Below are 72,089 nucleotides of genomic sequence, written 5' to 3'. Positions count from 1 at the left end.
TCTGTTTTCAAGTTCCCCACAGAAGTCACTGAGTAACATGAGACACCTGACATCCTATTATCGTAAATTGAACTCGGTGATATGCAGTTTTGCCCAGAGGTTGACTAATTTGAGCACAGTAAAAGAAACTTAGGACAGGTTGGGGGCATAGCTCAGTTGGTAAAGTGCCTCCTGCCCAAGCTTAGGGATCTAAGCCAGCTATGGCTGTACTTATATTCTCTTGGGAGGCAGAAACAGGCAGTTGCTGGGGGCTCCCTGGCCAACCAGGTAGCAAAAACGGTGAGTTACAGACCTAGTGGGAGACCCTGTCTCAAAAAAGCAAGATATTTGGTGTCCCAAGGAATGAAGCCCAAGACTGACATCTGATAACTGCATGAATGTCTGTACTTGTACCCATGCATACTCAAATGCATGCATTAATTGAAACATGATTAAATAAAGTAGTCTAGGCTTACTGGTGAACCTTGAGAGCTCAGCTCTATTGAGTATATATTTTGATCCATGCTATTTTTAACTATAGTGGGCTTGTTAGAACTTTTAACCTCTTATTAAAAGACAAAATGAATCTGTACGGTGGCCTTGGAGTTTGTATGGAGTATTTTTATTCTATGGCTAATAGATACATAGGAAGCTAATTTTCAGGTATAGCAATATTCCCTACCCTTTCTATGACTTTCGACCCAGCGAGTGTATAGGCTTACCTGTAGGAATGGTGCCTGAAGGGGGAGCAGGGGAGTTCTGGGACTGTGATGAGCTCTCTAGCTCTTGCAGTACCAGTTGCGTAGTGAGAATAACTTGCTTTCGGGGTAACCGCCAGCTTCCTGGCGCAATCGCCTTGGTGCGAATTCAAGTCTGACCTGGAATGATTTAGGCTCCTGGAATTCTGTTGCTTTGCATTCTGTTAACATTCCCTAACTCGGACCCAGCAAAATTAGTACAAAGATGAATCCCCAAGAAGACCGGGTCCCTCCTGGAGCTGGTCTCTAGACTAGGTAATGATGGTGAAGCAGTCTCTCCCCCCAGTAACCTTAAGGGGACGAAGCTACTTTTATACAAATATGAGTGATTTGCCCACAATTGCACATCTCCTTTTGGATGCTGTGATTGAAGCTCTTGTGTTCCTTTGTCTCTGAATCGTAGGATCTCCTTACCACCCTACAAAGTAGGTACAGAGTCTGTCCTATGCCCCCAACCTCTGTAGGACTCCTATCTCTTAATTCTCCACTGAACTCATCAGACACTCTTCCCTCTAGCAGGAGATGCCCAGGCCATGTATCTCCATACCCTCCACCTGTGTTCCCACCTGTGTTCCCACCTGTGTTCCCACCTGTGTTCACACCTGTGTTCACACCTGTGTTCCCACCTGTGTTCCCACCTGTGTTCCACCTGTGTTCACACCTGTGTTCCCACCTGTGTTCCCACATGTGTTCACACCTGTGTTCCCACCTGTGTTCCCACCTGTGTTCACACCTGTGTTCACACCTGTGGTCCTTTCTACTCCTACCATGGAACATTCTCTTGATGATACTCAGGGTCACACAGCACAGACTTAAACAAAACCTCACATCTGCCCAGGTTTTATCACCCATTAGTCAGAACTGCAGGAAACTGCCAAGGTTTAATTACTTTTGACAATCCCAGAGTTCAACCTCTTAATAAGACAAAGGGAAGAGGAGAATTGTTTCATCGTAGTGCTCTCCAGAAGCCCCATGAGAGCTGATGTCCACCCATCAAATGGTTTACATTTTCTGGAGACCCTAGTCTCAAGGTCACTGAGATGCTCAAAGTCACACTTTCTCCTGTTTTCGAGGGCCTTCAGGGGGGCAAAGGCCATGAGGGTCTATGTGTTCTGATATGATTTGCAGCCAGATGTCCCAAGGTGACAGTAAAGATATCATATGGCCAGTAAAACTCAGGCATTGATAAAACTTGACTGGTGAGGCCAGTCACAGGGGACACTGGCTGCTCACTACTAGGAGGACACACAGCCAAGAGGGAGCAGAGGAAGGGCCTAACACGAGGCTGTCTTCCTTTTGAGCCATGAAAGCTCTGCTTCTCCTAATTCACAGGTTAAAGTCCAGAACTCCAGCTTGGCTGTGCTTGGAGATGGGCCCTCTAAGGAAGAAGTTAAGGTTAAATGTGTCCCTGTCCAACTGGACAGTGTCGGTGCATGAGGTACACCAGGTCTCCTGCTTCTCCTCAGGTCTCAGTCTCCTCCAAGCAAAGGGCAAGATGGGAGAAGAACCTTCATCACACAAACTAAACCAGAGATCTTGGTCCTGGACTTTTCAGTCTTCCAGAGTACAAGGAAAGGAGCTTCTCTAGTTTAATTACCCAGCCTGTGGCATTTTGTTATAGCAGCTCAAGTAGATGGATACAGCCTATCTTAACTCTAGTCATTCCTTCTCCTCCATCAGAGCAGGCATAGGAAGACATGGGGGCAATTTCTGCTGTCTCCACTGTGTCATGCCTAACCATAGCCTGACACCTTTGGTCCCAGGTAGGATGTTAGCCAGTGAGACACCAGCTTGCCTGCCTGGAAGTTAGAGGTGGCTACCTGTTTACACAGACAACAAAAAAAGACACGCCCAAAGAGGACCCTACAAGTGATCAGGACTCAGCCTGGTCCTGATGCAGGTGTCTTCTCAGACCACGGCTATTATCCCTGTTGCTAGGCAATATACCCCTCGGGCAGTGGTTCTGTGTGTTCTCTGGGATAAGAGGAGCATACACATAGAGCGCATGTGTGTGCCATGGGGATCGTTTGTATATTTTAACTTCTCCCAGGTAAAGATAAGTCTCCAGAGTCCATGGCATATGGTTCTGGGGAGAAGGAAGTGAGGAAGTTGGGGGATTGATGAGGTTGCAGAACTGTTGATAATGAGAATCCCCACCAGCTATGCTCTGTTTCTCCATTGTAACTGCTACTAAAAGGCACAAGAACTGTCCTCAGTCCATTTAACTGGACCAGGGCACCCCAGGTGTCTGGGAATCCTATTTCCTGTGATTGTAGAAGCATAGAGCACTGCAGGATAAGCCCATCATTTTCAAGTCCTGGGTTGAAAAAGTCCACAAATGAAGAAGGACCAGAAGGAGGTGGGCACTGGTACCACTGAGTGGCTACAGGAGGCTGGGGTTCCTCTCTGTGGACGCAGATGGTTGGAAAGAGATAGCTGCAGGATGCCTACATCAGGCATGGGTGCTGGAGGCACAGTCCTGGACTGATGGCTGCAATGGTTCTGGTTATAAACTAGGCCCTCTGAAAGGGACAACTAGAGAGGCTCCTCTCTTGGCATGTCACACAATTTATCTCCTCTTGAACATGCCTTCAAAGTCAAGCGCCTCCATAGGCATAAGTATGGACACAGCCATAACCATAGCCATAACCATAGCCATAGCTATAGCCATAGCCATAGCCATAACCATAGCCATAGCCATAGCCATAGCCATAGACATAGACATAGACATAGCCATAACCATAGCCATCATCATAGCCACTGACATAGCTATAACCATAGACATAGTCACAGACATAGCCATAGCCATGACCATAGACATAGACACAGACACAACCATAGCCATAGGCATAGCCACAATCATAGCCATAGCCACAGGTATAACAATAACCATAACTATAGGCATAGCCATAGCAGTGGACATAACCATAACCATAGCCATAGCCACAGGCTTAACCATAGCCATAGGAATTCAGTCATAGCCCCAACTCTAGCCATAGACATAGATATAACCATAGCCATAGCCACAGCCACAGCCACAGGGATAGCCATAGGCAGTGTCATAGCCATGGCCATGGGTTTGGTTCATGTGCCTTCTCAGTTGATGGCAGGTGTGGGGGAGATGGGCAGTCTGGGCCTGCAGGAGAAGAAACAGGGCAGAGCAGGCAGATCTCAGGATGCATCAGGCAGCAGTAGTATAGTTAATGGTTTTGTTTTGTAGCAGAGCCTCTGAGATACCTGTGAGATACCTTGGATACTGACAACAACAACAGCAGCAACAACAAGTGTGACACATCCACTGAATCTGGGCCCTGTGCATGTGGTCTGTCTGATTTGAACCCCAGAACCAAGCTGTGAGGTCATCATGGTAAGAAAAACACAAAACAAAACAACAAAATCACCACCAACAACAACCACACAAAAAAAGACAAACAAACTTTTCCAACAAGCATCTTGAGCCACAGAGCAGACAGCCCCACATCCCCAAACGTCAGACGGGGCCCAGCATATTCTCTCTGCTCCAAGTCCAATCCCCTGGGAGCTGAGGGCAGCTGAAGGCCATCTGTGGGGGAGCAAGCAACGGGGCTTGCTATGGCAGAAGACTTAGAAGAATAAGGAGCAAGAGAGATGTGCAGAAGGATGCTCAAAGCAGTGCGGAGAAGGAGACTCAAGGATATAGCACAAACGAAGGAAGCAAAAGGCCTTGCTTTCTGAGGGCCAAGGCACAAACGCTGCAGCTCCATGGCTGCCATCTAGAAGTGAAGGCAGGGTGGCTTGTCGTGCATACATTGTACTCGGTCTTTGGGGCTGGGCTGCAGGCTGATCCCTGACACTAATGCCCCCTTCTGGTCATCTTCCCAAAGCCTAGGACAGAATCCTGTGTGCAGAGATCTGCGAGGCCGGATTTAGAGGCAGAGTCTCACCTCAGGCCTGGTTCTGCCAACACAAATACTCTTAGCCTCTCTTCTCCCTCGGCCCCCAAATAAATTATGAATTATTTTCCAAAGATAAGATACACCCTCGTACCGTTTGCTCCCCCCCCTTTTTTATTAACCCTGAATAATGTTCTCCGTGTCATCTGTATATTTATGATAGCTCAAAGACATGGGTGTGTGGATCTAATTAAAAATGTGAAAGGGTTTAGCAGTCTGAGGCTTCCTTGTAACTCTCCGGTTGCCAAATCTTGGCAGCCGTGTTGAAACGGGGCCAACTGTTTAGTCTTCTGCTGAGCCGCTGCCAAAGCAGCACTGCATTGTGGGGCGAATGCCTGGAGGTGCTGCATGGACAGGCTCTTGCACAGGGTGAGGCACTGGGCAGGACCTGGACTCCCAACCCCAAGAAAGCCAAGCACAAGGGAGCTGCTGGGCCCTGTCTTCTGTCTGGACAGCCCACTTCTTCCCAAAATGTAGGTAGGATCAACAAAGCCAGTACAGTGGGACGGTAGAGCTTCCGCACTAGGTGTGATATTTATCCCCAGCATCAGTACAAACCAGGCGTCTTGGGAGAATCTGCCCTGGACTGGATTCAAGGACCTGAGCGAGCAAACATTTCCTGCACCTGTTTGCACAGCCAGCCCCCCGCAAGACCTGGCCATGTCCTGGATTCTCACTCTGATCCCATTGACCACACAGGTCATTTGGTGGCTCTTAGAGATGGGCAGGCTCAACCATAAAAGGAGAAAGTGCATTTTGCTGAGCTCAGACTGGACTAGAATTGTTTACGGTGTAAGACAGGACTCTTCGCTTCAACGTTGTTTGCTGCAAGGGCGTTAGGCTCTGTGAAAAGTGTGCCTTGGTGGTTTTCAGTCAGGAAGAAAAGGGGAGAAAATTCACAGCTCAGCATTCTCCTCCACTATAGGGGGGGGTCAAGATCAGTGAAACCAAACACATCAAAAAAATTCGGGTGGCTTTTTACTTCCTCAAAGTGAGCATGGGCTATAAACAAAGAAGAAGAAAGTGTTGGGCATACCTATATGGAAGGATGTTATTCTGGAGACTGAAAATTTAGGTCTACAAATACAACCTAAGATAGTTGGGGGAGGGAGGGTGTATTCTTGGATCCTGGGGTGTGTTTATTTGGGGAGAAGAAAATGAAGTCAGAAGAGAAATAGGGAAAGGAGGATCTATCACTGGGGTAAGAAGCAGGATTACACCGGAAGCCCAGCATGGACCGTCACCAGTGCAGGGTGCTGTGGTAGAGAAAGCGTTGCTTCTGAAGCCATTGCTTCCTGCATTGAAACCAGTCTCTGGCCTTAGGCTTAGGTCAGTGACTCGTAGGTCCTGGCCTCCATGGTCTCATCATAAAAATGGAGAAAGCGTGCCATCACTCGTGCCTGTAGCTGGAAATCCTGTGTATGTTTGTGAAATGACTCTGACCCATGGGTCCCTGACAGGTATCTTACAAACTGAAAGCCTCATCCCCGTGGGACCCGGACCTCTCCCCAGGTAGAACTTCCTCCCAGCAGACTGCCTTCTGAACACAAATATATTCAGACTCCTCGGGATGGGAACTAATCACTTCGGAAGTCAGAGCCTCTGCTCATTCTTGACATCAGAGGAGCTGGGAGAAAAATGAGGCCCTGGGGAAAAGCAGAGACTTTTTTCTTTCTCCCCTAATGGCACACTTATCCATACAAAAAGTTCAAAACGGCGTGCCAAATTATCCTTAAGAAATCATGATGTAGGTGGCCAAAGTTTTTAAGGAACAATAAACCACACAAAGTCCATAATTCCCAGAACATGGGTCCTGGGACCTTACAGGCTGGTATTTTTTCGTAAGAATGTTCTACATAGGCTTAGCACGCATGCCTCTACTGTCGGCCAGATAATGAAGAATTAGCTATTTCTTAAAACCCCTTTCCAAGAGAATGTACACAATCCTGTTCCTCACGTGTGGGCAGGTGATTGTCTAAACCTCGGAGGGAAGAAGCCCGAGGTAAACACCTAATTAATTAAAGCAAAGCACCCTTCCCACTCAGACCCTGAAATGCCCTGCAGTAGGAAGACACAGCGCTCACACACAATCTCACACTCGGACTGGAAAAACCCCTTCCAGGGGACCCATCCTGCCAGCCCTTGAATTGGTCCATTAACATCTGCGAACCTTCACACCATCACCCCTCCTTGGCTGTCTTGTGACCACAACCCCTTGACTCTTCCAAGCAACATTTGCTCCAACTTAATATTCTGGTGCTTTGGGGGAACAACATTTAAAAATAAACCAACTTGGCACACTGTCAAACTCTTGTCTACATTCTTTCATGACAGCCACCCTAAGTGAGATTTTTTTAAAGCCAAAAGGAGTTGGGGGTGGGGAAGAGAGGGAGACTTCTACCCCGACCCTGTTTAGAGTCATAGTTCTACACAACATCAGACGGCACGGTATTGACCCACTTCTGTCCCACCTGAGTCCTGACACGATTACATCTTGGCTAAGCGCTGCCCTAAGTCACAGCCCTGTTTTTCCCCTCCTTTGCCGTTTATTTTTTTTTCTTTTTTCTTTTTTTTTTTTTTCGGAGCTGGGGACCGAACCCAGGGCCTTGTGCTTCCTAGGCAAGCACTCTACCACTGAGCTAAATCCCCAACCCCCCCTGTTTATTTTTTTAAATTTAATTATTGATACTTGTATCTGTGTATGTAATGTATTATGCACAAAACCAGCCCATACCTCTCTCACTGATCCCCACTCCTTCAGACCCCTTCTTCCTCCCGCCAACTCCTACCTACCTCCCTGTCTTATTTTATGCAGGTACTGTAGCCATAGCTGCTGTGTATTCCTGGATACATTAGCCCTGTCATTTGCAGAAGACAGAATGTCACATCATCGCATCCTTCTCCTCTCCTGGCTTTTATGATCCTTTCTTCCTCTTTTCCATAATGTTCCCTGTACCTTGGAGGATGTGAAACAGATGTCTTATTTAGGGCTGAGACAGGGACGCATGACCATTCTTTGTCATTTGACCAGTTGTGGGCCTCTCTGTTGACCATTACCTACTGCAGAAACATCGAAGCCTCTCTTGCCAAGACGGATAGCCACACCGTGTCTTTGCCACTTGAATCTGCCACTGTTTGTTTCCTCCTTAAAACCTGGTCGCCTGGTTTGGGTGACAGAGCCCCTTAAATACCAGGATAGATCTTGGTCTACAGCTGACCACTAGGTAAGAGGACCTGGTCAGGAAGGGGCATGGAGGCAGGTGCTAAAGTGTAGCTTCTGGCCCTCAGCAGAAACACAACACGACAAATCCTGTCAGCTCCCTTGCTACTAACAACTGCTCTCTCCTTGGGCTGTTGCTAAGAGACCAGCCTGTTGTTTACAAGATCCTCGGTGGCGTCGACTTCCATAATTTATAATTTATTATCTTAGTGTCAAAACTTGTGTTGGTTTTTATTTTATTTCACCATAGATCCAATAATTGTTAGATACAGCAAAGGTCACACGTCTGCCAGCGGAGTGGCTGCTGCTCCAACAGCGTGCTCGCCACCTCTGTGCTTAGGTGCCGTGGTGAAAACGCTATTATAAACTGAAGATGAATATCATTTTTTGTCCATTAACTTCACGCATTATACGACGGCTCAGGTCAATGGATTCCCTCAAGACTCGCTCACTATTGCAAACATGTCTCTGTCCAACCCAGAAGGAAATGAATTGAAATGACTTCAATTATCACAAGAAAGGACTGGGGTTCTCTTTGCTGTACACTTCAACACCTAATCGGTCAACCCGCCGATCGTCTCTCCGCAAAGTTCAGGGCCACAGACATTTAACTGCTACGAGAAACAACTGCCTGGACACTGAAGAGCTCTGTGGGCAAACAAACCACTCTGTGAGGATTCTCGCCACTGGAGCCGTTCGGTGCCTACAGCAAGGAGAAGAGGACAGGAGAGGTCGTTTATGTAACACAGCTTAGCTTCGGTGCGTGTGTCTGCACGTGGGAGAAGAGATTGGAAGGGAGTTGTGATCATTGTTTACTTGTGTTATGCAGAGCATGATGCTAAGTGCTCAAGATGGAGGAGAAGTGAGGCAGGAAAAGCTCCTGACAAACCCAGGAGGGAGATACTCCATTAGCATCACGGTACAGGCAACCCAATCAGGGCTTTGTGAACTGAAGTATGGTCTCTAAGGGTACAAGCCTGGGAAGTAGCAAGGGTGAGACTCAGGCTGGGTAAACCTCAAATCCCCTATTCTCACACACATTGTTTGAAAAATAAAGTAACCATCCTGGGCTTTTGCAGTTTACTTCTGCTTAAAGACAGCCCCATACGTTTGAGGAAGCCGGGAAATTAGCATTAGTCCCAAATCGTATAGGCGCAGTATATTTCTCTACAAAGTCCTTAGAATGTCTCAGAAACCACACAGCATGACAAACTTCTAGGAAGGGCTTTTCATTTTCCTTGTCAGAGGACCTGGCAAATTCTAATGACATTTTACTGGGAATTAGACTTGTTATTTCCCAGAAAATCAGGATGTCAGTAATCCACCCAGGCATTTCTCACTCCTCACTCCATTCCCACTGGCTCCGAGGCAGGAGTCATGGCCAGGACAGAATATCATACTGGGATCTCCCAGAATCCCTCAGTGTGGATCATAATCTTCCTCAGTATGACTGTGATGGAAAGAGATGGGTAACCAGGCCAGAAACCATGGGCCATCAAATAAGCACTCAAGACTTCCCAGTGGCTAACCATTTATCAGGCTGACCATTCACTTGTCTTGCTGGCATAGTCTTGCCTACATGCAGTGCAGAAGCGGTCTGGGCCCACGAGGACAACCTGAGCAGCAGGGAAAGAGAGGGTTCTCCTTTGCAAAATGTCTGAGATCACTCCTCTGAGAACGGAGTTTCATGAGGGTTTGAGCGGGGTGCCAATCGATCTTAGTGTCACAGTATGTGTAGGCACATACTCCAGGATGAAGGTTCAGAAACCTGAGGTACGATTTCGTGTCTATGACTCAGTAGCCCTGGCACAGACGAAGGCCAGAGAAACTCTAAGATTCCTGGTTTCTACATTTGCAAACATGGGCTCAAACAAGTTTACCTCTGCCTGGGAAGTACTGCCTTCCATTCAGAAGCTGTTGCATAGCAGTTTCCCCCATGACTAAAACCTCCTGTCTTGAGGGAAATACCTCAAGACACAGGATGTAAAGGGAAAGTGAAGCAATGGGGTATTTTAGGTCAGGGTGCTTGTAGGTAAAACAACAGGGTGTGCACTGGCTTGGCTTGTGTGGAGCTGGAGTTATCAAAGAGAAAGGAGCCTCCCAGGAGGAAATGCCTCCATGAGATCCATAAGGCATTTTCTCATTTGGTGATCAAGGGGGAGTTGTGGGTGGTGCTATCCTTGGGCTAGTGGCCCCAGGTTCTATAAGAAAGCAAGCTGAGCAAGATAGGGGAAACAAGCCAGTAAGCAGCATCCCTCTACAGCCTCTACATCAGCTCCTGTCTCCAGGTTCCTGCCCTGTATGAGTTCCAGTCCTGACTTCCTTTGGTGATGAACAGCAATGTGGAAGTGTAAGCTGAATAAACCCTTTCCTCCCCAACTTGCTTCTTGGTCATGATGCTTGTTCAGGAATACAAATCTTGACTAAGACAGATAAGAGATAAAATATGCCATACCATAGTAGAGCTCATTAGGATTGGGAGTAAACAATTCAAAACAGCTTCAGGAAGTTCCCGGAACTGAGCAGGTTCACTAGTCTCTTCCACCACCAAGAGAATATACGCAAGGAGAACTGGTCAGAGACTCTCAAACAAGCTAAGCTGATTAGAGGAGAGTCACCCCCAAGCCACCTGGAGGACATAGAGAACATCATAACTCTTTAGAAGTAACAAAACCCAGCCAAACTGCCTCGACAAGGCTCAGATCAGTTAGGGTACAGAGGGGGAGGCTTAATACAGATGTTCCATAGCGGCTTTTCCGCAATTTCCCAACAGCCCTCTCAGTGATGGGGCACCCACATCTGAAAGGATCTCAGGTTTCTGTGCCTATAAATCTGGGCCCTGAAACCATGTTAGAATTGTTTTGCTTGCCCTGGGTTCCACTCTTTCGATGTCTGTCCTCTCCCATGTGCTCTTACCCTTGAATAGGAGTCATGTTTAACTCCTATTCAACCTTAAGATGTCTGAACAAGGTATATTTTCCTAGAATATCCTTTTTATCTGCTATCAAATTCCCAAAGTTATAAAATAATATAAAATAAATGGAAATATGGGGGCTGGGGAGATGGCTCAGCGGTTAAAAGCACTGGTTGTTCTTCCAGAGGTCCTGAGTTCCTTTTTTTTTTTCAGAGCTGGGGACCGAACCCAGGGCCTTGTGCTTGCTAGGCAAGAGCTCTACCACTGAGCTAAATCCCCAACCCCGAGGTCCTGAGTTCCAATCCCAGCAACCACATGGTGACTCACAACCATCTGTAATAAGATCTGATGCCCTCTTCTGGTGTGTCTGAAGACCGAATATTCATACACGCAAATATGCACAAATAAATACATTTTATAAAAAGAGCTTTAAAGTAGAAATATGGACCTTCTTGAACAAAATTTCAATGGCATCCCCTGTGTTTCAGACAATATTTGCTTCAGAAAATGACGTCACAGTTTTATAGCACCATAAAATGTTAAAATAATCTATTTACTTTATTTTGCATGTGTGTATTCATGTATGTACACACAGCCTGAACAACCTGCAGGGTCTATCCTGTTCCTCCACCAGTTTCTAAGGATAAAACTCAAGTCACCATGTTTGGCAGCAAGTGTCTTTACCTGCTAGTCCGTCTCCACAATTCCAGGGACAGTTTTCTCCATTGTAACTGATTGTTTTTGTTTCTTGTCCTTGGTTAGTCTTAAGTTCACAGCTGCAGTCATGTGCCACATTCTCTTCCAGTCTCAAGCCGGTCTTGTGAAGAGATGCTCTATGTCCTGTGAAGGGTCTAAGCCATTCAAGGACCCCACTTCTCTGTCCCCAAAAATCTGCTTAGAGAATGTGTGATGGATATACGTGAGCAGAGGCTTTTCCTGATCCGCGTATACCATGAACACCAGGGGAGTAGAATCCAGCAGTTCTTCTAAGACCTTGCCCGCACTTGGCTACTCTCCTCCCAAAGCATTTTTGACAGTTTCTAAGACCAGACATTGAATCGTCTCTCAAATCTGAGTTCTTCTGATGACAATAATTTCCTTGTTAAAAAACTAAAGTTTTCCTGCCAGGCAAACTGCACGTTCACACTGTGTGTTCATTCTGATTATTTTTCTTTTGCATTTTCTAGACTCTTGCACCAGAGAGAGCAAAGCCCGTAGCAGTTTCATCGTCTCCGCCCTTCATTATCTCTCTGGTCCCCTTCTGCTGTCACTTGGAGCAAATGCATATCTGTCCATGAAAGACAACTCTGCTCCCTTCTAATCTTGTTAGGACCCTTGGCTAAGTGCCTCCCAGTCTGGGTACATCCCTCTCGCACTACACAGCCAAGTCCCCAAGACTCTGCCCCGGTACAGACCCCAATTACACAGCCAATCAAGTTCACCTTCCACTCAGGTATTCAGGGTCCTTAGGTCTCCCCAGGAAGGTATGGGGACATACATGCTGCCACCATCCCCACTCACGCACAATTGCTCTACCAGGCTGGGAAAGGACACAGAAAATCAAGTGCCAAACATCAGCTGCCTTTTTCTCAAGTTTTCTTTCCAAGCTTCCACCTGAAGGCACTGTATTCTTGGCAGATACTGTGGCACCCATGAGGGGAACTCTTCTAAGTAAGACCTTTCGATTAAAAACACGGTAGGACACATTCGAGTCTTTGCTTCCTGATTGGCTCTTATGAAGCAGCCTGGATTGGGACTCGAGAGAAATCCGGACCTGTGAGCATGATTGGACTTTTTGGTGTGTGTGTGTGTGTGTGTGTGTGTGTGTGTGTGTGTGTGTGTGTGTGTCTGTGTGTCTGTGTGTGTCTGTGTGTGTGTGTCTGTGTGTCTGTGTGTGATTGTTATTATGTATAGGGACACATGCCTGAGTGTGATGTGTGCTCAGTATGTGTGTGTGTGCTTGTGTGTGTCTGCGTGTGTCTCTGTGTGTCTGTGTGTATGTCTGTCTCTGGGTGTGTCTGTGTGTATATATGTGTCTGGGTGTGTTTCTGTGTGTCTGTGTGTGTGATCGTTACTATGTATGGGGACACATGCCTGAGTGTGATGTGTGCTCAGTATGTGTGTGTGTGCTTGTGTGTGTCTCCGTGTGTCTCTGTGTGTCTGTGTGTATGTCTGTGTGTCTCTGGGTGTGTCTGTGTGTATATGTGTGTCTGTGTGTGTTTCTGTGTGTCTGTGTGTGTGATCGTTACTATGTATGGGGATACATGCCTGAGTGTGATGTGTGCTCATATGTAGAGGTCAGTGGTCAGTCTCCAATAGCATCCTTCTGTTTCTGAGACTAGACCCGAACTTGCCAATTACATTCAGATGGCTGCCCAACAAGCCTCCTGGCTCCATCTCCCTAGCCCTGGGACCGTAACCATGTACCTCCGTGTCTGGCTTCATTACATGTATTCTAGAGACTCAAACCCCAGTCCTCATACCTACAAGCCAAACACAACAGACGGAGCCATCTCCCCAACCTACACCTTCACTTATTAGTGAAAAGAATGGACAAGGGCTGCTGGGACTTGAATCACTAAGACAACACCCTTCGTTCACTTTGCAGTCAGGCCCAAGGGAGTTGTCCTCACTCAGGCCCAGGTCTCTTTTCTTCTGGGTGGCAGTAGGAGGTCAAGCATCCTGATTGCAGCTGATCTGTGCAGTAGTGTCGACTTTTTAAACAAGATCATACTAAAATAAACATGGTCCCACATACTGAAGTACACATGAGATTGACAGTTTGGGGCCCAACACCTCTTTTGTGGCCTCCTGAGCTCAGCCCAGCACCTCCCACCTTGGCTTCTTAATCTCTTTATGTATGCTGTGGAGCAGAAACTGGTCAGAACTCCAGAGCTTTCGGTAAACCCTAAAAGTAGGTCAGATTCACCTTGGTCAATTCAACTCAACCATTGATATTCTCACTCGCTCGCTCTCTCTCTCTCTCTCTCTCTCTCTCTCTCTCTCTCTCACACACACACACACACACACATGCATATATGCACACACAAAACAAATTCTGTGAATGTCTAACCTATGTTAGTAAACTGAAGATAATGAAGTCGTGTTAAGAGAAAGTCAGATTTTAAATGCCCCGTGGCTTTAATTTTGTCGTTCTTGTTTGTTTTTCTCAGAGCAGGATATCTAGTCATTGTACAGTCAGGCAACAGCAATGGTGGCCAAACTGTAGGTAGCCCATGCTATGAGTGTGGCTGTGGAATTCAAGATTTGCTGAGGACTTGGGACTCATCCCCAGGAGGAGCTTTGACCCCAGCTTTCTAGCTAACCCTGGGTTGTCACACACACACCCATACACATGCACACACACACACACACACACACACACACACACCCCACAGCAGCACCTGACAAAGTGTCCTGGGAGCCTCACAAAACCTTCTGGAAAGGAGTGACTCCCACCTGGTAACTGAGGCCGTAGCAGATTGAGAGGAGCAGAGGGCTTTCTTGTGGGAGACCTCTGGTCAGATTTTACAAGATGAGGAAAGAGTATATATGGATTAATGAACAGGTTAGCAACTTAGTTAAATTTCAGTTTACAATCTCACAAGGCTGAGGCTCAAGGCCCTTTTCTTGACACTCTCTCTGATATTGCTATTCTGCTCAGTCCTTGGCAACTTCGGACCCCACCCATTCCACGCATGCAGGAGTGGTCAGAGCTTGCTCCTTTGTCTACCTTTGCACACCAAGAGTTGATTATTTCTGCTACCTCATGACTCTACTCGTTCCTTCTCTAAATGTATCATGACTGTTGTCATTGAACGTTTGATAAATTGTGACTTGCTTGGTGTACTTGTTCTGTGCCCCTGTGAGCACTGAATCTTTTATGGAATCTCGAGGAGCCCCAACAGGTCCCACAAATGGACATGCTTGTTCATGCTACAGTTCTTTCTCCTGGGGATGCTGGGGAAGCCAGGGCAAGCTGGGCTAGGAATTCCCTTGGTTTTAGCACAAAATGTGGTCAGTATATGTGGTCTAATTGTCCAGGCTAAGTGGCTGTCTCTTGGGATGACCAAACATGCTCTTTTAGCCCAGCTAACCGTGCCAAGGCCCCAGGCCCCCAAGGTTCCTGTGGACGGATGGTAAGATTCCATTAGCAGAGTCACCTTCTGCCCTTTCTTCTCACTTGGGCCCATGTCACCTGTGTGTGTGTGTCACTCTTTGTTCCCAGAGGCCCTTGCCTGTCTCCAGCAGCACCAGCAAATGACCTGCATGGTCAGACAGCTGCCTTCTTTCTGTAGCAAATCTTCAAGGTAAGTAGATACCTCAAAGGGAATTTTTAAATACACAGAAAGACAAGGTAATGTCATACAGTTTACGAGGGAAAAAACGCTTACATACAAGACATTTCTGGCTCAGGTTCTTGACTCAGAAGGCTTTAACACATGACATGACCATCAGAACCTGTCCTCTTGTGTACAGAATGGAGATGATCAGCCACAGCCTTGCCACAGAGAGGCATGTTGACCACCTACCACTAGGCCTCGCCCAGAGACTGGCATATAGAGCAAAGTTTTTGTTACTATACCAAGTGCTACACCTGACTCAAGAAACTGACACCCCAAGTCTGACAGAGGCCTGTCACCCATCCACAGTGGGTGTGATCTTATCTGCCCTTGCTGTGAGAAGTGGTGTCCCTGGCTCTTTTTCTGCTTTCAGCAGTCTTACACAAGGGACAGCCCAGGGAAAGGGTGGCCATCTTGAAAAACCAGATTTTCATGTTAAATCACTGTTGTGTGTAAAAGAGGAAATGCACCATGCTAAATGAAGAGCCAGGTGTGTGTGTGTGGCTGCTAACAGTGGTAACTCTGAGAGGGTGAAGCCATTTCCCCAAGCAGGAAACAACAGAGAAAAAATGAAAATAAACCCATTTGTGGTGAATTCTGATGTTAAAAGACTACAGTAACCTCTGCCCCCAGCATCATTGCCTCTTCTAGAAGGACCTGGTTGCAGGCCCTAAGGACTGTGCTTATCTGTGAATACACACACACACACACACACACACACACACACACACACACACACACTGCCCTCTGTGGCCTCTGCCTCCTTCCTCAGAACCACAAATTTCCCACAAACTGTGTGCAGCCCACTTTGAAATTATTAGTCCGAAGTCATCACTGCAATTTGAAATTACATAAATAAAAAGGATCGTTGTTATCAAGTCATTAAAAGCCCTACAAATAAAAAGTAGAAAGGCACACTCCTCAACCTCCATATTATCTTCCTCAGAGCCTCTTTCTCTCTTTCTTCCTGCAATTCAGGGATGTTATCCCCAAGGAGCAGCTATTCCTTACCCCATGAGTGGCAGAGCAGGTGTGTGTGTGGCGCTGGAGCTGGGATGTCCACTTGGGAGAGGGCACTGGTCCCTGAAGCAGAAGTTGTGGCTCTGTCACCTGTAATCCCCCCACAAAAGAGCCTGAAAGGCCACTGCCAAGACACTGTTTACTGAGAAGGATGGAGAAGGGCAGAGTGTGAATGACTACAAAAGATCAACACAGGAACACGGTCTTCCCGATTACAGTTGGACTTTTGGTGTCTGACAAAGCCACAGAAAAAGGGTGGCCCCGTGACAGCCAATTCTTCAGATAGGTCAATGGGTAGTTGTCTCCATGCAGGGGCAGAGAGTTGGAGGCAGGAGTTGACTGTAAGAAAAAAAAAACAGGGCAGGGACTAGAGATTTCACTCAATACCAGTTTCAAAACACAGGCCACAGGGGCTCTTGGCAGACCAGCTGATTCCCCCTGGTGAGTCTCTAGAGGAAAGGGATTTAGAAATGAGATCTCATTACTCAGTTTGCTAAAAACCCACCTGTGAGCACAAAAAGCAATCAGCCCTGGGATGTGGGGGTGGGGTGGCTGTGTGCTCAGGTGGAGGTGGCTTAGCCTAATCAGCCACTTGACTTCTGGAAAAAAATCAGTGTTCTCCTTACACAGCGACTGGGCATACAGAGGAGCCTCAACCTCAGGCTGACTGATGGTCCAGCCCAGGTCACTTTGCAATACCTGCATGGGTGCCGAGTGTGAGTCCTGAATGGGTGGAGCTCAGAGGCAGGTCACCCTGGATCTATAGGGAGGCCGTGTCTGTTAGGACTTCGTGTCAGAGGAGCAATGAGCTCTTGTCATGTGCATGTCCTGGCTTCCAATGGTGCTGGTGAAGAGGCTCACTCATGTCAGCTTGGCCTGGTTCCCACAAACTACCTCTTGCCATACATGCCACTGTTACCCAATGCTCACGTTCTCAGAAGCCACGTCCAGACAGCTCATCTCTCCTCTCATTGTCCATATTCCCATCCTCGCTTCTTGCCCTTCCTGTCTCTATGGACAAGTGAGAGTCTGGTTCAATGTCGCTGTCTTTTACTAAACCTTCACTGTGGTCCCCACCAGTTCCTCACTCTGGGCAATACACCTACCACTGTGATTTCTTCCTCTGAATGTATTATCTTACTGATGGGGATATTCTATGCAAAGGTGACCATGGCTGGGAACTTGACTTGGCTTCGCTGGCTTGACAAGGCGAAGCAGGCTTCCACATCAGGAGGCTCCCCGTGGAAAACACACTGCGTCTTATCAACGGGAAGGATAGGCAAGCCACCCCTAAGACAGAACTTGTCTTGTGTGGCCACCGTTCTGCTTCTTGGTTCTGGGAAGTGCTGATGGGCAGTCCTGTGTGTCAGCTGCGCTATCTTCAGAAGCCCCTAGGGATAAGGAAAGCACACGTCATCTCTAACTGCGTCTGTGGTGGGATTCCAGACAGGAGTGACTAGGGGAGGCAATCTCTGGGTACGGCAGGGCCAAGGATGGTAAGTAGACAAGATGGCTTAGACGACGCAGGAGATGGGGTAGACTTCATGGAGATGTTATACTAGTTTGTGGAAGGGGCTAAACTATGCGGCTCGGGATACCTCAGTCCTCTACTACTGTTTCTTATAGGGGTGAGCATAATTGCCTGTTTCTATGAGCCTCATTTCTGCCCCTGTCTAATTAAATAGCAGCAACAAGTAAGGCGAATCCTGTCAGCCCAAGACAAAGAGTGGATGAAGTCCTAGTGACATAGACCCCATAGTTCTGTGGAATTATCACATGATCTCTATGACAGTCTGATTTCAGAAAGTTCCTAAGATCACCCATTTCTGACACTTAGCTTCCTCATCAGAAATACCTTTGCCAATAATACATGGCATGCCTTCTCTAACATGCGATTCACAAACCCTTCTTTAACCATGAAGGAGGCTTTGGACATTTTTTCCTAATCACCACCCTAGAGAACACCAGTTGCACAGATGTGCAGTGCCCTGCATATGCTCCATCTGTATACATGCGCTGTAAGCCTCACAAAGGAAAGCCCAACCCCACAAGAAAGCATTGGAGCTCCTTTGGGGTATTGTCACTCCCCCTTGAAAACACATGCTCACTTAGCCACAGATATGTCAGGACTTCATGAGCATTTAAGAATATTTAGAAAGGTTAAAAGTTTGTGTTGAAATATCCACGTGGTTTAGTTCATCGTAGATTAATAAGAACCAGAGTCCAGAGAGCTGAAGCAAGCTAATAGCACAGGGACAGATGTGTCCTGACATATCAGGATTCCCGATTTCCCCTCTGGCTATTTCTAGGCAGTCAATGTGGGACCACATTTCAGAGTTCTTCAGATCTGTCCCGTGTTGAGTCCCTCTGTAGTCAATAGCGCTTGGGGGTTACCCAGTTTGCCCACTAACAAGCACATAGCAAGCAGAGAACCTAAGCCCCTCCCTTACAGAAATGGAATGAATTTGGGTCCCATTGATACTGTCAAAGTGACTATGGAATTTTGGGGGGAATGTAAATCAATGTACAGATACTCTCTGTTCTGGTTAGTCTTTGTCTCCATGATTTCTGTTTCTCTTCCTGCTAGGATTCTCGCCCTGACTTCCCTCATGATGGTCTATAGCATGAAAGTCTTAGCCAAAGAAACACTTTCCTCCTCAAGTCGCTTTTGGTTAGAGTTTCACTGTAGTGGCAGGAAAGCCCACTGGCATATATTCCTAAGAGTCTGGAGTCCTAGGTGGGCCTTAAAGAGCAAAATATTCCTGAAAGAGGGTCTAGAAGAGAACCTGCTCACTGCTTCTTGCAGTTCTAGAATTTCTGGTTTGTCCGGCTCATGGTCCCTTCCATCAGGAGCATCATCAGTCTGAGCTTGACTTCTGAATTCATTGTCACCTGTGTCTTTGAATTTGACCTCCTCTCTCATCCCACCCCCCAAAGACCTCCTTTATGATGACATTGGTGCTGTCTGGGTGACCCAGGATTATCTCCCATCTCTGAATCCCTGATTTCCATCTGCAAACTCCTTTTCCTTTGTGAATTCATATATTCATTAGGTCCACAGATTAGAACTTGCATGTCTTTGGGTCTATCACATGAATCCATGCTCATACGTTTGTGGTAGTGATCTTTCGATTTTGTTTCAGAGTAGTCTGTGTTGATTTTAAGGTGAAAGTCTCAACTGCCACTAGTTCATGCATTAAGGGGGAAGCTGGCCACATTAGTTGCATGCCAGAACCAATCATCTCTTTCTCCCTCTTTCTCTCCCTCTCCCCCTCCCTCCCTTTCTCTCCCCTTCTCTCTCCCCCTGCTCCCCCCCCCGTGTGTGTGTGTGTGTGTGTGTGTGTGTGTGTGTGTGTGTCTCCCCCTCCCCCTTCTCCTCCTCCATTCCTCTTCCTCTTTGTGTTCTTTCTGGGTCATCTAAATAGACAGCAATTAGTATCATCTTTCCTAACTTGGGCCTTTATCGCTCCACTTATGTCACAGGACTTTGTCTGCCTCCCATGCTGCTCTAGAGCTGCCTAATTGATGGAAAGTCTTCAGTTGTCTATGCTTTTTCCCTCACAAACCCTCAGCTTGGGCTGAAGAACTCCACCCTCAGAGTCCAGTCAGGCCTCACCCTTACCATGCCTGAAGTACAAGACAGCTTGGGAACAGTGAAAGCTTGGCAAGGTCCAGATCCCAGTAGTCTTTGACACAGGGTGCGAGTCAGGAGAGGCTCAAATAGAAGACCATCCACTTGTACCCACCCGGGAGAACACCAAGGAAGGTGGACATGGAAACACATGGGCAGTGGATATATGAATGGATATTTACTTAAGAAGGGGCAGTAGTGTGTCAGCAGCATAGATCCTACCAGCATCTTGAGAGCCATTCATATTATGTCTATTCCGGTTTTGTATATCAGCTAGAAAGGAAAAAAGGGGAGAGAGGGGAGCAAAGAAAGAGGGATGAGAGGGGAGGGGAAGAGGGAGGAAAGGGGTAAGGTGGGGAGATGGGGAAAAGAGCAAGGGGAGTGGAAAGAAAAGGGAGGGAAAGAAAGGAGAGAGCACAGAAAGGAAGGGAAAGTGGGTGGCCAGTCTCCTGCATGGACCACATGCCCACAGACAACTCCCGATCCCAGGGGTGGGATTGTTCTAGAATTCCAGTAGAGGAGACATGTGAGCCAAACTCAGGCCACACTATTGATGCTTTTCAGTTTGTCATCCCTCCAGCCCGCACCCACATCAGGGGAAGGAGGAGGCCTGCCATGCGTTTTCATCTATGAGCTCTCTCCCCTCCTCCTCGTACTTGTCAGCCACAGAGAAAGAGCCACTTCTCTTCCCCTGCCCTTCTCCCATGCTGGGCGGGCGCCTTACATTTTCTTGGCTGCGAAGGCTCCCTGTGTTTCTTGGCAGCACAAGTTTCTGGAGCATAGCCCCTTCCTGAGTCAGAGAGCAGAAGTGAGAGCTCTCGGGCCTTGCTGGCAGTCGGGTGCCTGCTCCAACCCTGTGCGTGGGAGGCTCTGCTTCCCACTCAGAGGGATTCTTTCTTCCTATTTGTCCACCCGAAGTGAACTCTTCCCAGAGTGCCCAGTGGCACATGCTCAACCTTGTGAGTGTTTTCTTCTTTCCTTCCTGCTCCATCACGAATGCAGGTTGGCCACACACTCTATGGTCAGAGTCCTTGGGACATTTTAGTATTCCTGATTGGCATTCCAGCATCTTCTCCTGTCTTTCTTATACCAATGTGAAAGCTTCCTCAGTGTCCTGCAGGGTCTGAGCCCAAGACCATCCAGCATGGTGCCTCTAGTGTTTGACTTGAATCTACTAAATGGCATTCAGGATGACAAAACCTGTGTCTGAGTGTCTCCCAATTCATGAGGTTTTGTTTTGTCTCCAAACCAGCCACCCAACCTCACCTTGTCCCATCATAGCTTACTGTTCTCCGGGAGTCATTGCACCTTTCGAAGGTTTCTATACTGCTGAGGTGAGTTGATGCCCAGATCAGGTGGCTTCGAAGGCCCTTCAAATCTGACATGCTAACCTCAAAGTGTGCTTTGGTCTGTTGGAGCTCGCTCTCTCTCTGAGGCAGGAACTGTCCTCACTATTGCTCAGGCAGGTATGAAAGGTTGGGGACTTCGGTTCTGACTAGGGCAGTTGAGCATTGGTGTGAACAATATATAGGACTCGTGGCTTCGGTTACTCCATGGATCAAACTCTGCCTACTCTTTGCATCAGGATGGCCCACTATGGTGGCCACAGCTTTGCTCTCAAATGTTCTACCCCATTGTCAGACTCTCTGTCAGATCTTATTTCTTGATTTTTTGATTCAGGAAATATGGTCAGCATATGGTAAGCGAATTACCACCACTGTGGGCTGCAGGGTTTCTCTCGCCTCCCACGAAAGCCCCATCTTGCTCTCCCGGGCAGATGGGTTCCTCTGCTCTGGTTTCCTGTGTCTGTCATCACAACTTCTGTGATCTAGTGTGTCCATGCCTGTGTCCTGGGATGGACGGGTGACTCCCTGAGGCAGGGACAGTGTGTTTCATCTCTGTGTTCCTGGCATCAACTCTAAAGCTCTCTAAACTAAAAGCAGTTTTTTTTCCCAAGAGTCTTTTATGTTACACATGAGAAGCTCTCTCGAACACTTGGAGCATACATTAAAAGTTATAATCTTTAAAAATAGAACCAGGGACATTAGTCTCCAAAGAAGAAGTTATATATTTACTTTTTCATTTCTCACACCCCTCTCCCGTTCTTTCCCTTCCTTCTCCACACCCCTCCTCTTCCTCTTCTTCCCCCTCCAGAAGACCTGTCCTATCAGATCATCTCTGGGCTCATGACTTACATGCACAACAGTTGCCGAGAGGGATTATCTTCTTTGGGCATGTTTCTGCAGTTCTGTCAACTCCAGGCCAGTGAAACAAGAAAATGAACTGAGAACCCACTATCTTAAGCCTGTCCCTCTGCCGCTATGTAAATAGTTTCACAAATATCCAACTGAATTGTAAATGCTTAATCATCTCACACACTTTTGAAGCAAAAAGACCTTTTCTCAGCAGCATAGTGGAGTTAGAAATCTGTCTTTATAGATTTTGAAAATAATCTCATTAGTTGATGTTAATTGTTTTATAAGTACTAGATTCCTGCTTTCCTCCCTGCTTCATCCATTCTTTCTAGAGGTGAGATCTCCAATCTGTTCTCTGACTGGTTTTTCCTCACTGATGGCCACACTGAGCTTTATGTTGTCAGCAACCTCTAATTATTTCTGCCTTCCATTGTGCCACTCAAGACCTCCCAGGGTCTGACCACCATCTATCATTTAACACCTCAGCTCTTTAAAAAAATCCAGATGCCAACACCTTTTGCTCTAGTAAGTGTAGACATACAGCCATTTCAACCATCGCTAACTCCTAAAAATAACCCAGCTCATTTAGACAGACTTCTGAGTCTTCGCATAAAATTCTTCCTTCTACCTGGGATATGTTTCAGCCTTCAGTTACCCTAGCAACATATCTGTCTTCTAGAATATTAGCTGACTTTTCTCTTACTGCGGAGGCTCCTCTCAGTAAGCTCAGACGATGATAGTGATGATGGTCGTGGTGGTGACCGCAATGAGGTCCAACGTGACGGTGGTGATGAACATGGTATCAGACTGTAAGACCAATGGTGATGATAGTGGTAGAAGTGATAGTGATGATTATGACGGCGGTGGTAGTGGTCATGATGGCGGTTACAAAGATGGCGGTTACAAAGATGGCGGTTACAAAGATGGCGGTTACAAAGATGGTAGTGAGAATGGGGAGATGGTGATGGTGGCGATGGCGGTGATGATGGTGATGAGGGTAATGAACTAACATGGCGGTGCTGGTGATGGGAATAGCGATGGTGGTGAGAAGGACAGAGATAGCCATCAGAATAGCACAGTATCCACATAGTCCATTGGTATCGTGTGCTGGAGTGGGCACTATGTGCTTTGTAGACTTTCCTGGATATTACCCTTTATGGTAGAAGAATAACCCAAGTCAGAAATATTTGGAGAATAAAATTAAGCCTGTAGACAAATAGCTCAACTGCCTTAAGCTTGCAACCTACCTTTTATCTGGCATAAACACTCTGGCCCGTGTGTGTGTGTGTGTGTGTGTGTGTGTGTGTGTGTGTGCGCGCGCACACACACACCTTTGACATGCATCCTTCCATGTGTTAGGATTGTAAGAAGTTTGCTAGGTAGTGAGAACAAAATGGTTCCTTCACAGATCTATAGGTTTGCCAAGGAGGTCATTTCTGGGGAAGAGACTCACCTTCTAGTAGAATCTGTGTGCATATTCTTAGCCCTCACTCTCCGGGAATCTCCAAGCAATGGCTTTGGCCCAGGCCTTCTTTCCTGCTGGATCTTAAGCAGAACAAGTTTCCAGGGTCCAAGCTGATGTGGGAACATATAGATCTCATGAGAAGATGCAATGACTGAGTCTGTTTTAAACCAAACCCAAGTCTGACCAACCTGAATGAGGAGGCAGTTTCATTCTTTCACTTAACAAATTCAACAGCATGAAAATTGGGCCCAGACTCCACCCCAGGTTCGCATTCAAGGATGCCCAGGAAATATTTGGAGGGCAGGGTGTTGAGGAAATGTAGAGGCTGATCTGACAAATAAGTAGACAGACAAAACGAATCCAACATTTGACACAAGTGGCTGAGTGGATCTACCGCAGTCTCCCCACACAGCAGAGTGTACAGTGATCTGACTATCTGGACAGAAAACTCCTCTCTAAGGGGTTTCCAAACATCTGCAGGTGATCTACTAGCACGAAGAGATCACATTCGTGACTGCATCATTTCCAGTCGACTGCAGCTTTCCCTGGCTCACCCACAGGCCTAAAAGCTCTCTACCATCTGACTTCTATATCAAGATGCTCTGGCCCCTCTGGGAACATGGGCTACTCCATAGGTGAGCATCCTGACTCCCTGGATGCTTCAACACTACCTATATTCAGTGTCCATGTCCCTTCCCAGCTCTGTTTATGAGAGGTTCAAAGCATATCAAAAGACACTGTCTAACTGCCCACTGTAAGCTGGTTACTTTGCTAGGAGAAATAGAACGTAAGTAGAGCTACATATATAAGCCAAGGTTAAGCTATGGAGAAGCTTTGGGATAAGAACAGTAGTGTGTGTGTTTTAAGCAATGATGACTATTGTACTTCATAAGACTTTTAGGGGAATAAAAGAATGGCTTTGGGCAGAAGAGCTTACATAAGTCTTACGGATACTGGGAAGTAGAAAGTTCTATCAGGGAAAAAAGGAGCAAAGGAAGCATGGAAATTCAAGGCTTGTACAAACACTCAAGGGATGGAAAGCAGTCCAGTCAGGAGAGAGAGGACGTGGGAGAGGAACTGCATGTAAGTGTCACCCTGCTGACCCTCATCCTATCCTGCAGTGGTTCTTGCCTGCAAGGCCTTCTCAGTTCTGGGTCATGAAATTCCATAAAATAAGATGAGAGTTTCCCATCAGGTAGACTTAGCATCATCATTAGGACCAAAGCACACAGCAACCCATGGCTGCTGAAGAAGAATAAAACACTGAGTGGCTGTGTATGTGAAGCCCACAGTCTGTTCAGCTGGTGCTGTGGTGAGCATCTCCCCAATCCCTCTTGCTAATCTGACGAGAGACAGGGTGGAGGTCAGCCTGGAACAGTGTCCACAGCCTGGATGTTGGCCTTCAGCTGGCTGGGACCTTATCCTGGCCCACTTACTTGCTATGTGTGATAGTGCAGTAGAGGGACAGGGTGGACACCAGCCTGAAGAGGTGTATCAAGCATGGGCGTTGTTGGCCTTTGGCTTCCCAGAACCTTAATCCTAGCTCATTCACCTGCAACTTGTTATAGTATGGGTAGATAGGCTTTTTATATTACAGTACTTCAATCACCTAGAAAGATACCAGGCTGCTGGGTTAGGAAACCATACTGATATTGACCTTTAGAGGCAACCTCTAGTTAGAAGTGGTGATGATACCACCGGATTGTGTACATTGGTGCTGTTCTAGCCACTTATGAGAGAAGTTAGGGAAACCACCGGGATTAGAATTCAGTTCTAGTGTTGAGTGGAGAAAATGCCAGTAAACACATCTTCCCTACATTCGTTTTCCACTGAGTGCCTAAAGTATGCAACTTCTCTGCAGAGTGTCCTACTAGTCTCATCTGTCATGGCCTCTCATAGCCTCCTAATCACATAGAAACTGAGGAATGGAGAGTGAGGAGAGCCAGGACATGATGCAAGGCCACATAGCAAGGGAGTGACAACAAAGGGAGAGTTTAGCTGTGCATTCCCTTATCCGCTTCCTGTCAGCAGTGATCCGAGGAACTCTCCAGAGAGCTCCAGAGAAGACTCATGTTTCCTCATCCATGGTTCTACCATAACCACCTATCCCCAGGAGGAGTGGATATTTGTATCCAGCAACTGTTCCCTGTTCTCATTGGCCTATAGTTGCAAAGACCCGCAAAACGGTCTGGTGTACCATCCGACCTTACTCTGTACGTATGATGTCTGGCTCAATGGTGATACACCTTAAAAAAAAATAGAACCAATAACAATCTCTCCATAGGTGGGCAGATTCACCAACTGGCAAAGCGGATACTCAACCACATGGTGCTTTTCCTTGATCTACCCTGGCTAAAAGATATGAAAGTCGCTTCTGTAGGCTCCGTACCTTATGAGTCACTCTTCCTCCAAACTTCTACGGAGGCAAAGAAGGGAAGAAAACATGTTCTCTTCTCCTTTGGGCATGGCCAGTTGAAAATATCTCACCACGTGTTTGTGTAGGGTGCTCTAGATGTGCCCAATGTGCCTAATAAACACCAGGATTCTGTATGACTGTGGAATATGGATCATAACATAAAAACAGAAGGGGATTTGGGGCGGCAGAAGGTGGAATGGGGGGGGGAGGCTCTGAGGAGAGAATGTGGTCAAAGCATGGGCTAGCCTTGAAGGTTGTCTTCACAGAAGCCAGCGCTGTGTACAGGAAATACGAACTGATAGAAAATTGGAATATATTAAAAATCCAGGGTTCCTTGCAGTTGGAATGAAGATCAATCCATTATATGTGGATTTCCATTCGTCTGGAATACGAAAACAAACAGAGACAGTAGGCAAAAGTCGACAGTGGGCCAAGAGTGACAGCGAACAGAGCTGTGAGGGACAGCCTGGGAGAGACTCTGCAGCCCTGTCACCCTCAGCTTACCTGTGAGGGGCGGCCTTGGAGAGAGACTCTGTGTTGCTTACCCTTTTGTCTCTGTAAGCCTGACATAGCTCTTACATAAGGAAGAGCCTAGCTTTTAACATGGGGAGCAGGTGTTTGTTGAACTGCTCAGAACTGAGAGTGTAAAAGGTGAGCCTGCTGGTTTTGATCCAAACTATGAAATCACTTTAGAGCTTCTAAAAGTAACCATGGAATCGTGTGTGTGTGTGTGTGTGTGTGTGTATGTGTGTGTGTATGTGTGTGTTCTCTCTCTCTCTCTCTCTCTCTCTCTCTCTCTCTCTCTCTCTCTCTCTCTCTCTCTAATAAAATGAAAGACCAAAAGACCAAAAGAGAGCCAATTAGATGTTCCAGCCCCCAAGTGTGATGACCAGAGCTCCATGTAGGAATTCATATCCTGAACGATGGGAATAGACTCCTTCTGCAAGTCATTTTATGGCCATCTCAAGTGTGTCGTGGTGCACTAGCATGCACACACACACACACACACACACACACACACAAACACAAACACATGTGCGTGTGTGCACAGCAAGACAGAGGGAGAATGAATATAAAAGCTCAGAATAAAAGGTCACGGAGGACTGGGTAGGGAGTTCAGTGCAGTCACTGACTGCACACCTACCTTGTACGAGGCCAGGGTCCTATTCTCAGCACTCACCTTTTGATTTGAAAATGAACCAATATCTACCCCAAATAAGAAGCCCCTGTCCCTGACGAGCACAGGGGAAGGAGAGTCCTCACAAAGCGCGACATTGATTGCATAGGCTGCCAAGACGGCCTCAGCAGACTGAAAGCATCCGTTACTGTCAGTGGTTCGGTGTGTCAGAGCATTTCCTGGTCCCAGTGAATCTGAAACAGCTAAAATAATGCTTGCATGATGAGGAAAGCCAGATCTTGAGAGTTTCATCCCTGTGATATACAGTAATAGACGCATGCATCTTTGCATCCATTTGGCATCTTCAAGTTTTCCACAATGTAAATTAATTCTCCCTCCTGCTGAAAAGACTTCCATAACCCTTGAGCCTATACCCTCAACCCAGGTAATCGAGCAGCAACTCTCTGAGCTGCCGGAATGTGATCGGAAGTTCCTGGACAGCAGCTCCAAGTGGATCAGCCAGTTTTCTACTGAAAAGTTAAAACCCCAGATGTAGAAAAAAAATACATATAGAAATAGCAAAGCAAACTAACTACTGGCTGGCCACCTTCTCTACAGATGTTGAATTCTGTACTGATGGCCAGGGCCCTGACGGCCTCGGGCTTTAATTTTCTCGGTTCCTGGTTCCACTGTGTGGAGTTCGAGCTTGCTCCAGCACGTGTACCTGCCCACTTGACACCTGTTGGTTAAAGCAGCAATATTGGTTCAGGAGGATGTAGCTTTTGTGCTGGGCCTTGCCTCGAGGCTTGCCAAAGGGATGGGGAGGTCATGGGTGTTAGGTTTGTGGGGCACACTGGAACACTGTATCTCTCAGCAAACAGTGGGGATGGCTGAGAGATAGGGCTAGCAACCTTGCTCCGTTTTTCTCCTGAAGGCCATTGCATGGGTTCCCAAAATGACTTCCACAGAATGAAAGAAATCTATCTCATTCTCAGAGGCTCAGTGAGGTGTCTCTCTGGAGGTTGTGGTCCATGGTCTCTCCCTTCTGCATCAGAAGTATCCATGAAGTCTGTGTCCTTAGTTACACGGCATGACCATGGACATAGCCCTGCAGGTGTGATCCCTGGGAGAGGTCACCATGCCATATTGCACAGTCTCCTCTTCTCCCTCATGTTTGTCTCTGACAGACTGCACTCCTTCAGTAGGATGCTTTGAGTTTCCCACCATTCTGTGGGGTGTGGATGGAGGTCAGTAGGAATGAATGGGCATTTTAAGAAAGCAAGAAGGTAGAGAATGGGGACCCCAAGATTTTAGTGTCAGACTGACCCCAGGGACTAGAGGGGTGGGGCTTCCAGTAACCATCAGCTTGGATGAAGATATACAAAGAGCCCCAGGTCTTGGACCCAGTCGCCTTGCCAAGACCTTTCCTGAGACACTCCAGTCCTGCCTGTGTGTGTGACAGGATTGGGTCCCACACAGCTGAGCAGAGCTGAAGTCCCTGCTGACACATTCCTGGTTTCAACTCACTTTCTCTGCCTGGTTCCTATTAACACTGTGAGTTTCCAAGCTTTAATGGATACACTCTGGCTGCAAGTGAGGGCTGCCCAGGGCGGCCGGCTGCCAACCAGGTTGCATACAAATGAGACCTTCCCAGTCCAGACACTGGGTTATTTACTAACTTCTCAAAAACAATTAAGCAGCAGCAAACCCCAAAACCTTGGTAGGCAGGAGGCTGGACATATGCTCCTTTATTGAGGGACAGAAGTCGGGCAGATTGGAGGATGTGTTTGTTGGTAAACTTCGGCCTTCTTAATCCCCATGCTACTAGTGCTGCATTCGGTGGATGCATTTTGCTGGGGATACGGTCCTTGGAGCTTTCAGCATCCTGTTGGAGATGCCCTAAAAAGACCGGGACCCACCTGAAAAGGGGTGGACAAGAATGGGTGCAGGGAGCGGGGCACAGAACTGTCCTAAACACCAGCCAAGATGACATTGGCTTGACATTCTTATTGTCACAACTGAGGGACAAGACTCCCTGCCCTCCCTCTCCTAAGTTCACCAGCCCTTTATGAGAGTAAGGCTTCTTAAAGATCAGACCACTGGGTACCAGGGCAGACGATCCCTGCATAGGATGGTGATGTCTGAGGAATGAGATATCAAGGCAGTGTGATCGTTTGGTTCAGCCCCTGGACCAAGCAGCCTCTCCTGGTTCCACATAGGGAAGCTTCAGGATTCTGTTTCTATTGCAGGAAGCTTGGGACACCGAAAGGTGCCTCTGAGTCATGACCTTTGGCATTATTATATACATTCTCTTTCTGAGGACAGGTTTGAGCATCTATTTCCTTACTCGCAGCACCGCAATCTGCGTGCGCAGCTTTTAGAAACCGTGCTTAATATTGTACATGATGATAAAGGACACGGGGTTTTGTCAACCCCTGACAAACACAGATCATCTCTCATAAAAGCTAAGTCTGATCAGAATAAATGTTAGTTTAAGAACAACAACACATGGGGAGATGGCTCAATGGATAAAGTGCTCGCTGAACAAGCAAGAAAGCAAGCAAGCAAGCGGGCTTAGATTATGGTCTTCAACCTTGTGGTACAAGCCAGGCACAGTGCCGTGCATCTGTAAACCCAGCACTGAGGAGGTAGCTACAGAAGAATCCCTGAGGCTTTCTGGTAGCCAGCCTAACCAAATAAACCAGCTCCAGGCTCAGTGGGAGACCCTGTCTCAAAAACTATGGTGGAGGCCAATGGAGGAGGATGCTTGACAATGACTTCTGGCCTTCATGATCATATACTGTGCACACTTACACAAACCCCACACAGACACACAGGAGAGAAGGGAAAAGACACCGGTAAAGAAGTGTGTGTTCCCAACACAGGAAACAGTATCCCAACCCGATGTTGGTCCAGATAATTTCTCAAAGCAGCATCTTTGAGTGTTCAGAATTCAAGGGGTTTCAGGGTGGAAACGCATCAGGAAGGCATTCCTGGTCAACAGAAGAGTGTATTCAAATATCACCAGAATGGACAGGAGGTTCATCTGTGGACAGGACCGGGCAGTGGGATGTGGCTTTGGCATTACCCAGAGGAGAAAGCCTCTTGCTTGGGAGGAAGGGAATCCTCATGGTTCTTTCTACCAAAGATGTCATCGCGTCTGAAGTGTGGGTTAGATCTGTCTCCAGCATCAGTCAAGAGCGTACATTGGAATACAAAGAGAATGGGATGAACAAGGTTAGCTGAAACTCCTTGAGAGCCTCGAGTCTGAGCAATGAATACCATGGGGTCACAGAGCAAGAGGTTAGGGGTCATGGCAGCCCCCAACATGAGACATAGAGAATTGACCGATCCGAGGTGAGAATAGGCAGTTAAAGATGCCTCCTGTCTCGGCAACCAAGTGGATAGTGTGTGCGGAGCACCCAGTGGGAGCACCCAGTGGAACTCAGCTTCCTCCCCTCAAAACACTTCTCTCTCCCTCACCCATCCTACCCAAGCCATGGCTGTCAGTCATGCTGAGACAGGGTCCAAGAAGTCATTTGTACGCTACTTGGCAATCTGGACTGCATCCATTGCTGCTTTCCTTTCGTTTTGAGAATAAATGAAAAAAAAAAAAAAAAAACCCAACTCCTCCGAATGCCAGATTTGTGTTCCTGTCTAAGGAGATTGTTTTTTCTTTTTTACATCTGTGTGTACATTAAACAGCATGAAGACAGTCTCGAAACTCGAGGACTTTCCCCAAAAGTAAATCAATTTGCGGTTGAATGTGCTGTGGAATTTGTTTGCAAACCTACGAGAGCGAAGCGAGCTTAAAAAAGATGCCGTTGGATGAGACTGCAAAGTTCTGGAAAGTTCTTTGAACACATGTAAACATGATATGTGTAAGCAAATGTTTAACTCGCCTTTTTTTACTTCTACAAATTATATTATGAAATCAGACGTCTGTGACTCCTTAAGAATGTCAAATCAGAGTATTCCTTCAAAACAGATAATTGCCTTGTGTTACGCAGCCTCCAGGCTCCGGGCTCTGGAAGGCTGGTATTCTAGCCTGTCATAACTAGGAGCCTGTTCCTGAAACTGACCTACACAGCTCAGGAGGTAGGGCAGGGTGACCTTCAGGATCATCCTGAAGTAGGCATGCTAGAAACAGATTATCAGACCCTTGAAGAGGGCTTCACTCCATGAGCTTGTTCTCACCAAGGATACCAGTGTATCCTTGTAGTCTTTTACCCTTACCCTGCCCATGGTGGGGGAGGCCAGGGCTTACGTCCATCAAAGGGAAACAGGAGCAGAATGTGCACCGTGAATCTGTCTGGGGGCTTCGTCGGCCTTGCTTTAACTCTCTGAGGGACGCACACAGAATTAAAGGTTCCTCCTGCCATCAGAAGAGGTGGAGTTGGCCAGATCTGTGTTTGTGGCCGCCACTTACATAAGGGCACCACTTAGATAAGCAGCAAGCACCTATTATCCCTAGCACAGTGTACCATCGGGTTCTGGAGCAAAGATGAGCGAGACACACTCCACGTGTCAATATACGTGCTTGCGTATGCAATTAGCTGTCATTACCAGGCACTTCCATTAAGACTGTAGCCAGACCTGCAGAGAGCCCCCTCTGGAACAACTGCAGGCCTTTCTAGGCGAGCACAGTCCCGTCTAACTCACCAGAATATTGGTTAGCCTCTCTGCCGCTGCACCCCAAGGGCGTCTTTGTAACCCCAAAGCCTGGGCTTTACTCCTATTTGTGCTAATAGCAGCACATGTGTACTTCTAGGGGAGAGAGGACCCCATAGAGCTTCATATGCTAGCAGGCAATAATTTCATTCCTTGGGTGCAAAGCAATGTCAATGGGACCATTAGCACGCATATGCTACCGCTCATGAGCCCAATTAAACCAAAGGGTTATTGTTGTCTCGTACCGTCCACAGCAGATGCATGCTTGATAGATTATGGGGGTGCAGTTTATGGTGTCATATTTTATTTATTCCCAATTTATTAGTTGCCAGTGGTAGCTCTGGAAAGTTGTTTTACACTGAAAATAAGCCCTCATTAAAATATAAGTAAATGAGAGTCTATTCCTAATTTTGGAAACATAAAACCATAGTTTTTCCTTTTTGCAAAATCCAGAGAGGTCTTTTTTTTGTTTGTTTGTTTGTTTGTTTTTTTGTTTTGTTTTTTTTGTTTTTTACAAATGACCCTTAGAACTGCAATAAATATCACAGTCACCTGGGGACATTTGTCTGAGAAAAAAGACCCATTCCTTGTCATATAGGGACAGTGTTACTGATGAGTTCTGAATAAGTGAACCTAGTAAGATCTAGCTAGTCCCTCAGGTGGCCTTACTCTCCTTGTCTGAACTCTTTTTTTTTTATCACCTCTCTCCGTGGCTCAGTCTCCCTTCTCTCCTCTCTCTCTCTCTCTCTCTCTCTCTCTCTCTCTCTCTGTCTCTCTCTCTCTCTCTGTCTCTCTCTCTGTCTCTCTCCCTGTCTCTCTCTCTCTGTCTCTCTCTGTCTCTCTCCCTGTCTCTCTCTCTGTCTCTCTCTGTCTCTCTCCCTGTCTCTCTCTCTGTCTCTCTCTCTGTCTCTCTCTCTGTCTCTCTCTCTTTGTCTCTCTCTCTGTCTCTCTTTCTGTCTGTCTCTCTCTGTCTGTCTCTCTCTGTCTGTCTCTCTCTGTTTCTGTCTCTGTCTCTGTCTCTGTCTGTCTCTCTCTCTCTCTCCCTCCTTACTCTTTCTCTCCTCCCCAATAACAAAGACATTCGGTGACACATTTACAAATAATCATGGCTTACAGTCAACGCTCTTCTGATTCTCCCAGAAAGGAAAAGGCTGACTCACCCAACAAGGCATAGAAAAGATGGAAGAGAATCTTGGATTCTGTGTCCTCAAGTTTCTGACGCTGAGGACCAAAAGGAGGAGATAGTGAGCTGGGTCCCATCCTCTACCGAGAGCAAGCAGCACTAGGATCAGAGAAAGCGAGTCCTAACTAGGCATCTCCTGTGTCCTGTCCACTGCTCTTTCTTCTGTGGGCCTAGGAGGGTGGCATTTGACTCCATGTGACAATGAAGGTATAGCCACCTCTATGTGTGGAGGGAGAATGTGACAATCCAATCCCAAGCTGGCAGTGGAATGCTTGCCCGTCTTTATTGACTAATTCTCCAGCTTATAAACCCCAGCTAGTCCAAGTCACACAAGGACTAGATGAACTTTATAGAAACGCAGGCATGAACTGTGAGGTTTATGGGAAAGCAAAGGACTTGCCTTTATGGCACCCAGGTTTTATTTCTTTAACATGGACATAAATAACACGTACTGCCCCCACAAGAAGACGAGGAAGCAGGAGAAGGTGAGAGGATCCAGGAGGGCGACGCTCCAGGCCTGCACATGCTCATCTCCGATTCGTGAAGGATACAGAGCTGTTGGAGACAGGACAAAGAAACCCATGTGTCTTCTCACGGGAGCGCTCTGGCTATATGATCCTCACTGTCCTGATTTTCTGAAGTCCTCATAGGGGATTTTAAAGCAAGGAAAAGAAATATCTAGAAAGCCTAGATCAAGGCATTATTCATCAGCTCCCATGATCCAGTTCCCACAGGACTCATAGCCCATTCAGGGATGTCCTGGGGTTAGGTGACTCTGGAGTACTTCTGGAGTACTTCTAGACCCCAAGGTCAGAGATAACACACTGGGTCCTTGGGGCTGGCCCTGGCAGAAATATTTACACCATGGTAAGGGGCTGATGGTGCTGCTCCAGCTGGTTTCTCCTAGAGTCAACGGTTAGTCTACCATTGCCCATTGTAACATGCCCTCCATCTCTAGCAGGAGAGGAGCCGGTGTGTTTTCACCCAAGGGTGAGCGGTCAGAATATCCTGTTAGAGCCTGAGTCTGAAAAGGAAGCTGCTTTTGACTCCTGTTTTGGGTTTGAGCAAGCACTGTCAAGTGAGTAGACTTGAGCTCGTACAGTATAATGTCTCGCATTGTCTCTTTAAAGCCTGGAGCCTCTTCAACACCCTGGGACCTCAGACTTGAAGGCAACAATGTAGTCCATTGTTGAAGTTCTACAAGTCAAAGGCTCCTGGGGCTTCACCAACAAAAATGGTTTGCCAAGGGAAACTTCTAGCAGAACTGTAAGTCAGCTTCATACTGCAGCCTGAGAGAAAAGCTTATGGGAGAGAGTGTTTATGACCTCATGGGTCTAGAAGGTTCAGTCCATGGTTGCTCGATCCCAAGTCCTTGACTAGGACATTGCTTATCAGAGATTCTTCTTCCCCTCATGGAAGACAGGAAGATGACTGACTCTAAAGGTGTGACCCAGTGACCTACTTTCTGCAGTGAGGCTCCATCTTCTCAAATGTATAGAGCCTCCAAAGAATGAGGGAGCCACAATGGCTTGTGACCAAGCATTCGAAACGTGAGTCTGTAGAAGATATCACATGTTCAAACACCAAGAATGTTCAGGACAGTGCTCCTTGCTGGAGCAGGCCACACCCTCCATAGCAAAACTGGAAGAAGCAGTTTAGATCACTTCTGCATACAGATCAATCAGATGGTTCTAGGGTGGGGAAGACAGGGAAGTGCCCGAGAATGTTGCTGTTAGCAGATCTAGGGTGTGTCTTTCTAACCATCAAAGTCGTCACCAGTCTCTCCAGAGTCTTAAGACTGAGGTTTGCTTTGGTAAGCTATCAGCAGAGTTGCAGTCTCTAAGTCAATCAAAGATCATTGAACGGGGAGCTGAAATGAACACACAGAAGCAATATTGTATCCCCTATTGCTTACTCAAGGACATACTAAGAAGAACACAAAATAAAATCATTTAAACACTTAGCCACCTGAGTGTTTGGGGGATGAACTGAAAAACTTCATGACGTTTGCATGGCTGTTTCTAACAGATTGATGAAAAAGGAACAAAAAATTAGTTAGATCATGTTTCCTTCTGTACAGAACCCCATCTCTCTTACACACACACACACACACACACACACACACACACACACACACATACACTCACAAATACACAGACACACTCTCACACTCACACACATACACTTAGACATACATTCACACACTTAGATACACACACTCACATACTTAGACACACATTTACACACTCACACACACACTCACACACACTCACACACAGGCACACACTCACATACACTCACAAATACACAGACACACACTCACACTCACACACACACTTAGACACACACTCACACACTTAGATACACACTCACATACTTAGACACACATTTATACACTCACACACAGACACACACTCACACATACTCATACACAGACACACTCTCACACACTCACACACATATACACACATTTACATACACACGGCACTTCTCTAAATGATCAAATCACTATGTTTTTTTTAATAAAAAATAATTTGAGAGGTCTTTAGAAGGCATTTCTTAGAATTTTTCTATGATAAGAGGTAGTAGAGACAATGTGTAATGCACATATGGCTAGTGGAATTACAGATTTCCTTTCTTTATTGAGACAATGAGATGAGGAACCTGACAATAGACCCCTGTGACAGTAGACCCCTGTGACAGTAGACCCCTGTGACAGTAGACCCATGTGACAGTAGACCCCTGTGACAGTAGACCCCTGTGACAGTAGACCCCTGTGACAGTAGACCCCTGTGACAGTAGACCCCTGTGACAGTAGACCCCTGTGACAGTAGACCCATGTGACAGTAGACCCCTGTGACAGTAGACCCATGTGACAGTAGACCCCTGTGACAGTAGACCATTGTGGAAGCACATTGATCAGCTGACATTTAATATTTCTGTCCCCTCCTTCAAATTCACAGCTTAGAATCGCACCCCCCAGGGCAATGGTCTCTGGAAAGCATTAGAGGGCTTTGTTCCAGCGGATAAGGTTAGCACACTCATCACAGATGCTCTGGAGGCCCGCATGTTTGAATGCTCAATCCCCAGTTGGTGGAACAGTTTGGGAAGGATTAGGTGGGAAGATAAGGTGTGGCCTTATCGGACGAGGTGTGTCACTGAGGGTGTGTTTTGAGGTTTCAAAATCCAGCGCTAGGCCTAACTCCTGTCTTCTCTGCCCCTGACGTGTAGATCAGAAGTAAGCTCTCCAGAACCATGCTTGCCTGCCTATTGGCATGATCCTCGCCATTATGGTTATGAACTCACCCTCTGAACTGGAAGCCTGCACTAAATGCTTTGTTTTACAAGACACCTTGGTTATGTCATCTCGTCACAGCAACAGAACAGTAATTAAGGACATGCTGAGATGGTGAAGTCCCAAAACCAGTGCCAGCTCTCATCAAATGGCAAAGCTGCCGGTCCCTTGATCTTACACACCCAGCCTCTGTAGCTGTAAGAAATAAATATCTGTTACTTGTAAGACATGCTGTTTGTGGTGTTTTGTTGTAGCCTCTAGAAGAGACTCAGACATTCATATGTGTTCTAAACAAATAGAGGTCTGGCAAAATGGCTCAGCAGGTAAAGGGCCCAGCACTTAGTAGCCTGACCTTCTATCACTGGGACCCACAAACATGGTGGAAGGAGAAAAGAGACTCCTGCAAGTTGTCTTCTGACCTCCACACACACACACACACGCCGCAGTACATGTACACGCGCATTCACACCCACCCAAACACGTGCACCCCCCCACAACACACGCATACTCCCGCAGAGTAAATAAATAACTGCCAGTGAAGGGAATTGAGGCAAATCAGGAATCAGTCATCCTCTTGCTTCTCGTCCTTGTGTTCTTTGATCTCCCTTTTCTTCTAATAACAACATTATTAATCGTTCCATTCCCCAGTCCACTAACCACAAATCATAGATCTACCAGAACTCTCTCTTGGAGAGCTAACAAGCAGACAGAAGCCATGCCTACCCACACTACCAAAGGCCAAATTTAAAAGTGGGCCTCTCCAGTGACGAGGCTCTCTGAGGCAAGAAGGGGAGCCTCTGAAAGAGCCTCTCTGCCCCACCCTTCTCCTTCCCAGTCCACTTTCTGAATCCACATCTTCACATCCATCTTTAAACACAGCCATTGGTCTCATCATCGGACGGGGCCTAGGCAGAGGGTCAGCTCTGCAGTTAGGGTCCAGGCAGTCCCAGGATTATAAAAAGAATTCTGCGGCTTGGTTCTGCTGGGGCGATATTGCTCAACAATCGAGTAATCTTGTTACAAGCAATTGTGCTAAACGCATGTGCAGGAAGAAAATCACCCTGAACAGCAGCAACCAGAAAACAACATGGAAAGATTCACAAGTGGTCAAAACCCATGAGGAAATCTGTGTAGTAAAAGAAACTGGCATGTGTGTGTGTGTGTGTGTGTGTGAGAGAGAGAGAGAGAGAGAGAGAGAGAGAGAGAGAGAGAGAGAGAGAGAGAGACCCACAATGTACAGAGAACAGTCGTGAACAAGCTCTAGAGGATGTCTGAAGCTGCATCTTCCTTGTGTGTCTCACAGGCTTCTTGGCCATGTCAGGACAGAGTTGTTGGTGACGGTCAACTCAGACCTCGCCTAGACTCGGGGCAAAGCCACGCTCAGCTTGACAGACTGGGATACTGTATATTTATTTATTAGCTAGGCTTTTGCCAGACAAGACCTGGCAGATAGCCACTTGCAAGCCCTTGGCTGTTTTGGTGTGGTCCCGGTTTGCCTTGGCAGTCTGGGAAGCTATTTCATTCCTCCTGTGGTTGGGATTAAGTCTATCAAAACTTCGAGATTTCTTATAATGCCAGGCGTGCAGATGAAGAGTCAGGCCTCGGCAATGGTCTTCTCTCCCCCACGTCCAATGCAAAGGAAAATAAAAAAAAAATTTTTTTAAAGGTTTCTTATTTTTATTTTTAAATGTGTATACCTGGAACCAACTTCAAACACTTTTCGGAAGGAGGGTTTTTTCCTGCTGGACTTGCGTTGAAACCTGAAACCCTGCCTGGGTTTTCCATTTCCTCTCCAGAGCAGACATTGTCCGGGGGCCAGGAGAGGCTCAGTAGCAAACCACTGTTTGGGTGGAACCCAGTGAACAACGAAGGTCTCGAGACCTCAAGGTAACCTAAGACTTGCAAGAGACACGTGCTGGAAGCCGCTGCTGCAGCAGCTCAGAGGGTGATGGAAAAGTCCTCTGTGGGTTGTTTGTTCTATTTTCTAATTTGTGGGGCAATGTCCTTTACTCTGTCCGTCTTTCCCATCTGCGACTCATTATGGTTGGCTTCTTCCAGCGTGGCTTGAAAGGGGAAGACCCATGTTAGAACAAACTGCCTGAGACTGCCTGGACCCCTGCAGGGAAGGGGCAGCCCTTGGCTGAGGAAAACAGGCCTGATGTTAATTAAAGCCTGAACATGTTTTCCAACACAGCAGACTCTGGAAGGCTCGCTTCCACTGTGTGCAGCGCCATCTTTTGCAAACGGATTTTATTTTACTATTATTTTCTTGTCCTGGAGTGGTGGTGTTGTGTTCATGTTTGTTTGTTTAGAGACAGGCTCTCAATTAGCCCAGGCTAGCTTTAAATGTATATTGTAGCCAAGGCTGACCCAGAACTCCTGACCCAAACAACCTTGTAAGCACCAAGACATGGGAGTATGTCCCTGCAACCAGAACATTTTCCTGTTTTGACCTTGACAGAAGCAAGGTCAAGTAAGTGGAAAAAGAAAAAGAAAGGGAGAAAATGGCAGTTTTCCTTAGCACACCATGATGAATGGGTTCAATCTCTTGACAAATCTTGTTTTCTTTCTTCTTTTTCTAAAAATCAATTTATATACCTTTCTCCCCCCCTCAATGACTGGAAGGATATTTCCACTCTTGTTTCATTTTCCCTCTTGCAAATTATTTTGTATTTAGCGTCTCGGTAGCAGGCTACTTAGCCTGGTCAATCTCTCTGACTCCATCCTGTGGGCCAGCATGGATTTTGCAATGGTTTAAATTCTCATCTGGGCTGCTGTGGGCTCAAGGCAAGAGAGGATGGCTCAGTGTTGGTTTGAGAATACCACATTGGTGGCAACTGCTTTCTGGGTCTTATTATTTCTTCTTCAGTTGTACATTTCTCAGTATTTGGTCTGGCTTATGTTTTAAAAAAGTAGCGATTTCCTTTTAAATGATGTAATTTTATGAAAGACCAAAGCTCCTCGAAATTGACTTTAGCAAGGGGAGTTCCCAGTATTTATATGCCTGTTAACAGGAATATAAAAAGGACTTCAATTCCCCTATTAGGCAACTATAACTCATCACTTTCTTGTACATATTTTTCCTTCTTATCTACTTTTAATGCCCCCTCTCCTCCCCCTCTCCCTCCCCCTCCCCCTCTCTCTCCCCTCCTCCTCCTCCTCCTCCTCCTTCTTCTTCTTCTTCCTCTTCCTCCTCCTCCTTCTCCTCCTCCTCTTCCTCCTCCTCCTCTTCTTCTTCCTCTTCTTCTTCTTCTTCTTTTTCTTCTTCTTCTTCCTCTTCCTCCTCCTCCTCCTCCTCCTCTTCCTCCTCCTCCTCCTCTTCTTCTTCTTCCTCTTCTTCTTCTTCTTCTTCTTCTTCTTCTTCTTCTTCTTCTTCTTCTTCTTCAAATATTTTAAAAGTCTGTCAACGTGGTATTAATGGCAGCTAGCAAGAACAACCCTCTACTTTGTACGTTGGAATGATGGCTGATTATGAAATAGGATGGGAGTTGAGCTTGGATGGAGAGAACACAGTGGGTTCCTGGGACAAAGGGGAGAGAGACTCCTTTGTCTTAGACAATATCCAATAGAGGGGAGACTGACCATGGGTGATCCTCCGGGAAGAACCAATAATCTTCCCATGAGAAATACCTTGCTGCTGCTTAAGCTCCAACATAGAGAAGGAGAGGGAGCCTGCAGGGCTCCTGATCCTGAAGCAATCGTAGGACTTGTGCAGAATGTGAGCAGGGACCAGGGATATACCCCGGGGATGTCTTCCTGACAAGTCAAACTTTATTCTTTACAACTGAGTCCTCTCTTTAACTTCAAAGAAAGGAAAGGAGATCTTTGTGGTTATCCGTTGGCAAAGCATACGCCTGTGTCTGCTTGACCAGGCTGATTGGGTTTGCATTTTCCTGCTGCTCTTGGTGAATGGCATGACATTGGGCAAGTCCGATGCCATCAACATGTGAATAAAACTTCAAATGGTGGCAATGAGTGTGCTCTTCTCTGGGTACTGAGGTGGGCACAGAGCAGATGGTCATAACCCTGAAGCCATGGCGGTGGGAAAGCAAGGCAGTGGGGTTAAGTAAGACTGTCTTTGGGCATTCAGTTGCTATGCCGCTACAGATCTATAGCATGTGACTTTCCCACATGGAGCTTGCCTCTGTTGTCTGATAGGTTGACGAGAATAACCACAGGTGGCCACAGGGACCAGATGAGATTAAAAACCAGCCACATGGGCATGAATCCTGGCACATCTCGGGGGCCTTTAGATCACAGGAGTCTTCTCTCTGGTGCTGGGGATTGATGTTAAGTAAATACAGCTGTTCTGTTTTAGGCTCTTGAGAAAGTTTGGTACCAAAAGTGCTGAACATGATCCCAGAGTCCGGAAGAAGTAAAGTGCTGGAGACTTGTTGTGGAAAGTGACCACAAAAAATGTGCTAGACTGGGCAGCTCAGGGGGAGTCTAGCCATGCTCTCACAAGCCGGGGCAAGTTGCTTATAGGAACCAGTATCTCCATGAACGTCTCACTTAAAACAAAGAGCTACTGCTTGGTTTTTCCTAAGATATCAGGCTGTATCCATCACACAGAGCCAGCACACTGTGAATTAGTTAACCCAAGAGACCAATGCCCTAAGAGAAATGCCCTTTCTAAAATGGGACACTCTTCTCCCTTCGTTCTAGCTCCTTGCATGACTCCCTGTAGAATAAGTTGAGCACCCCGGAGTACCACAGCAGTGAGCTCTGGTGAACCAGCTCTCTCTGGCTCGTCCAACTACATGTCCTGCTTCTCTTGTTAGGAGTTTTAACAAAGGCCCTGTGCCACATTTCCAGGTTGTTCTCCAAGCTGACCACTGCCCTTTGATGCCATTCTGCCATTCATTCAACTGGAAAACTGCTATTCACAGTCCAACTCCTAACGCAGAAACCACAGCCTCCTAGAAACTGATGAAAATTACGATCATTTCCAGAGGCCTCAGAACCTGCCTGCTTTTCACTGACAAATTCGGGCTAGAGGCACGTAGCTCGGTGAAGTGAGCAACTGCAGGGTTTTTGGCCTCTCAGGTGTGTGGCAACTGTTATTGCCATTTCAACATAAATTGATTTCATGTAGCTTTATGTAGTCATCTCTATTATCTATCTGTCTATTTATCTGTCTGTCTGCCTACTGTCTATCTAATCTATCATCTGTCTGTCCATCCTCTCATCTATCTAATCTAACATCTATATATCCATCATCTATCTCTAATTTATCTATTATCTATCTATCTATCTATCTATCTATCTATCTATCTATCTATCTATCATCTGTCTATCTAATCTATCATCTATCCAATCTATCACCTGTCTATCTAATCTATCATCCATCTATCAATATTTATCTATTTATATCTAATCTAACATCTACATATCTATCATCTGTCTCTATCTAATCTATGTATAATCTACCTGTCTATCTATCTGTCATCTATCTATCATTTCTATATTTTCATCTTAAGAATTCTATTCCCCTGACTAATACGAGTATTCTTAAGGGTACAGGGGTTGACCCTAAAAGTTGTTAGAATGAAAACTAAGAAATAGGTATCCAGAGAACTGTAAAGAACTCTGGCCTTAAAACAGCTGATGAAAGAACAAATCCAACAGGACCAACTAGAAGATGGAATTCAGAAAACCATGATGTAGGATTGAAAATTCAACTAAAAGAAACCTGGAGAGCAGAGGAGGTGATCTCAGAAAGCAGACGGAAGAGTCACACACTCACTGCCGAGAAAACGTACTGACAGAACATTTCAAGGTACAAGACAATCTCTTAGGGATAAAGCACATAGCCCTCCATTTGAAATCCAGTCCTTCTTCAGGGATTGGGCACTATGTCAACATAGAGCTAGGGCTTCAGTCCTGTTAGCTTCAAATCTCAAAATAAACACAACATTCTCTAGACACAGAAGAAAAGCATTCACTGCAGGGCAGTAAACCTCTGAGTAGAGATCCTGAAAATTAGGAACCAGGCCAATGGCAACCTTGTCCTACTAAGAGACAAGGTATAAAATTCTACACATAAACAAAATGTCAAAATAAATTAAATATATGTTCAGACATGTACGGTTTCTAAGTATGTATATCCGGTGGACTGATAACTTAGGAAGCTTCTAGAATTTTCTCTCTAATGCAATAAGGAACTAGGGCAATACCAGAGATGATGGATGGGTAGCTACTAACAAGAGAAAAAAGAAGAGGGAAGAGACTCAGAGTAAGACGGAAGTCAAATGTTCTCAAGTCAAACTGGAGCAGTCAGCCCATGAGACTGAGAAACCAGGAGGGATTTCCAGTGGGTACCACGTGCCAATGTTTGGTGTGAGTCATCTTACGGTTGTTCAAAAATGAAGGAATTTTAAAAAAAATGAATCAGCAGTGACTATATAGAAAAATTAAGCAAACCAATTAACAATAATAATTATTAACTCCAGGGGAAATAACTTCACCACCAGGAATGTTAATTATAGTGTGTTTCCAAGCTCAATGCACTATGGGGTTCAATATTTAACTTTTTCAAACACTTCTGACTCATGAAAAAAAGGAAAAGAAACTGTATTAAAGCTACATGAAAGGGGCATGTGTGTGTGTGTGTGTGTGTGTGTGTGTGTGTGTGTGTGTGTGTGAAAAGACTAAATGAGCTTCATTCATGGAAGGAAATGATATTGAAAAAAATCAGGGGCTGGGGATTTAGCTCAGTGGTAGAGCGCTTACCTAGGAAGCGCAAGGCCCTGGGTTCGGTCCCCAGCTCCGAAAAAAAGAACCAAAAAAAAAAATCAATATATGATTCTATTTCAAATATTTATTGATGTGTTTTTATTTGATGAGCCTGAGTGTGTGTACCTGAGCTCCACGTTGTGTGTAGGAGCCTCCGGAGGCCACAAGTCGGTGTCAGATCTTCTGCAACTGGACACACAGGTGGTTGTAAGTCACCCACTGTGGGTGCTGAGAGTTAAGCCGGGGTCCCCTGCAGGAGTGACAAGCACTCCTAACTACATTCTGCAGTACCACAAGACTGACAGAAAACTGAAAACAAATATCAAAAACAGGTTTCACTTTGGCTTTCAGCGAGTAGGAATCTGGAGGTGGACCAGAGAGATGAAAGAATATCCACTTTATCATAATTATTGTACCATCATTTGATTTTATACATAAATCACTTTTATAAAAAAAATCTCAGCAATTCAAACAAGGAGATACCATGGTTGAACAGCATGGAGATTTGTTCCTTAATAGTCATAGGAGGTACCTGAATGGCCAGCCCATATTTGAAGATAAAACAGGACCTTAATCTAAATAAATAGTTGGACATAGTCCAATGTCCTGGGAATCCTCTGAGATGGGGTCTACAATGTTCAGACAATGGCACCCTAGCTCCCACGAGGCTGTCAAAATCTAAAAACGAAAGGGTGGATATGTAACAGGAATGGCAGGGCCACCGCTATGTAGACACTGGGGACTATACAGCAGCAAACGCATCTCCTGCAGGAGGACCTAACTGAGGACTACCTGAGACACCAAGGATTGCTGGCGCAGACAATGGCAGCCAATCAGGAACTGCTGCTTAGAAGAGATGCTCTCTTGGAACCAATGGGGCTTGGGAAGAGTAAAGGAGCTTGCAGCAGTGTTCCGATGAGCTTGCAGCAGAGTTTCTCCCCAGACTGTGTCATGGACTCTGTGCCACCTCACCTCCAACCCCTAAGGGCAGGTGGGGTCAGGCAGAGAGTAGTCAAAGGCACAGGCGACAAATAGTGATTTATTTCCATGCACTGAGTCACAGTAGCAAGTTAGACAATAGATCCATTATCGTGTGTAGCCCCAACATAGCATACGTTACTGACACCACAAATGAAGCTGAGGTGGGCAGCATGGGAACCCTGGCTGTGCCTCTTCTTCACGCATTGCTTTAGCCTGCCCTTTGGGGTGGGTCATCACTGAATAAGGAAAACCCCACAGAAAAGGGTCCAATCTATAGTCTTAGAAGCTCTTTCGTCATGGCTACTCTCTGAAAAGTTCTAGGTATGTCAAAGGCATTTGGGCTGTATCTAGCATGATTCAAGGTGGGCACTGAGAAAGTGAGCCTCCCCCATGACCTGTATATTTGTTTGTGGGTGAGAGAGATTGCAAACTGGCTCTCAGTGTTAGTTTCGTAGCACACTTGTGACTAATGACCACCAACTTGCTGATTAATACTAATTTTTATTATATTTATCATCCTGCAGCTCTATAGAACAGACAGCTAATGAAGTCTCATTGGTTAAAATCATGATAGGGAAATGCTATATTCTTTTCCGAAGACTCTTTCTTTGGATGCCGACTCAATACTTTATCTACCCAGGCTGGCCCTGAACTTGTCATCCTGTCTCTGACTCCTGAGTGTCATGATTCCAGACCTGTCCCACTACAAGAAGCTTCTTTCTCCCACAGGTAAATGTAGAGAGACTTGAGTTGGGAGAGTGACAGCATTGGGGGAAGACTCAGCCTATGGTACAATGCCATCCTGCACACTCATCAGGCTTCTGAGTTGTGGCCTTTTGCTCCTCAACTAGGGCCGCCTTAGAGCGTGCAGTGAGAATCCCTGCTCATACATTCATATACATATACATACACATATATATCATACACATACACACACACACACACACACACACACACACACATACATATCCTCTTACACTCCATGCTCTTAAAAGTATTCTGCTAGCCCCTCAGTTCTAGGGTGAAGCTATTGTTTGCTCCCATTCGAATCTGTGTTTATGGAAGATGTCTTCATTTGTGGATTCAGTAACCGTGAGGCCTCATATTTAGGAGCAACTGGGTGTGCATGAGAGTGTTTGCCTTGGCTGCTGGAGAAAATGGACACCAAGGACACTTCTTGAGGTGGTCAACCCACTGGGCTCATGTACAGGGCACAAGCTAATGAGCAGGTTCAAGAGCTCATTTAAAGCAAACTGCCGGGGAACCAGCAGCGGCAAAGGCAGGGAGACCCGGATGTAAGTTCTGCAGTGCTTGGTGCCCTTGAGCCTCCGATTTTTCTGTCAAGGAGAGAAGTGCTGCACACGAGGTTGAATGTCACAGAGACAGAAAAGGAATGTCAAAATCCAGCAAGATGCACTTCCCGAAAGTCAGGAAGGGCAGGCTGTGTCTGCATTTCTTCTTTCTGTACCTCCCACCTCCTCCCACCATCTTGGAAGACTGAGGGTTTCTGATAGCTAAGAAACTGGCCAATCAGACTCTTGTTACAGAGGCCAAGGAGTGATGCTCTGGAAATAGTAGGGTTGCAGCGCTTGGTAGAGCTCTAGGAAGGTAAAAGGAGCCTAGAGATGTTTTCCCAAGAGGGAAGTCTTTGATCTGGACTTTGTAGGATTAAGATGAGAAGAAGGAATAAACAGGGGGTTCTAGAGGAACCCAGAAAGGCCTGAGAAAATTAGAGGTGGGGGTTCCCAACTACCTGCTGTGCAGTGAGCAAGAAGGTCCCAAGAGGCTCTAGTGCCCTACACCTCCCAAGAACAGATACTGGAGCTTCGAACCAGAGCTGAGCTAGAGCCAGCGAACCTACTCTGAAAGCAGTTGAGCAAGCACACCCCAGCCCCTTCATAGGTGATAATGTGGCCCTAACTCAGACTATTTCCCATCATCCTCATCACAGCCTGTGACAGTGTACAAATCCAACTCTAGGTTACACCGTGAACTTTGGTTCTGAGAGGCTCACAACTAGACCAAGGCTGCCCTGTTTCCCCCTTAATTGTGTCTTGTCATCCAGACCCCTCTCTGAGTCAAGCTCTTCAGACCCACACACAGGGTACAGTCCTCTGGGGTTCCCTTGTGATGTGTTTTTCCTGTAGGAACCAATTTTTATCCACTTGTGACTCAACTTCTAGCCTCTCTTCCAGACAAAGAATACACAGGCTTGTGAAGCTGAGTTCCCTGGGGTCAGGGCCTCTCTCAGCTGGGCTCACTGGTCCCCATGGACTCATCCCCTGTTGTGCTTCCGTGATTCTTTGCCTACCCCGGACTAGTCTACATCTCTGGTTTTCTCTGCTCTTTTCAATCCCAAGTCTTTACCTAGTCTGCTTTCTCTGTTTTTATATTTTGTTTGTGTGTGTTCACATGCACGCGTGCACACACGAGCTAGTACATCACAGTGTCCCACATGGAGGTCAGTGGACAACTTGCAGGGATCAATTCTTTTCACCAGGTGGCTCAAAGGTCATCAGACTTTATGGCCTTTGCCCAATGAGCTCTACTCCAACCTGACTATCTGTCACAACAGTCACTTCTCCCAGCTCCAAACTTGGGACCCCATTGAAAGCTCCTTTACCCACAAAACCCTTCAGGAAGCCGTTCCTGGCTTATCCCAGTGTGGCAAAAGTGTGTAACAGCTGTGATGAACTCCAGCTCTAGGACCAACCCAGTCTGTCTTCATCTACTCTTATGGACAGTGTCTGTGGACACAGCCCGGCGTCTGTAGACCTGTTGCCTATAACAGCTTCCATCTAATCATGGGAAGGTTAAGTAGTTTTGACAAGGACTGTTTGGCCAGCAAAACAAAAATCAAGACATTTCAGACTTATCTCTGGGCCATTAAGGGAAAAAAATGTCTCTTAATATAAGCTGTGCACACGATGTGAGTCTGTGAATTGTAACTTTGACAGCATTTTTTGAGTTCTGTTGTTGATGATACCAGGGTTATATGTAGCAGTGCATGGTTGTGTGTGTGTGTGTGTGTGTGTGTGTGTGTGTGTGTGTGTGTGTGTGTGTCCATGCTTATGTTTGCATGTGTGTGAATCCATGCTTGTGAGTGTTTGTGTGTGTATGTATGTGTGTGTATGTGTGTGTCCATGCTTATATTTGCATGTATGTGAATCCATGCATGTGTGTGTCTGTGTGTGTGTCTGTGTGTGTGTGTCTGTGTGTGTGTGTCTGTGTGTCTGTGCGTGTGCACAGGTAGGCGCATGCCCATGTGCCCAATCTCCTCACGGGCAAAAAGTTTCACTGTGTCACAGTATGGACAGAGGATGAGATTCAAAGTCACAAAAGTCACAGAAAGAGCGATGAGCCAGCCTCTGGACTGGTGACTTTGAGTGCTGTTCTACCCTGAGCACCTCACTCAGACTCTTCCCAAACTCAGTTGCAAGGGCAGGACACTGGAGGCAGCTTTTGGGCTCTTTGGTTAGATGGAAAGACAAGTTCTCCATCCTGGACCAGGGCGGAACATTCACAGTAGGTGGACAAAATACCATCCATTCCTTCACACTGCCAAAGAGACTTTCCCCCCCCCCAAATTTCCTGTTTCTCAATCATTCAACCTTATCCTGGCTGATTCATCCCCGAGGTGGGGCAAGCAGCTCTTTTGACACTGCACCTGAAACAGGGGGAACAGAAACGGGAGGGGGCAGGGGAGGGACCCAGGAGCCATGTCAGCTGCCTCCATCAGGATAGCAGGAGACTTCCCTTCATTAGAGCTGGGCTGGCTTCCAGCTGGTACCCTGGAGAGGCTGCTTCAGACTCATTCCCAGCGCCCCAGCCAGCCTGTCCCCCAGGATTAAGATCTTATAAACATCAGCCAGTCCTCAGGGGGCATCCACTGAGCACCCCCCATTGATTCCAGATGGAGAAGAGACTTTCTGGAGGAACAAATGCTAGCTCTCTCTCTTCAGTAGGAAAAGCACAACAGCGCAGCCATCAGAGGAGCAGCCTGAACACCCCTTACAAACCAAGCTCTGTTTCCTTCTCAGGGCGCTGACAACATGGAGTTATCCCGGGAGCTGTGGGCCTGGAGCAGAGTGACTGCTTCTTGTACCTTTGCTATCTCCACCAGGGCCTGCATAGAGATGAGGGGTGGGGCAGGCTCCGGTGACTCCCAGCAAGCCTGCTATCGAGGAGCTGTGCCAATAAACAACCAAGTGGCAATCCTTGCACGCACACTCCAAGAAAGGCTTTACTGCCCTTAATTTTTCTCCTCGGGTTTGTGCTGCGTCTTTTGTCTCGATCTGGGCTTTGGAATCCCCAGCAGACGCCATTGGGAGGCTGTTCTTTTCTGGGAAATGCAAGCAGCCACGTTATGGAAGCTCTGAGCGCTCCTTCCAACAGAGAGTTCCCTGCTCCGAGGCCAGTCCACTCTACACATCAGGACAGGACCTCACCCTCAGACCACATAGCTTAGGTCACTCCTTTGCACTCTCCTCTTAGGGCCATGCCATGATGGCCGTCCATGAAATTTAATACTTATGGGATGCTTCCATTCACATAGCTCAATGCCTTGCTCTCAGTTCACCCAGGATTCCCAATTTAGGAGCCATCTAAGGGTCCATTCTGTCACTCTCTAGCTCTGTGTCTTCAGAAAAGTCACACCACCTCTCTGAGCCTCAGTTCCGCCCGGAATAATTTGTACATGTGCAGAAGAATCTTGGCAAGATGGCTCAGTGGACAAAGGGGCTTGCCGCCAAGCCTGGTGACCTGAGTTCAATTTCTAGAACCCACATGTTTGGAATACAAGAACTGACTTCCACAAGTTGTCCTCTGACCTTCATCCATGCGCTGCAGCATGTATGTGCAGAAGCATATACACATAGACACTAAACACACGTGTTTGCTAGGATGCTTTACAGCAACCTCATAGGAAGAACATCAATGTCAACCCACCAGAGCCCCCAGAGCTCCCAGGGACTAAACCACCAAGCAAAGAGTACACATGGAGGGACCCATGGCTCCAGCTGCAGATGTAGCAAAGGATGGCATTGTCTGGTATCAATAGGAGGAGAAACTCTTAGTCCCGTGAAGGCTCATTTTCCCAGTGTAGGGGAATGCCAGGATGGTGAGGTGAGGGTGGATGGGTGGGAGCATCCTCATAGAAACAGGGGGCAAGGGAGAACTGGGAAAGAGTATAACATTTGAAATGTAAATACATAAAATACCCAATAAAATGCAAAAATAATAATATCTATTTTTTTTAATCATAGATGTGGAAAGGAAGGGACAGGGAGGGAAAGGGCTTGCCCAAGAACACATAGTGTCTTGTAACACAGCAAAACGAAACTCTGCTTGCCTTTAGGCTGTGGCATGAATGAGAAAGGGGACCGTCTCACCAATACACAGAATTCAGAATAGCCCTTCCTGGGCTGGCTGAACCATGCTCACACCCACCCAATGTGGGAGGGTGTCACAGATACCGCACTGTCACTTCAGGTAGGACAAGGGGATGCAACTGTGAGAGAAAAATGGCAGAGATCCACTCAGGATGTAATTTCCTCTAGGATCCATCTATGACCATGCTGTGATGGAGCATGACCCTCAGGTGAAATAAGAAGGGTGGATACGGCTGTGTACTAGGTGGGATATGCATGTGCATGCGGAGGCCAGCTGCCTCACACCTGTGAGTGTGCACTGTAGATGAATGCAAATGTATGTGGATATGTGAAAATGCATGGGTGTCCGTAGGTAGGCTCTGCATATGTGCAGGTCTATGGACCCCAGCATGCATATACGTGCACACATGTACATGTGCCTGAGTGTCTACAGTCTTTTCCTGTGTCCTTAGCATATGCCAAGCATTCACAGAAAACGCTGCACCCAACCTTGGCTTCTTTTTTTTTTTTTTTTTTTTTTGGTTCTTTTTTTCTGAGCTGGGGACCGAACCCAGGGCCTTGCGCTTCCTAGGCAAGCGCTCTACCACTGAGCTAAATCCCCTACCCCACCAACCTTGGCTTCTTTCACACCTGCTCCATCCACCTCAGCAAAGTCCCCCAGCATGACTCAAGCCAGTAGCATGTGTGTTATCTGAGAACTTTCTGGAGATGCAGAATCTTGGATTGCTTCCACGGCCTCCTGAGTCAGACTCTGAAGGTTATCCAGACACCAGTGCAAGGGATTTCTGAGCATATTAAAGCTTGAGAGGTTCGGTTGCCAGAGGATGAAGTCTGGTGTGAATTCAACCCACACAGGCCTAGTGTAAAAATCACCATTTCAGCAGGATGTAGGACCTGGGCTTGTAGGAAGTGCTCTACACACTTGACGTTGCTTTCTCCATGGGAGAAGACTCATCACTCATCCCCAAGTCAGAGATAAGAAAATGTGTTCAGGAGAGAAACTGGTGAGTCAAATGGGCTTCCAAGGCTCCAAAAGACCAATAATGGCTGGCCTTCCAGATAAAGGCACTAATTCTTAGAAGGGCTTTAGAGTGACAGCTAATGACTTTCCACTCTTCTGTGTGTTGACCTCAAAGCCACCTGGAAGAAAACTCCTGGCCAGCTTGTAGCTTCACTTATCAGGTCCCCTATGTCAGCAACAGGCTCTGTTTGGTGGTCACTATGGTCAACCTAGGGCTGAGGATACCCACCTTGACTCTGAGCATGGGCCCCCATTTGCCTAAGGCAAGTTGGTACCCTCTAATGTTTCAGCATTACCATTGTAAGGAGCAATGGGACTGGTCTTAAAGAGGTCACCTTTGAGCTCTCATCAGAGGGGTGCAAAGTCTGAGTTTATTTACAAACACACACCTAGCCAGGTCATTGTCTTAGTTCGACAGGAACTTTGGAGTCCATCATTGTAAGCTTCCCAGTTGCTCTAGAGTGTCATTTTATCTAATCTAACCTGCATGTAGGGAAACTGAGGCTCTGGTGGGTGGGTGACATTTTCTAAGTACCCATGGGTCCTGAAGGAGGGCGGCACGTCCTTCATTCTCTGGCTCTGGAGTTTGTGCTTGCTTCCCTCCATCCTCACAGCCAAGACTTGGTATTTCTGTTTCTGACTCAGCCTGAGATAAGAGAAATCTGGACGGCCTGTGAGATGCAGAACTACGTGCGAGACAGGCTTTAGCAAGTCACTTCGGGTGTCCAACTCTCTCTCTCTCTCTCCTGACTAACGGCCTGGCAGTTCAAGCTCTCAGACTCCAGTGTGAGAGAAAAATAAAAATATCTGCTACATATTTTTTGACTCAACATTTCCTGTACTCAGAATAGTAGATGTCAAGGCTGAATAACATTGTCCCTTCCAGGTTGACAAACAAGATCCCGTCTCTTGACCTTTAGTCTATGTCTGAACCAGGATGGATTCGTGTTGACCCAAGAGTCTCCTTCTGAGAAAATTCAGTGACCATATTTGAACTCCATGGACTTGCTGGTACAATTAGCTTGTATTTCAGACTAAATCAGACGCTCGGATATATTACTCCATTGACTACCCACATAATTCAAGAATGCCAAAATAAATTTTATAAGTCAGAGAACTAAGTCAAGTTTACATGATTTTTGGAGGAGAGTTGGAGTCATGTGGAAGATCCCCTTTAAGGCCAGCCCTTCCACCTTGCTACACCTGCCCCCAGTGTGTCACTTTAGTCCTTCCTCTCTAGAGTGGGAGAAGATCACTGTCACTCAAAAGCACAAAATGACACTAAGAACAATAATCTCAGTCCCCCAATCTTCATTGTCCTCAAGTAGAGAGGCCAATCTCAGCATCTTGCAGAACCGGAGGTTCCTGGCTCCTGCCAGGGCACGAGGACAGTGGTTAACTCATTTATTTTTAAAAAAAACTATTAATGAAGCCTAAAACAAAGGTTGTTTGTCATAAGCACCTTGGTCAAGCTGGTGACTGGATAAGAGGCAAGAGCACTCAGTGCTCATCCTCAGTGCTTCTCCAGTGATGTCACACTCTATATCCAGACCCCCCCTGATGCTGAGGGGTCTCTCATAAGGCCTGAGACCCCATGCCTTTACGTTTTTATGATGGTGACTACAATATGTTTCCTTCCCCCAAGCCTCCCCTTTGATCTTCTCCTTTCTTCCTGGTCCTTTCAGGGAACTAGAGGAGAGTTTCATTTGGAACAGCTCCTGGGCAGAGCTGCTGGCCTCCAACACCAGGAGCTGTACCTACCCAGTCTTTCAGGTTTGCTGGGTTTCGCCTTCTGGTAGGGAGGCTGGATCAGTGTGTGGAGGGGGCCATGAACTGTGAACGGCTGTGAGCTTGGGAGATCCTACACTGAGAACTCAGATGGACAGAGGAAAGGACATACGGATCTCAAGCTGACCTCAGAGTCCGTTGTTCTAATGAAAACAAATCCTGGAGGAAACGGCGACCATCAATGGGCCTAGAATTCTTATAGCACTGGTCTTTAGGCTTGCTAGAATATGGGCTTGGGCACTTTGAACTACAGTGACCTCATCTACAGATGGCCAACAGCCATTGCATCCGCCTCTCCATTGGTGGGGGATTAAGTAAGATGCTTAGATGTGGTGTGACTCACTGCAGGAACCCACTGCACATTAATCATGTTGTTATCATTGGCAGGAGAGCCAGGTGCCTATGAGCAAAGGGCAAGGCAAGGCATAGACCTGAATGCCCCCTTCTCCCATTTCCCTGGATGAACACAGACTTTGCATCTTCCACCTCATGATGAATCTCTACAAAAGCAGTTGTGAGACCATTCAAAAGCACTCAGGTCAAGCTTGACGGGGCTTTACAAAGTTTTTGTGTATCAACATATAGACATATCTGCATATAGCACCACACCACTAACTAGCTATCTCAGCAGACAGTTGAACCACTTGCATTCAGAGGGTATAGAAGACAAGTGGGGAGGGGCTGAGTTGTAACTCCTAGACCCCAGGTCCAGTGGGCTTCTCCTCTGCCTTTTCAGAGGATAAAAGACCCATGGAATAAAAGGTCAGTTGTTCATTGGAGGACAGAGTCTCTTGGCAGACTCTCTTGTTTATCCCTCAGCAGGATGGGTATGGCTCATTATGGGCCTTGCCCTATCTCGAGGCACTTGGCGGCTCTGTCCTCGCTGAGCTCTAAAATGAATCACCACCCACTGAAAACCCACATAGACAGACAGGTGAGCAGGGCTGATGACTGGGAAGGAGAATAAGTTCATGTAGTTCTCATTAATTGATGAGAGATCCTGGTGACACCATCTCACGGAGGAGCAGAAGACCACCACCACCGCCGCCGCCACCACCACTACCACCACCACCACCACCACCACCACCACCACCACCACCACCACCACCACCACCACCACCACACTACCTTTATCTCCATGGCCTTTTTGCTCATGGTTACTAAGAGCTAGTCTTCCATCTTCCACTAGGCACAAAGTACCAAGTCAGGTAGAGAAGGCAGCATACATGGGCAGAAAGGGGGCTCAGGAAAAGCACAAAGCCCAGGTTATGAAATCTGGGTTCTGTCCCTAAGCATTGGCAGTGACAGGTTTCTCACTGTTCTGGGCAACGTACCACCCTTCTCTCTGCAGAATTCCACCATCCAGAGCAGGCCAGGAGGAACTGGCACGGCCTGTCTCCACAGCACTGGTTTGTGCCAACCTTCATGCTTGCCATAGGCCAAGGACAAAGCACTTGCTTACCCACCAGCCTTTTTTGTCCATTGCTGTGAGTCTGCATATGGTGAAGGGATAGGAAGGAAATGATGCTGACTGTATTACTGTGTATTACTGTGATGTTTGTGTGCTTCAGAGACATGCTTAGGTTCTTTTCAGCGGTGTAGGGATCGACCCATCCCCATCCCACATAAAGAAGGAGACAATGACTTTGACATAATTCTCGCTTCAAAGAAAAATAGAAAGATAGTAAAGAGATGTATTTATTATATATGTATGGATGTTTGGCCTGCATGTATGTATGTGTGCTGTATGCATGCTCAGTACCTGAGTAGGTCAGAAGACAGTATTTTGATACACTGGAACTGGAGTTATGGATAATTATGAGCTACTGTATGGGTTCTGGGAGCTGAACTCAGGCCCTCAGCAAGAGCGTCCAGTGTTTCTAACCACTGAGACATCTCTCTAGACCCGGAAAGATCCGTTTTAACCTCTGTTTCTTTCAGCCTCCCTGTGTTACCTGTTTCTGGATATGTGCAAATGTCAATAGCCTAGACACTTCCTGGCATGACATGTAGCCTCTCAGAAATTGCTCTTGATTTCCAACTTCATCTCCCCTTTCCTCTTCCTAAAGATGGCTATGGCAGGGACATTGTCTGAAGTCCCCACGCCACCACTGCAGAGTGACTTTGCACAGTTCTTAATCCTGCTTCAAAAAGCAGCTACACCAAGATGTCCTGCCTTGTTCACCTGGAAGAGTCAACATGATGCAGTGAGAAAAGGTGTCTGGGAGGTGTGTCAGTCCAACACCTATTCAACCCATTCTGAATTGTCTGAAGACCCTTGAAGGGCAGGAACAAGATTAACAGACCATACCGGAAGGATTTCCCGATACCACAGAGCTCATTTCCTTCAGCTGATTTGTACTGCATACCTCTTCTCTCACATCCTCCAGAGAGGGTTTGAGGTCAGATGTGTGACTGTTGATGTTGGGAGCCCCTCCCCCTGTGGAGCAATGGTGTCTGTAGCACATCAGGCCTCTCGTACCTTTCCAGATCACTTCATCCTGAGAGACTCCACAAGCAAAGACATCTTGGGTTCCCCTTTCTCAGAGCAGAAATTCAGAGAGGAAACATATCCCTGATGACAATGGGTGGGGCCTAGTCCAGGACATCGCTGTGCTGAGGGTCACGGTATGTTAATATCTGACAGGTACTCAAAAGAAGTTCTTCAGTCCCCCACATACATCCCTTGCTCTGCCATGTTTAAAGAATTTAGCAATTTGAGGACTTAGATAGCTCAGCAGTTACGAGCATTTGCTATTTTCCCAGAGGACCAGCACCCATGCCCTAACTATCTCTAACTCCAGCTCCAGGAGATCTGACACCTCTGGCCTTCAAGAGCATCTGCACTTATAATGTACATAGCTACATGTATACACACACATACACACACACACACACACACACACACACACACACCTATATATTAATTAAAAATAATATAAATAAATCTTGAATAAGTTTACTAGTTTTTTTCCTTTGAGGGATTTCCATAATTTCCTCCATTACACAGTTGAAAATTTTCTGTCTCCAATCCTATCTTCAAAGTCCTAGCTTTGATACAAAATTCTGAATGCAGATTTCATGCATAGCTCATCCACCTAGAGATATACCTATGTCTCATAGTGGTCACAGGAGCTCACAACCCCAGCACAGCATGGGAGGAACTTCAGCTCCATAGAGAGGGTAACACACCTACACGTTTGCTCTGTCTCTTGTCAGGGACCCAACAATCCCATGGGTAGGGACAGTACAGTGGAGCCTGAGAAGCTGGTGTTTCTGTAAAGCTCAGTGACTTGGAAGGAGAAGCTGGGATCTGCAGAGGAGGAAAGAAAGAGCCCTGCAGATTTCCAAAGCACCATAATGCCAGACCCTGCAGAATGAATACAGGCTCCTCAGAACAGAGCCAGGCAGCAGGCAGACCTGCTGAGGTGGGAATGTCCTGTCATGTTGCACAAGGCACGTGTGTTTGGTCTGCAGAACACCACAGGACACAGGTCAGCAAGGTGGCTGCTAGCCACATGTGGTCACTGAACACCTGCCGAGTGACATCTGTGACTGAGAAACTGAATGTCTGATTTGCTTTCATTTGAATTTAAATAGCTACTTCTCCAGGTGGCCTCCTTATTCAGAAGAATATGTTCTCTTTTCCCTCAAATTCTTCACTTCTAAACATTCCAAGTCCAGAGCCACACAGACCAATTGGTTCCCAAGGTCACATAGCTAATCCTACACCTTACAGACCCTCAGCCCTTCTGAATGACAAGACTGAACAGGATAAGGCCCCTGTCTTCAAGAAGCTCGTTGTTTGTTCTTGGAGCCTTCTAGAGAGAGGGCACACATAGTAGGGAAGACTGGCATAGAAGGCTTTCTCTGTGACCCTGTAGCAGATGACCCTGAAGCCCTTGAAGTCCCCCCATGAGCTTGGTAAGTCAGGCTGAGGTAGGAGAGAGCTATGGTACCCCAAATGGTACATGTCATACTGGGGATCAGGGACTTTCCCCAGAGAGGCAAGCCCCTCCACCCCTGGAACTGTTACTCTTAATCTTTTAGGGGCCAAGAGACATCGGATTATCTTCAGGTTTTGCAAACAACATCAAGACAGCATTAAGGATATAACAAAGAGGAATCTCTGAGGATTCACAGAGAGCAAAGTGGTCATTGACACGCATTTGATTTTGTAGGTCCTTGCACAATCCTGGGGAAAGACAGCTGAAGGAAAGACAACTAGAAGAACAAGATCAAGAAACTGTAAATAAACCAGGTGAACTATCAAAGGAAGGGAGCCTACTCAGAAGTCAAGGGAGAGAGGACAGCTATGGGACATCACCTGGACTCTAAGGAAGCCTGTCTCTTGTCCCTGCTATAGCCACTGAGGACAGATGGCTTACCCTAGACTCTAGGGTGTGTCTCAGTGTCTGCTGTCATTGATGAAGACATTTTCGTCTCCTAGCAAAAGCACACAGGACGAGAAATCTCTGATAAGATAAAAGGAACAGGTAGCCAGGCCCTGGGTGGGGGATGGGGGCACTGGGATGATTCATTTCCCTGATGACTTGGGTGATGGGAATCCTGGTATTCCTAAACCACTGCTCATTCTTCCCATGGTCAAAGGTGGTAAAATCATCAGAGTGCCAGTCAAGAGCCTACAAATGAGGCAAAAGTGCCTTCCCACCCTTAGGCCACACTAATGACTTCCAGAAGGCCCACCCCCTTTGGACTCAAAGTGGGGACAGGGCAGGGTACAACCCCTGCTCCTCCCCAGATCACCAGCTCTCACCCAAGGGACAGTCTTTAATTAATCCTCTGTTACTGTTGAAATTGCCTGGTCCCAAGGGGAGGGCCAACTAAGCAGGAATATTATTTTAAACATACACTGTAAACAACACTGGCTCTCTGAAGAATTCTGAGGTGCTGGCGCGTTGACTCTTTCTCTGCCGACATCAGTCAAAGCCAACATTTTGTGTTGTCTCCCAAATGAAGTTTGCATTTATTCCCTACCCCCATTCTAATGACATCAGGCACAAGCAAAGGGTCACATCCAATGCTAAACGTATTTGGTTTCTTAGAAAGCAGCAATTTAGAACACATTTAAAGGACCATCAATTAAAAGCTAGCAACCTCAACAACAGTAATAGTTGATGGGGGTGTGGGGCTTATTGTCATTGTAATCATAGAGACAGATATGCACATGTAAATGCCTGCTTTTGGTCACTGGCACACGCATGTGTAAACACATGCATTCATTCCGGTAGAGCACAGGGCATTTTAATGTGGTTTTAGCCTGTCGACCGGAGGCACAGACACCTGAAGTAACCTGCTCAAGGCAGAACAGCTTATGAATGACAGGCTTGGGCTTTGAGCACAGGCAGTGTGGCTTGGAGGTGTGTATTTTTAGCTACTGACTTATACCGGATTGACACTTTTCTCTTCCCAAGCCCTGGATTTGATTCAGTCATTTGTGGGAGCAAACTCCAGGTAGGGTTCAACCCCTGTGTCCTCCAGCCTCGCTTTTGAAAGTTAAATGTTCAGAAGTCCTTCCTAGGCAACATCCTCTTTCCTCTCTTTTTTTTTCCCCTTTTCATCCACAATTACTTAATTGCATGCATAATTACTTGCATGAGAAATTGGTTCCCTAGCATCAGACAAGGGCTAGGAAGTAAAGCATTGCCCCTGAGGCTTCAAGCTAGGTGGGACGGATCACAGAGCAAGCCGCTGTCTTTGGCTTTTCGGCTTTCTTTGAACAAATGACCTGCTTTCCTTTGGCAGGGCTGGAGAGGGGATTTGGAAAGCACACTTCCCCAGAGGCTCCCCTGAGATAGCTGTGAACTTGGCAAACCAGCTCCAAATCACCCCAAAAGAGCTATTTGTTCCCTAGGAAAACTGGATAATGGTCTGGGGCAGCCCAGGGGGTGCTGGTGTGTGGGTCACCAGAGCTGGGGGAATGCTCTCTCCAGTGAATCTGTTTGGGAAATAATTATCTTGCTTTTTTTGAATCATAGACAGTCCTGTGTATTGTGTGTGTGCTCCAAGATCAAATATAGTGCATGGTCTCCATAGAGTCTCTTCCTTTGAGGAAATTATTCATTGATAAAGCTGCTGGCCCAGACAGCCAGCTTCCTTACAGTAACTGCTCTCTGCTTTCTGAGAATTTGCAGACTGGGCAGGAACTGTTCCTGCTGTTAATGAGGCCTCTTCCTTTGGAGAATAGCCTTGCCTCTGCCCACTTCACCTCATTGCGAAGATATGAAAGCAGACTGGGGCTCACAGGGAAATAAGGACACACTTGGTAGGAGTGACTGCTTCCCTGCTTGCTTCAAGCATGAAGCATTGGTTGGGATGACTGTGCATCATTCATTTAGGTCACTAGCCACTAGTCTATGTGGGATGAGGCACTGGGTCCTAAGGTACTAAATATTTGGTGAAGAACCTCCTCTAGCATCTGTCTGTGTTGGCCCAAGAAGCCATGTCATAGCTGCAAGGGATGCTGGCATGTGGACTAGAATGCTGCTTCATTCACACATGCTTCTCCTCATTCTAAAAAAATTATAGAGCTTAAAAGGCATTTGTCCTCATGAGTTTTGGGTATTTCTAGAGATAACATAACCTAGTCCCTTCAATTTATATTCATGAGATTTATGAAATGCTAGGGACCATATGATAAAAGCAGGTTCAGAATTGGATTCCAATGTAGGCATGAAATGATTCTTAGGTGCCCCACCCAGGAGAAGTCATTTGTATATAAGAGTTACAATCTCTGAGTAGAAAATATTAGCTAGGCAAAGAAAGGAGACCCCAAAGTCCTAAGCATCATGCCTAGGGCCTTGAAAATGTACTTTGTTATATTGTCTAGTATTGATGAATGCATTGGGATTAGAAGATGAGAGTGTTAGGGAAACATCACATAGTTATTGATTGGATGATGGCAAGGAAGAGATACAAAAAGCCCTTCAAAATTTTAGCTCACAAGTCTCTCAAACTCTTCATGCTAAAACCAGCGACCAAAGTAAGAAGGCTTCTTATAAACAGTCCCTCAGAATGCCCTTCGCTTACGTGAACATCTGACATCTTTCTATTTATTTCATGTTGTGTTATCTTTATTACTGATGACATTGAGGATCACAGAAAAGGAGTGCCTCATGGCTAAGGAAGGAGAGGAAGACACAACAAACACATCAAAGCAGATGCTATTCCTTAGCATGAAGTTTCTCGAGGGTGCCTAAGAATCACTTGCAAGTCAGAAACTGACACAGACAGAAAACCTAATACATGTCAGCACCCACAAACTCAACCTGAGCTTAGAGGAGCTACGAGGCAACCTGGCTACTTCATTAGTTGACAAAGTATTAGTCCAGGGTGCACTGTTCCTACCTGAAGATAAACAGATACCAGGAAGAAACAGCAGGTGTTTGGACAGAGTTACTGAGAAAAGGAAGGAGGGACTCGAGTACAAGTTGTATAAATCCGTGTATGTGGCTCATTTAAGGTGAGTCTCAGTGACAAATGAAGAAGTGGGAAGATATATGCAATGCGTGCCTTTGGAAAGTGAGGTTAAGAAAGAGAAAATGTAGAGAGGGCAGAGACTGTGTGGCAACTGAGTTTATTTACGGTTTTGTTTGTTTCATCTTGACACAACCTAGAGTGCTCTGGGAATGGAGTCTAAATGAGGAATTATCTGGAACTAATCAACCTCTGCTCATTCTGTTGGGTGGAAAGATCCACCCTGAATGTGGGCAACACCCATCCTTGGGCTGGGCCCTGGACTGTATGAAACTGAAAGAAAGTGAGCTGAGTTCTAAGCAAGCAAGGATGAGTTTACCCTTTCTCCTCTCCCATCGCTGTGATGGGACCAGTGCTCACCTTGATTTCCTGTCAGAGATTTACCATAGCCTGGAAATTGTGGACCAAATAAACCCCTTCTCCCAGAAGTTGCTTTTGTCAGGATATTGTATCACAACAACAGAAATGAAACCAGAACAGCAAGATAATAAAGTGTGATGGCGTGGGAGCTAAGGAAAATAGATAAAAAGGACAGACAATGACACTGTTATAGAGACAGGAGCTATCTTAGACTCCCCCCTCCCCACTGATAAAGGAAGCTGTTAGAGAAGAGCAGAGCATTTGGAGAAGTTGGAGGAATGAAGACAGAGAAGTTGCCACACCACCGGGGGGAGGAGTTTCAGCATGAGTGTGCAGCTTGTGCGTGTAGCTGACCAAGACGGAAGGAGTGGACTCAGACATATCCAATGATAGAATTCAAGAAAGCTTTATTTATGAAGATGGGAGATTTATGTACATACCATAGACTCTCTGGGACACTGAGTCCAATGGAAGAATATGAGAAGAACATTGAGGTTTATCAAGAAGGGAAAGGGTGAACCATTGAACATCAAGGCAAAGAAAACATGTCCGGTTGTCTACAGAGAGGAAATCCATCAAATCACCATCGGGATTCTCCACAGAAGCCAACATCGTAGCACTGGACCTCAGTGTTCACCAGGCTTCTTGGGAAGTCAGGTATGCCAGGAATCTCAGCTTTACAGCACTCCCTCCTTGGAGATGTAGAGCCTTGCCTTTGGAAGCAGAGATGGGGACCAGTCAAACTAGGGATCTCTCACTACTACTTGTGTATCAAGCGCGAATATGGGATGACTTTGGAATCCTTGAATCCTGAAATCCCATCAGTCACCTCTATTAGACTATATACCAGTATCTCCTCATCCACAGGCCTGGCCCAATCCCTTCAAGATTTGAGCCCTTCCCATGCTTCCAAGACTTCTCATGCTTCCTCCGAGATGGAACTAGCTACAGCAATCCTGTTATATATCTGTTTGCTCTTGTTCTGAATCTATCATCATGGACAGAGGGAAACCTGTCACCCTGGCCCATCCTATGAGGACTCTAATCCCTCATAACCACTTTTTCATTATTCTACTTTGTCATTAAAGAAATGCGAATGGCAGAAATGCAGTAAATCAAGTACCAGGCATAGCTTTCTGCATGTTCTATGTTATGCAGGTGATGAATGTTGCATGTTCTACGATATGTTGCTTCTGCATGTTTTATTTTCTATGTTATGCAGGTCCTGCATGCTCCATGTTCATGTTATGTAGTTCACGCATACTCTGTGCTCTATGTTCTAGAGGCTCTATGTTTATTTCTGCTTCTTTGATGAATCACTCTCACCAAAGCCAACTTGGCAAAGGAAAGGTTTAATTCCACTTACAGGTCACAGTCCTCCATTGAAGGAAATCAGGGTTGACCCTCAAGCAGGAACTTAGAGGCAGACTTGCTTGCTATTCCACACAGTTCTATCAACAACCAAGGAACTCAGTCCATAGCCAAAGAACTCTAGCAGGAACCACAGGGGATGCTGTTACTAAGTGGCTCACAGGCAGGCTTGTGCCAAGCTAGTGTTTTAATAAGTCAAGGATCCCTTGCCTAGGGAATGGCGCTGCCCACAGTGATCTACACCCCCCACGACTCCCACTATGAACTAACAGAAGAATTCCACACAAACGTCACTGCTGGACTATCTAATTCACGCAACGCTAACCGCTCAGTTGAGACTTTAGTCTCATATGACTCTAGGCTGTCAAACTGACTGTTAAGGCTTAGCCAAGATAAACATTTAACTCAACGATTGTTGGTATTTCCCATCCAATTTCTCCCATTTGTAATCTATTTTTCTGCATGCACTGGGTTTCTTATTTGTAGCTTTAGCATGGATGGGACTCTTAAAAAAATTCTTCCTGTACTGAACATGCACAGAGTTTTTCTTGTCAATATTTTCTAAGTAGTACAGTGTAGCATATATTTTCATTAAAATTTACACCTGTGCTGGGGATTACAGAAAATATAAATATGATTTGATGTACAGAATAGTATGCAGGTTGATTTATTGAGATGTGAGGCCATTTTCTATAGTCTTGGATTTTGGTGCTCCCTGGAGCCCTGGGCATGAGCAGTTATTGGGTACCGAGCACACATGTCTTAGCAGGTGCTCTGCTTGGCCTGGGAGACAGACTGTGTTCCCAAGCAATTAACACAAAGGATGGGGACGGCAAGTGCAGCGAGAGAACCAGAGCAGCATAAAATAGAAGGCAGGTTGACCCTTGAGTGTAGCGAAAGTGACGTGTCCTCGGGGTCACACATTTTGAGGCAGCATTAAGACTAATGAAGCAATAGGCAAAGAAGTTCTCCATAGGCACGGAGCAGTGAGCAGAAAGGACGCAGGCTGTGGGTGGACAAGAACTACTTCATCCACTGAAGGGTGTGTCTGAGTGGGACTTCCCATCCCAGAGAAGGTGTCATAGAATCAAAGTGGCCTGAGGGGACCAGAAAATGACCCAGGGACCTGGGAAAAGCAAGCAGTACACTGCAGGGGCACACTATCTCACTTTCTTTGTTGAAGGCTGATAACCTTCCATGATGCATTCTCTGTTTCCCCCCCCCCCTCTCTCTCTCTCTCTCTCTCTCTTCCTCCCCACCCTCCTGTAGTTCATTTTTTTGTAAAAATCCTCATTCTCAAAAAAAAAAAAACCAAAAAACAAACAAAAACAAAAACCAGTTAAAAGTAGCACTTACCGTTTGTTTTATGGAAAGTTTAGAATAAATGTTGTTCATAAGACAATCACAAAGAAATAAATCTCCTCACAAAGGCAGTTTGGGAAATTAAACGTTGATTGGATCACACCCAGCAAGGCTCAGAGAAGCACCTTGTCTGGGTCTCAAACTCATTCGGGGGAAGGGAAGACTAGAGGCCTTTGCGCAAACCTCAGTGGGATCTTTCCCCAGACATTTTCTGCCCTGAGGTCATCTATCCAGGGGAGGACCAAAAATGTGTGGAGGAGGAGGAAGAAGAGGAAGCAGAGGAGGAAAGGATGGTCTTGAGCCACCCAGGAGTGTTACTCTAACTTGAGCCCTCTGCAAAAGCAGTGTGTGCTCTGAGCCTAGACCAACCCTATTTCAAAAACGTGGAAGGAGAGGGTCAACAGCCAAGGTTATCATCTGAGTTCTACATGTGAGTCATGGAACCTATACACAGGAATGCTGACACACTCATCCGCCCTACACGCAGATCTCACACATACTCACATCACACATGCATCACATATATACACATACACACACTCACATACTTCATACATACACTCACACATCACACACACACACACATGACATACACATACCCACACACATACATACATCACATGCACACTCACACACATCACACCCACACACATCACATACACATACTCACACACATGCACATTTACACACACACATATATATAGCTTAAGAAGACATCAGCGAACAGACACAGTTAAGTGGGTTTCATGCTGAAGTCATGACGGAATTGCATCCTTGAATCAACCCTGGTGATCAGTGGCACCTCAGTTTCCTAGTTTGGGGTCAGGGAAGTGATAAAGGAACACTGTGGTCAGAAGCACAGTTGAATTCTGGGGCACAACAGAAAGCTGGCTGCATTTGATTTGTATAAACAGGGAAACCACTGTGAAAAGGAGGAGGACGTGTGAAAACAGAAAGGTGCTCACTTGCACCCAGTATTGAAAAGACAGCAAGGAAATGGGGAGACAAAGGGGGCAGGGAGAGACCAAGTGGGAATCGGCACACTCGGGTGTACTCTGGGTCTGATCTCTGTCAAATAGGACCCTCGGGCATTTCTGTCTAACAGTACCCCTTGCCATCAGTACCCAACTGATGGCTCCCCTGGGCTTTGAAGTCTTATGTCATGCTCATGTGTCCTCATTTTGTCTGCTAGGTCCTTCATTTGGGAAGGCTTTTGTATGTGGGAAATCCAGGCAGGCTGCAGAGAGTAGAAGATAAAGTGTGTTCTGGGGCCGTATATAAACTCCCCAACATGATACCCCTGTCTCAAAGACAGCTACTTCAGGGAATGCTTCTCCTCCACGTTGGCAGGATCCTGCCTGGAGTCTCCTCTCTTTCACTGCTACTCTCTGCTACTTTCTCAGTCCTGCTCCATGGTAGCTTGGTACCAGCTCCATCCCGATTAATCCTTCCAACCAAACAATTTGACTGCCCTGACCATTAAGTGATATACACCTCAGCAAGGCATCTCAAGTAAAAACGAAGAGGTCACTAAATGACAGGACTGGGATTGGTCCTGGACATCTACTCCAAAGATAGAGGCTTTTGTTGTTGAGAAGTATTAAGGCACCTTTGTCCAACAACAGACTTCATTTTGGTTAGTTTTAGGAAAGGTTTTATACCTAGCCATGAAGTGTGGTGTGTGTGTGTGTGTGTGTGTGTGTGTGTGTATGATCTGTATGTGTCTGTGTGTATCAGTGTGTGCGGTGTATTTATGAGTGTGTGCAAAATGTTGTATATGTGTATGTGTATGCATGTGTACAATTAGGCTTGGTGACTCTCATAGAACCACACACAATTATATCCAGCAGTCAGAACACATGTGATTCAGGAGCTGTGTTACAGTGTGTGTGTGTGTGTGTGTGTGTGTGTGTGTGTGTGTGTGTATGTGTGTGGTGTGTGTGTGTGGTGTGTGTGTGTATGTGTGTGTATGTGTGTGTGGTGTGTGTGTGGTGTGTGTGTGTGTATGTGTGTGTGGTGTGTGTGTGTGGTGTGTGTGTGGTGTGTGTGTGTGGTGTGTGTGTGTGTATGTGTGTGTGGTGTGTGTGTGTGTGTGGTGTGTGTGTGGTGTGTGTGTATGTGTGTGTGGTGTGTGTGTGTGTGGTGTGTGTGTGGTGTGTGTGTGTGGTATGTGTGTGTGTGGTGTGTGTGTGTGTGTGTGTGTGTGTGTGTGTGTGTGTGGTGTCGAGATATATTCTTCTCTATCTCTTTTCCCTTTGGGGAAAGATGAGGGGCTGAGTGAATGAGCTAACATGAAGAGACAAGGGTCAGCTGCTGCTTTTAAAAGGGTGAAGTGACTATTAATTTTTGAGGGCTTGTTCTAACAGTCATCTCAAGCTGAATTAAGAAGAACAAAATTGATTTTGCTAAATTGAAAACCTATCCAACATGTGGAGGTTTTAATAAGGTTCTGATGTTGGTCTCTGGATTCTTACGAATATTTAATGTCTTGCTTACAGCAAGATATCCTTTCTCTCACCAAACCCTGCCCCTCAGCCAATAGGAACCAATGGCCATTTCCTGCAGACCCCTGCTTTCTCTCCCCTACAGTGTCCTATTCACTGCCAAATCCCTTCCCTCTTACAAGATCAGATTAGCCATAAATGGTCGGTGGTTGCTTGTGGGAGTCAGTACCTTACTATTGAACTACAGTCCACTGATGGGCTCTGGGGATGTACACACACACACACACACACACACACACACACAGAGAGAGAGAGAGAGAGAGAGAGAGAGAGAGAGAGAGAGAGACTGAATAATGATATCGATGCTGTTCCCATCTTCAAAGTAATATCTGCCTCAGACTCCATTGCAGTCTGAATTTGTGAGTTGGTGACAATCAGCTTCCCCCAGAGCCTGCTCATGTGTGGCAGTCCCTTCCCTGAACTCCAAGTAGCACTGGAGGTGAGGGAGCTCTGAGTTGCTTATGAAGCAAGTCCATGAGGTTCTCTCATCCTCTTCTGGAGGCTCGAGGGTCTGGTAAACTGTGAAGTCAGTCACTGGAGATCACTCTTCTGACTTGGATGACAGCAGACAGCCTATGAAGTCACTTGAAACTTTGGTTTTCTTGGCTGCCAAGCAGAGTGGACCACTTCATTTCTGTGGGTTTTTAATCAAGAGAAAAATCAGACCACCCCATCCAAATGGATAGATTTTTGTTTTTTAACAAAAATATATCTAAGTCATGAGAAGCAAGGACATTTTCAGAAACCATCACAGATTGGAAAAGACTGAGGAGACAGGATGACTAATGGGCGGTGGTGTCCTGGATCCAATCCTGGAACAGAGAGAAGGTATTAGTGGGAAAACTGGTGGGATCTGGCGGAAGCTTGGCGCTGAGCTAACTGCTATCACTATTGGGCGATCTGTTAGTTTAAAAATGTCCAGTGGAGACCAGGAACTCTATCTCTCCTTTCTTTCTATCTTGTCTATAATAATGCAACTATTAAAAGTAGATTTTATGGTGCTGGACAGATGGCTCTTTCAGAAGACTTGTGTGCTCAATTCCCAGCACATGTGGAATCATGGAGCACAGTCATTTGTAACTCCAGTCGCAGGGGTTCTGACCCCCTCTTCTGACCTCCACAGGCATCAGAAATGCACGTGGTGAACAATCAGAGAGAGACAAGACAGCAGTAAACATGAAAGAAATAAATGATTTTATGTAGTAGTTTTCAATAATAAAAGTGGGCCTGACAGCAATAGGCAACGTTTTTGGGGCAGTGGGAGCACAGTTGACAGGGACAGTGGGAGCATGGTTGACAGGGGTGTGGCCCAGGGTCGATCCTCGAATGCTCTTCCCTATAGATGAATGCAAACCTGAGCCTCTGGCTGCCTTGCCACCTTCAGCCAGAGTCGGTTCATTTGCCTGTTGTCTGCAAGGAAAAAACAGAAATAATTGCGGAAGTCTGTAATTTAGACAAATGGACTGCATTATGGCGGGGGAGAAGGGAAGGGATATGATTTCAATTGTCTAAATCTTGGGAGAAAACCAAGGGGGAAAAGAGGAAGCCACTCAGTATTACTTCTTGCCTTTGGTGCCAGCTGCTGACAGAACTCGGCAGGCGTGCCGAGAATCTGATCTTAAGGTAGAAAAATCACAGTTCCTGTCCTGCAAAGTGCACTTTGACACACACACACCAACACACAGACAGACAGACAGACAGACAGACACACACACACACACACACACACACACACACCCTACAGGCATACACTCAAACACATGCAGACTCACACACTCTACATACATACACACAGTCACCTACTACACACACAAATACACACTACAGTCACACACTCACATGCACACACACATACTGCACACATACATATACATACACACATACACTCCACACTCTCACACACATACACACACTCATATACCACACATCCACATGTACACAAACATATACTACACACACATATACATATACTACATACATATACTCACACACTCAAAACACAATACACACATACCACACACATGTACATACATATAATCCACACACTGACATACACAGAGACACACCCACACTACAGACACATACTCACACACATACACACACACTCTACACATAAATACACACTACAGATACACACTCACATACACACACTTACACACACACTCCAGACATGCATACACACACACACTCTACACACAAATACACACTACAGATACACACATACACACACTTACACACACACTCCAGACACACATATACACATATATACTCCACACTCTTACACATACACATGCTCACACATCATACACATGTTTACAAACATATACTCCATACACTCATACACATACACACTCACAGCACACGTACACATATATTACATACATATACACACATACGCACACATACACTTCACACAGATATACACTCTCATACATACACACACTCACACACACTCACATACATATACTCACACACTCCACACACATACACAAATTCTACATACACACACTCATATTTTTCTTTCCTTGGGTCTAACTTTCCTGGGGGCACAGTAAAGAAATTCAGGCATCAGTTTGGAAGCAAGTCATGGGGGTTTCTGGAAGACAGGCATCCAGTTGCCTCCACCTTTAGTTTTAGTTCCACATACGTCAGAGCAAGGATATCTTGGCATTAAGCGAAGAAGGGTCCATTTCTGCTGAAGAGCTCTCCTCTTTCCTACATCACCTTATACGTATCCATGGTCTCTTGACATGGAGACCACTTAACGGACAGTAGACTTACGCATATATCTGTGACCCTAGCACTCAGAGGGCAGAAGCAGGAAGATCACGAGTTCAAGGCCAGACTGGGCTTCAAATCAAGAGACTGTCCAGCCAAGCAAATGGCAGGGTGACCCCACAGACAGGTAATAAGTGCTGGATATTGTCAGACAATTCTAGATTTTCCATAGTGGTGTCCCCAAAGCTCTCAATCTGTGTGCACAAGGAGATGGGTTCTGCAGTGACCCCCTGACTGTGGACAGTGTTCCCTAGCAATTAGCAATTAGTGTAGGTTTCTATTTAAATCAGCACTGAGGTCTTATTGAGAACAGCAGTGGCTCCCAAAGTGTGGACCCAGGTCAGGCAGCCTGAACATAGAGGTTAAGAGTATAATGGATATGGGGCTGGAAAGATGACTCCATAGACGAACATGCTTGTTCTCTGACAGAGGACCAATGTTCCACTCCCAGCACTCATATGTCAGCTTATGACCATCCATTACTCCCGTCCCAGGGCATCGGACACCCTCTTCTGACCTCTGCATGCTACACAAATGCACATGTAGACAAAATACACATGCACATAAAGTAAAGTAGAGTGTGCTAGAAACACAAGCCTTTAGGCTGTGCTGTAAGTGTAGGACCTGTGATATGATCCACAGAAAGGCCAGGCGTGGTGGGGTTCACCAGTAAAGTCAGTCCACTGGGTGTGGGTTGAGGGGAAAACAGACATAGATATCTCTGGGGCTCAGTGGTCAGTCCTCCCAGAAGTATCAATGAACTCTAGGTTCAGTGAGAGAGACCCTGTGTTGGGAAATCAAATGTACAGCCATCAAAGAAGGTGTTACTGTTGACCTCTGGTCTACACACACACACACACACACACACACACACACACACACACACACACACACTTCTGTGCATGCACATACATGTATACATAAAGCCACATGAACATGTATGTATGAGAGAAAAAAGACTTCTACACATGGTTCTGAGGCCTATTTTAGTTTGGTCATTAGAGGTAAATGGCATAAAGCCCAGGTCACTTGACCTTACTTTACAACTTCAAGACAAACCTCCAAGTTTTCCTCATAGACCACAAAACAGACATAGATGATAATACTTCATATACTTGAAAATCTTCTTTCTCTGCGTTGTTGTTATGATTATTATTATGGTTGTTACTTGTTGTGGTTGTTGCTGTTGTTGTTTCCAAAGCACACAGAATATTCTAGCTGCTCAGTGTAGCGGGCTTGCCAGCACTGCTCTCTCGAGGAGACAGCAGCTTTGGAATCATACAAAAACCCCATCTGCTCACACACTTGCTGTGCAGCAAGTGGCTTGGAAATCACGGGGCCATGGTGTTGTGTAGGAGAGGGGCTCTTCACAGTCCTGGGGGATTGACTACCTTGCCGAACTTTTCAGGTCAGAGCCACAGTCAGGGGCTCAGCTTCTACAGCCATATTGCAACTTCAGATTGGGTGTCCAGGAACAGATAGGTTTCTACAGAAAAAGATCACGCCTTCCTACAAGCCAAGGACCCTGAGGAAAATAGCAAAGCCAAAACAGCTTCCTTAGATATGGATGTCTACCTCCTCCATTGAGGAATGACTAGTTGACTTTAGAAAGCACCATCCAATCCATGCAAAGGTCTCCAGGAATACATGGAAGGGTAAAGGTAACAGGGCCTTCAACTGCTTCCTCCCCAGGATGCTTCTTGCTTTCTCTAAAACCTGACTTGATTTCCTTAGCTGATGAATGGGCCAGTCATGAGAAGCTGCCATGACATCTCAAGACTGACACCACAAGCCACCTACCTCTGCTTCATGCCAGGGAGTCCGGCAGGCCTCTCCTCACGATTGACCTCCAGGAAACTGCTCAGACCTCAATCTGACCCACAGACCTTATTCCCAGGATAGCACCTGTCTTCCAGGCCTTCCAGCTGGGCCTATTTTCCCTCCGCTTTGATTGTTCTAAGAACTAACAGAAATCTGGATTACATTTAATCCTTCTAAATCTTCAGAGCCATTTCCTGTCCCATATTAAGGCCTATAACTCAGGAGCCTCACATTGGCCTCTTGAAGGTGTCTTAACACATGTCCTTTCCTAGGCATAGTCATCAGCAAAGGGAAGTCCGGACTATCCCTTAGCTGGGAAATCAGAATGAGACAACTTGGACAAAACTAAAAGTCAAAACAAATTATAGTTACCGTATCAAAAATGTATTACCCATGACTTTAGAATATGGAGCCACTGAATTTTTGTTAACAGTGGGATGGCAGGGGACAATGCAGGGGACACAGCATCTTTTTAAAGAGTGGGCTGCTGTGGGGAAATGTTGCTGAAGCTCAACCACATTGGAGAATGTCATCAATCTTCAGCCAGTGGGTGAGGACTTCCAGTGGTACCTGGAGATAAAGTGTGGCAGCTACGGCAAGACTTCAGAGAAATGACAATAGTTCCAGCTGATGGACGGCATGGCATTGAAAGGAGACTGAGGTCGTGTCTCCATGGTCCAGAAGAACATGCTGCGTGCATGGGAAAAATCCACTGAAATGGCAAACAATGCCATCAAGTCTTAAACATTGAAAACAATAAGAAGCTATAGTAGAGTTTGAGTGGGGGGACCTTGAACCAATTGACTTCCAGCTCTAAGTTGGGTTTGTTGGTGACGGTAAGAAGTCAGGAATAGTCTTCAGGGACAGTAATCTGCAGGAGAAGGAGTAGGTAGACTATGTTGAAAAGTTTCAGGGGTCTGTGGGGTAATCTTCCAGAGCATAGAATTCCTGGGGTTTGTTGGCCAGCCTGGCTTACTTGGTGAGTTCTAAATCAATGGGAAACCCTGTCTCAATCAATCAATCAATCAATCAATTTACTTTTAAATAAATGGGCAATATCTGGGGAATGACAGCTAAGGTTGTCCTCTACTGTCCACATATGCATGCACATCCAAACATGTCCAGGCATGCGCATACACACACACACACACACACACACACACACGCGCGCGCGCGCGGCTTAATAATAAGTTATACTTGTCATAGTGTCTGTGAATCAGCAGCCTTTGAGGTCTGGCTTTGTGGGGATCCTGGGGCTGTAAGGGACTCACTGGACTTCAGTGTGAGATTTGCTCATGTAGTAACATATGGGTTTAAACTGTTGCTTTAGGCTTCAAGTTTTTTTCCCATGTACTACCTATGACCTGAGACAAACTTAAGCTTAAGGAAAAATACATTTAATTAAATTTCCAGTTTAATTATCCACCATATTTTTATGGGGCAGAGATCATGCCCCAGAAGGAGCTTCCCCCAGGACTGTGAAAGAATGTTAAGACTTTCATCACTGAGTCTTGAAAGGCTCCAGCCATGTATCTGCCTCATCTCTTGTAGTCTAGAGTCAATGGAGAAATAAATTTATGTGAAGCAGCAAATATCATGAATGGCAATTCATCGGGGTTACCTTGAGTCTTGTTCACCACACTCTTTGACTGACATCAAGATAATAAACATGTCATATATTGAAATAAGGTGATCTAGGAACAAGGTCATGGAAATGTGCTTGTTTGAATGTTAATACTTAATTAAGCAGATACCATAGTGCTGTGAGTCTTAAAAAATTAGGTATATCCATTTTAATATGTGCTCTATGTAAGATTGGTCCAGAGATGGAGAGGTGGCTTGGGGCTTAAAAGCAGCAGTTGCTCTCACACTGGTTCAGTTGCCGGCACATATATGATGGTTTGTACGCACCCATAGCTCCAATTCCAGGGGATCTGACCTCCTTTTTCGACTTTCACAAGCACCAGGCATGCACATGGAATACACAAATGCTTGCAAGCAAAACATTCATGCACAGACAACGAGAAAAATAAATCTAAAACAAAGTCTGCCCAATTCTTTAGTTTTATGTTTAAAAATAAATATTGTAATTTAAGCCTTAATTTATTAATTCACTAAGTCTTGAACTGTGATTCAACCCTGCCGGAAGTTTATGTCAAAAGAATTTTTACATATGAAAAGCTCAAAGAATCCAGAATTAGTATGTATAGAGGAGGTTTATAAAAAAAATCCTCTTTTTATGCTAATTTTAAAAATATGATACAAAAAAGAGTTTGCTCAGAAGAACAGTACATTGGTCAACAGTGCTTCTGGAGAACATGAGTTTTTAAATGAAAATCTCA

At 46.2% G+C, this 72,089-nt stretch overlaps 1 long non-coding RNA gene across 2 annotated transcripts; it reads right to left on the bottom strand.

The window, feature by feature from the left end:
- Nucleotides 1-16,292: 16,292 nt before the first annotated feature.
- Nucleotides 16,293-22,761, bottom strand: LOC134479473 (uncharacterized). Of its 2 annotated transcripts, XR_015623513.1 has the most exons (5): nucleotides 22,621-22,761; nucleotides 21,993-22,052; nucleotides 17,273-17,557; nucleotides 17,097-17,177; nucleotides 16,293-16,505 (listed from the first exon to the last, which is right to left on the bottom strand). It is a non-coding gene; the product is annotated as an uncharacterized LOC134479473 (long non-coding RNA). The 2 variants fall into 2 exon arrangements; XR_015623514.1 differs by lacking the exons at nucleotides 17,097-17,177; nucleotides 22,621-22,761 and having other exon boundaries at nucleotides 21,993-22,072.
- Nucleotides 22,762-72,089: the final 49,328 nt, after the last annotated feature.

Source organism: Rattus norvegicus, chromosome 6 (assembly GCF_021556685.1).
Source record: "Rattus norvegicus strain SHRSP/BbbUtx chromosome 6, alternate assembly SHRSP_T2T, whole genome shotgun sequence".
NCBI classification, from domain to species: Eukaryota; Metazoa; Chordata; class Mammalia; order Rodentia; family Muridae; genus Rattus; species Rattus norvegicus.
Note: the sequence above shows the minus strand (reverse complement) of the source record. Positions and strands in the feature narration are given on the sequence as shown.